The following is a 51,492-nucleotide window of genomic DNA, read 5'->3' as shown; positions in this document are numbered from 1 at the left end:
GAATGAATTATAATTGGGAAAAATGTGACCAAGACAATTGCAAATTCTAGACTTAGTTGAAATCTTTTAAAACTTATAACATTTCAAATGTTTAAAATTGAATAAGGCTTTTCTATTCTGAGGGAGCAGATATGGGAAAAAAAATGAAAAAAACCCTAATACCTCAGCTCATTTGATTCAAGACAGTATATTCCTGTATTGATATCATACCAATTACTTGAAGATTATTCACTTGATCACCTTTTTGTGTTACATAACAAAATGCTCTGTTTTACATTTTTAGGATTTCTTAAATATATATATCCATTTACTATTATCTTATCCAAATTTAAAAAGGAGACCTTTTCTGAAATTTAAGAAACTGTGGCAATTTTTCTTGCACTGTATGTAAAACATGTATGTAAAACCTTCAATAGTCTATGATACAGAAAGATAACTCTTGCTGATTGAAGCAATTTTTGTTGCAAACCTATACAACAAAGTGCTATTCTGAACTAAAATGCAGCGCTTCAATATGTTTTGTAATATGAATTGAAAATGTATATAACTATATATTATTTTCATATACATTTTGGATTTTTAATTTTATGCTGCGATGGTAAAATTTTGCTTTTTCTAATCACTATGTCTAGTTTTCTTCATATCATGATTAGACATTTTATCAATTTTTGAAAAATCTAGCAGCGCTTCATCACTTAAAATTTGTTTCATATGAATCGATTGATATTGACTTTGATGAAAATCAATATGATATTTTTTTAAAAATTTATGGCAAAATTAATAGCAGAGGGATATTACACCTTAACTTTGTTTCAATGAGGCAGGTTTTTACAACAGTGAGGATTTTCCTTTTTAAACAAGCAAGACATCGGTCACATTTTTTGGTGTTATCGATGCTGTTATATCAATGTAAAATGGACAGAGAATTTCTCTCTCTCTCTCTCTCTGTCTCTCTCTCTCTGTCTCTCTCTCACTCTCTCTCTTCTCTCTCTCTCTCTCTCTCTCTCGTAAAACAATGCTTAGACTAAAGATACGACAAGTTGACCAGGCAAGTCTAAATGTGCAGAAGTCTTGCGTATACAAGTATACATTTATTAATGGTGTTGTTTACTCGGGATTTGAGTTCTCCAATTCGGATTGTGATAAAGTTGAATTTAATGGGTAAAATTTGTTCTAAACACAAAAGGTAATTAATCAAACAGAGGAAATTCGAACTAAATTTTGCAGATTTTGTTTTCCACTTAAACAAATTTATGCAGTACTATAATATCAAAGGTTAGGATTTTAAAATAATCGTATGGCATGAATTGCAAAAATAATGAAAAATTCTTAAAAATGATAAAAAACATCAAATCTCAAAACTATGATCATTGACCTCATATAAATTTTATGCCCACAGAATAAGGTCAATAAAAGATATAAGAAGTTTAATGATATAAATATTTTGGTATTATTATCATTCATTTTTTTTTTTATTAAAATTGGATCAAAAATAGGTAGAGATTTAAAAACTGATAGAGGAAATTCGAACTGAATTTTTTTTAAAATTGTGCTGAATTTTAATGCCTTATATCTTTTTAGTGCCATTTCCATTCATAAAATGTACTTCATTTTTAAAATATTTTATTTTTTGTAATATTTTTACAATCAAGAAAATCTCAATTGTAGTACTGGTGTAAAATTCTATGTGATTTTTCAAAGAAAAATTCAATGGCCATTGACTCAAAATGTAGGTCATTGACCCACTGTTTTGAAAGTAAGAAATAACACTACAATCAAAGGTCTATAACATGCTATAGGTGGTTTTGCATTATATCATCTGTGGACTTTTTTTTCATTCTGAGTATACGTCATCCTTCGCTTAATTTTAGAAATAGTATTAAGATATTCTAATCATGGTAAAATTAAATATGTATCTACATCAATTACAAAGATCGAAAAGGCAATAATGTGGTTGTAGGATGAATTTGTAGTTTATTTGTTTTGAAAGTTTAGTTTTTGATAATGTTGTCAATTTTGAATGTTTGTTACAGAAAATGTAAAATTTTCAGTCCCAACTTTCATATTGTCTTATTAACATAGGCCAAATGCACACTTGAAAAAAGAAATATAGTATCTAGAGTTCTTGTGCGCAGGTCACGCATTCTTCTTTGGCTTTCACAATTATCAGTTACTACTTATAAAATAACAAATCCATTTTCAAAGAGAAAATATTGGTAGCTTATAGTTGACATTGAGTTCTACATATAGCTTGTAAGCTTTACTGCCATACGCATGCACGTGTGTAATCCTGATTCAAAAATAGATATCATAAGGGGATCCTCGGAACAAGATGGTACTTATTTTGTGCTATGGTAGAATGTACATTGTTAATAATTGGTGTTGCATTATTTTTAATAAAATATATCACAAGTTAAAATTGACATATGTCCTGGAATGTTAACAGGAAGAACTGCCATTGTATTTTGTTTCATAAGCCAAGTTTTCTCAATCTGCTGGACGATTTCATTAAATAAGGTTGACCTTGCGTATCTTATTAAATGTACACACTTACACTTCAGTCGATTAAAAAATAAAAGTGTCTGTTTGATTTAAAATCCTTTCTAAAGCAATCGATCTTATATATTCAAAACTTAGAACGATTGAATTGATTTGACTTCCCCCACCACCAATGAAAGAATCCATTCTTACCAATGGAGATTTTATTAAATAAATACGAAAGGTAAAACTGGACTTCGCGCCAGGATATCTCATTCATAATTTTTTACGCAACATTTTAGTGTACGAGTCTAAAATAGGAACGTGTGAGAGATCTTTCATACAAATTGAATATTAGTACTTTGGAGCATACCATGCATGCAGTTTTCATTGAGTTTATATTCTTGTTTTCAGAGTCCTTTACTTGGAAATATTGGAAAGGCCTAAAATCTTGCTATCTTTATGCATGCCATATAACATGTAAATCTGTTTTCATTTCACTTACAAGCTATACATTCTTGAAATAATTTGAAATAATTTTATTGAAAATAATATATTTGAACGTTATATTTCTTAAGTTAAACGACTTCTTACTACTTTATTTCCTTTGATTATTAAGGCTCAACGTAATTGATAAACATTGGACAGCGTTTTTACCAAGGAAATTTCCTTTACGGGGGATAGCGAGTACATAAATTAAATTATTTCATTACCTCCTTAAAATTTTGAATGAAAAAATCTTATAAATTACTGATGATGATTGTTGGATAGTTTCATTTATTGGTAGTTTGTACAACGCATTCAGCAAAACGCTGGGTGAGTCAAAATTTTAAAATATCCAAAATGACAGTTATTCAAAATTAACGGCATTTGATTCGTAAATTAATACTAAGGAATATTGAATTAACTTTTGAAAATAATTTTCTTGATATAAAAATTATTTTTATCATAAATCAATATTCTGTAATGCTATAAAAGAAAACGCTCCATCGGAATCAATCCCGTATTGGTTTAAATTTAATCACTATGTTTTAGAACCATTTTATTAACACTGAGAAAAGAAAACATCCAAATGTAACAGTGACATATGGTTAAAAAAATTAATTTGAACAAACATTAGATTAGAATTTTGTAAATAATATTTAAACTTTTCCTAGGAGTGTATACTGTGGAATCATTAAAATTCGTGAGGGCTAATTTTCGTGGATTGCTTAGATTTAGCAGGTTAGATGGTACGTAATTTCGTGTATTTTCGTATACATACAAAAGGATTAAGACTTTATAGCCCTAGTTCATTAGTTCGTTGGGGTGTATATTCGTGGATGAGAGGTAGCCACGAATCCCACGAATATTGAGCCACCACGAATTCTAATGATTTCACAGTATCTACAGTCATGTAATACCAACACAGAAAACAAACAAGATATCTGTGAGCCAATGCTCACTAGTGATACCCCCGCTCTGATGTGAATATGCAAAATAACCAAAGTCGACATTTAACAGAAAGCTGGCATCCCATTGGTACAGAAATATATCCCACAATATAGCATGCCTAAACAAACACTGTGTAAAAATTTCAAGCATCTCCGATAAATAGCTGCTGAGAAATCTTTGACGAAAATTTGTTTGAAAATTTTGGCAAAAAATTAACAAAGTCATTATTTAACAGGAAGTTGACGTCCGATTGATACAAAAATATATCCCACAATATGGCATGCCAAAACAAATAGTGTGTTAAAATTTCAAGCATCTGCGATAAATAGCTGCTGAGAAATCTTTGACGAAAATTTGTTTTAAAATGTTGGCTAAAAATAAACAAAGTCGTCATTTAACAGGAAGTTGACGTCCGATTGGTACAAAAATATATTCCACAATATGGCATGCCTAAACAAATAGTGTGTTAAAATTTCAAGCATCTGCAATAAATAGTTGCTGAGAATTCTTTGACGGAAATTTGTTTGAAAATTTTGGCAAAAAATAAACAAAGTCGTCATTTAAAGGAAGTTGACGTCTGATTGGTACAAAAATACATCCCACGATATGGCATGCCTTAAAAAACACTGTGTAAAAATTTCAAGCATCTGCGATAAACAGTTGCTGAGAATTCTTTGACGGAAATTTGTTTGAAAAGTTTTGCTAAAAATAAACAAAGTCGTCATTTAACAGGAAGTTGACGTCTGATTGGTACAAAAATATATCCCACAATATGGCATGCCTATACAAATACTGTGTAAAAATTTCAAGCATCTGCAATAAACAGTTGCTGAGAAATCTTTGACGGAAATTTGTTTGAAAATTTTGGCTAAAAAATAAGCAAAGTCGTCATTTAACAGGAAGTTGACGTCTGATTGGTACAAAAATATATCCCACGATATGGCATGCCTTAACAAACACTGTGTTAAAATTTCAAGCATCTGCAATAAATAGCTGCTGAGAAATCTTTGACGAAAATTTGTTTGAAAATGTTGGTTAAAAAATAAGCAAAGTCGTCATTTAACAGGAAGTTGACGTCCGATTGGTACATAAATATATCCCACGATATGGCATGCCTTAACAAACACTGTGTTAAAATTTCAAGCATCTGCGATAAATAGTTGCTGAGATAAATGAGACAGAAATTTTTGTTACGGACGGACAGACAGACGGACAGACGGACGGACGGACAGACAGACACACAAGGGTAAAACAGTATACCCCCTCTCCTTCGGAGCAGGGGTATAAAAACAATACTATATATTATATGCAACTTTGAACTAAAAAAAAATTTGATTGGCATTTACAAACTATAATACATCTATAATGAATGTACGTTTTTACATGAATATGTGGTATTTGACAAAACGTAAAGCAAAAAAAGTAAAATAAAAATTAAACACTACATGTAAGTATCATGAAATCATTTAATTAAGTTATAAAATTGAAAAAAATAAAATAAAAACTCCATGCACGTAGCAGCACTGTTTCTTAAAACGTGACTTTAAAAAGTACAAAAAAAACTAGTGACACAGCGACGTAAGAGGAATGTTCATACATTTGAATATCATATAAAATATAAAAGTAAAATTCGAATTTTATGTGATAGCAGCTTTTTAATTTTTACGTCGAAAATATGTCTTTGCAATTCTTCCTGTTAACAACTCTCACTTTCCGACCACTTCCATTCGACATTGAAAAGAATTTATACCTGAAAAGGGTTTTTTCCTTTAATAATGGATGTTCTTTTAAGGGCTTAAATAAATTCTCTTCTATAATCCTAGAAGAAAGACAATCGTTCATTTCTTTTTCAAGAATGACACAAAATTCACCGGGGTTGGTAGTGGAAACCGGTCGAATGATTTCCTCAATCATTTCGAATCGACAGTGCATTAGAAGAAGAGACATATACTTCGTACTACTGGCACAACACTTAAATAACGCAAAACTTAATAATTCATGTTTTATCTCTATTCTGCTTCCATCAACTTCAACGAAAAGAAATGCATCAAGTTGGCTGACATTCTTCTTCACCGTCATGGAGTTGAGACCTCCAAGTTCAGACGCCCATTTTTCCACGTTTTTATCCAAGCTGTGAGTTTTGACGAACATAACATACAGCAATACGTTGAACAAATCAGGGGTGTTCTCCAACATGTTTTGAAATATAGTGCACAATTCCCTGACTATATTTTTTGTGGCCTCCCTTTTGGTAAAAATATCATGTCGATTTGAATATAAAAGAGTAAGAATTGGATCTCCTAATGTTCCTGGATTTTCTTGCAATGTTTTCTTTACCAATTCAAAATCAACGTTTCGAAACCAACATTTTGGGTCATTTGCGCAATGTCCATGCTCTCTTTGGTCATTCAAAATCAGTAACATATCTGCGTCTGAAAGCTCGTTAAAGTCTACGACAACACGTTTGTTTTGGAAAACTCTGATAGGATGGATTTTTTGCAGCTCTTCATATACATGGTCATGTATAGCAAAGACAACTTTCAGTTCATGATTTACTTTCTGTTCTATATTTTCCAGGACTTTAATAATTTCATCGGTTTTAGCAAAGTTACCTCTATTATACACCCCAAAGAGGTTATCGCAGCAAAAAAGCTTTTTTATTCCATCAACATTTAAGTCCAAATGGGTTATACTCTTTTCCTTCCTACATACTTCCCATTGATTTCTTCTGTAGTGGTTTTCAATGTACTTCAGACATGTTGATTTTCCAGTTCCTAATGCCCCTATAACCACAACAATATGTTCTCTTTCCAGAATTTCTAGAACTGATTTTATCGCTTTTGTCAAAACAAGCCCATCCTCTATTTGACATTCAGGATTCAGCTCAAAACCTGTTAATGGATACATAATTAGTTCGCGCATTATAAAAACAAAAAAAGTAACGTAAATTAAATTTTGTTATAAATATGAAAAATACCCATTTTTATTTCAGAAATTATGCACTTACTCAATATTTTTTTCTTATCAGTGTCTTGAAGTTTAACATCATCGGAAATATTTCCATATCGATTAACCATTCTGACAAATATCTCTCTAAGGTACAAAAATTCCGTTGCTTCATCGCAATATTTATTCCGCATTAAACGGATTCTTTCAATATCCGCACCCAGGCTTACATCATCAGCAGATGGTTCATAACCCCAGCCTCGTTTTGGGGGAGTTATATTTTTGAAAACGTTCCTGAGAAGGTTGTACACAAGAGATATGTCCAGGTTTTGATAGTCATCCAATGAATTTAGATTACAAAGGGATTTATGCAACGCCTCACCAAAGTGTTCAACAATAGATGTTTTGAAAAGAACTGTGACATCTTTCAGTTCCTCCATTTTGCTTTCCTGCTTTAAAATTATTACAAGGTAGTGCTTTAAAGCAGCCAACTTCCAAGACAGATCTTTTGTATCAAACGCTGAAAAGAAACAACGGGAAAGACATCTAAATAAAAAAATTGAAAGTACTGACGAGAGCTGAATTTTATTCAGAAGTAAAGACTGAAGTAAAAAAAACTTCTGGTTCAAGCAGTAAAATAATCGCATACTGTACAGATAATAAGGCTAATGCATATGGTATAGAATAAATAAATGCAAAATAAATAATATGGAAAAACATCAATGAGAATTCAGTTAACGCAATAAACTATATTATTTTTTTTTCATTTTGGTGAGAAAGGAATTATATGTCAGGATGAACCTTGAAATTTGCAAAGAGAGCTAGTAATGATTTCAACAAATGTTACATGTACGTTTAACATATACATAGTATGAAAATATTATTTCCAAAAACTATAGTCTTTTAAAATCAACGATAACATTTATATGTATTTTTGTTTGGAAATAGTTTTTTTTCAGTTTTGTTTTAATTCTTTCAAACATTTTAATCTAATATGAATTCTCGGGTTTTTTTGACAAACATTTTGAGCTATAGACGCATCTTATCGCGTGTCTAAAAATAGAGTAAACGTCATCAAACCACAACCACAGTTGTAACTGAATGAAACATATTCATAATGGTTCGCGAGCATGGCAAACAACATTTCTGTACCTAGTAATACACATGTACTTTCCTGTATCAAGATAGCAAACAGTTTTCCTCACTAAGCTTGCAAAGCTCTCTCGTACGATTTTGAATGGCTTGTTCTCATTTATTTATAATAAATTGTAAATAGTTTTTACTAATTACTCATTATGATGGTTTGTAGCTATCAAGGGTCTTTTTGTTTTTATTAACATTCTTCGCACTAGGAGCGTTTTAAGGCTATTATCCTCAATAAATCTAATTTGGCCACATATCGGTGTGCTATGCTAGTTTTGCCCACCTCTTCTATCCTCCTTACATTTATTTACTGTGAAATCATTTTCGTGGGTAGCCAACATTTTCCTGGTTCATAGGAAAGGAATGTTGTTGGTATTATAATCGGAAAAATTCTTAATTAATATTAAACAAATGATTGTATATAGGTTCGTGGGGATGTTAATTCGTGGACAAGGATTATCTACGAATGCTACGTTACTAAATATATATATGAAGTCCTACATTTTCACGCTAATGTTCATTATAACTAAATCTGTCATTTTCAATAAATGCCATTTCCACAAGCCATTGGTTTTTCTTAATCTAGGTATATAGCAGCAAAACAGAGCTGCAGATCTACAATCTATATTTAGATTGGATAGCATTCCCTTGAGTTCAAACGCTACTACTGAAGAAGTCAATGTCAGCAAAACAATACTTTTTTAAAAATTGTTTTTAGTGGCAGGGAACCAGCTTATCTAAGTATGTTGTAAAGATATATACTATCTTTATTGTCCGTACCAAATTATATTTGAATAATTTTAAAGTATTCGTGAAAAGGTGTCCTTGAAAATAATGCGTCTAAATACATTACATCTATTTTATCCATTTTATTTTAAATTTTACAAGGATATGATTAATCTCCAAACCACGCAAAACGGGGGGTTCTTATAATATATGATTATTTATAATCATCAGAGCGTGTAACAAAAAGGGGGTAGTTTGTTTATAGCACTTTATACCAGCAATGTGATAACAATTAAAATGGAAATTCGTTCTTGTTTGTTGTACTATTTTGTTTGTACTATATACGTATTTGTTTGTAACGTAAATCGAATTCTTATTAATTTTAGCTAGACTAGATAATATCCCGCGCTGGCGTGAAAATTTTCACTTAACACATTTATATGATACATTGTTAATACATGTATGTAGAATCATAACTTTTCTCTATCAATTAATGTATATTCTGTGTCCGAATATCTTTTTTTTTGCTTTAGGAACCTATTGTTAAAAAATAAACAAAAAACTAGCTGCATTGTAGGATTTTTAGGGAGCGGGCAAGGGTGGAAAATCTAAACTGAAACTAAAATGTTTTTTTATATGTACGTTGCCTTCATTCTTTTTGTTGCAGGATTGGAAAGAAATTTTTTTACATTTTATTTCAAACTAGTGAGTAGGTACTTAGTGCGTCGTGTCTCTAAAAAAATTTCTTTAGGTCAAATTACATTATCATTTTTTCCCCAGTATCAAATAAAAACTTCAGATAAAAGACGTATTTCTAAAAAATGGGGAAGAGGTATGTATAAAAATGTAATAAATTTAAAAAAAAAAGTTATTGTAAGCGTATTTTGAATCAAAGTTGTCAGATCCAAAGTAACTACCCGATGGTTAACTCGCCCTTCATTTTCGTTCACAACGTTAATTATTCAACCGGCTTTCCTGGGACACCCCGTTATTTTTTTCATCAAAACTAAACTCGCTTATAAAAATTATTTCATTTTCCTTCTTAACTTAGCTTTTTTTTGTATAACCAGAGATCTAGATGTCCGATCCAAGGTATCTGCTCGCAATGCATGATGAACTCGGTCTAAACTGTTCGCCATGACGTAAATTAGCCAGTCAACACGCGTACTTGGTTACCCCGTTTTGGAAAATGTTATCACATTCTCTAACCAGGAGTCGTGCTTCGCAAGCGTTTTATCCATCAAAACTAAAATCACGCTTTCAAGAAATGAATTGGCTCATTTCGTTTGTTCAACATTTATCAAATCTTAACTTCTTTGTAAACTTTCAATAAGTTGCCAGTAAATATATTCGTTCTTTACAGTATCATGTAATATCATTTCATTGCAAGTATATATTTTAATACAAGCTACCCCTGACTTGGATCCGTTAAAACGTGTCTACCACATTACTCTCATTTTTGCTATATTTCTTGTTTATCAAAAATGAAAGTAGGTTTTGATAAATTAAATAATAATTACTTATCATTTAAAATTCAATCATAGCTTACTGACATCACTTCGCACGAGTTGAAATACTAAAGGTGTAATCATTTTATGGTTTATTCGCAAAATGCCTTAATCTTTAAGTATGAATATTTTTTGACTAGGTTTCACTTCCAGTTTGCTATATCAAGAGTAACTGCATTAGAGAGTTGTTAAAAATAAACAGTAAAAAAAAAATCAAAACCCAAAACATTATACAAACGTATCATTGTTTTAAAATGATAACAATATAGAGTTATCAATCAACCTAGTGTATTTACTATTTATCACATTAATCCAAATGTAAAACCATTTAAAAATTGGTGCTCATTATTGCGTCAAACAAACACTTTGGGAGAGGGTCTTAATACGTTTTGTATCCTAAAACTAATAAGAAAAAAAATGACTTTATATCCTAGATCATGGATCATAAAAATGTTCAGAATCACTAAGTAAGCCTTATCAACACAAAATTCCCCTTCCTTATTAACAAATGTTAGTGAAAATTGGCATAAACATTAATAAAGCCTTAACAAATGATTGAGCAAAGTTATATTAAAAAAATAATAAATAGTTGGTTTACGACGGTACATAAACAAGTCGGTGGTCGGGGTACTCGGCGCAGTCCCAAACTCGGAATTTAAAAAACTTTAACATCTACATTTAAGATGTTGGTAGATCTACAATTAATGATAAAAAAATCAAATTATGTATGTTTACTTTGCTATTCATTGAGGCAAACCTTTATGCGTTTCACTACTGTTTGATTTGAAAAACGACGGAGAGTTTGAAAATATGTACCAAACAACAACTAGAAATCTGACTGCGACTGTTTATAATATTTTGATGTGAAGGCAGCGCATCGAAAATACATCAAAAATGGTGGGAATCTCGGAAAAGACCTTTCATGGTCAAGAAATTGCTTTAAAAAACTATACGATGGAAATGGGTCAAAAGCTTCCGTGAATCAGGGTTTATTTACTGATTATTTAACTAGAATTAATACAAAGGGTCTAAATATCAAGTACTTTTTACATACAAACTTATTTCAACATTTCTAAGATATATACATATAATAATGAATGTAAGAGACGTTTCACTGTAAGTTGCCTTTTGGGAAGAAATAACAAAAAAAAAATCATGCGGTTGAAATTATTGAAATAAAAAGAAAAGATGAAAAAGAAGAACAGTTCATGTTTTCTGTTCGTATATAAGGTTTTTAAAATACAAAAGCGAGAAGAAATGTTAAAATGTCGTTGCAATATCATCGTTTTAATATGCTAAATGATGGGCAAAAAATCTAAACATAAAATACCCAAATAAAATATACTTCATCTTTGTATCTTGAACTTTTTAAATGGTATTTGAATGCTTTATGTCATAGTTTTTCCCCCAATTACATTTTATTTACCTAGCTTCGTGAACTACCTATGAAGATAGAAATGAGTTTTTAATCCAAAGATTCTTTTGCTTAAATAATTAAAAATACATTATACATTGTTTATGTACTGAACTAGTACATTGAATGTAGTTATATTTGAAAACAAGATGTTACCGGCCTTGGCGGTCTCCCGAGTACCATAACACCTAGACTGACATGTCAGAAGGTGTCATATTTGCATTTAGGGATTTCTGTGGGAATATAAACCCTTATCCAAAACTTCTCTGACTGTTACCCCTGCCATTTATAATTTTATATTTTAAAAGCATTTATACATCGCGGTTGGGGAAAAAACATCTGATTACCAAAATCTTTGCGTCGAGGGCCAAATATTGTAAACATATGGTAATATGCATTAAATGGTCCTTCTTAATGATATTCACAGTTTCATGTAAAAGAGATACAAGCATACAATGCATAGCAAATTACAGCAAACCTAAAATAACTAGAGAAAACGCCAAATTCAAATGTCTCAATTGACCTAAAATAATATATTTTTAAAATATAGCCTCATCGTTCAACCTCTCCAAATAAAACAAATAAAAATCCTCAAATCCTGCCCCATGGGTAGTAAATCCGATTTTTGAAAAAAAAAAGAAATTATGAACATAATAACAAGGCATTAAAATGATCTCAAACGACAGTAAAAGTACAGAAAAAATACAATGCGATTAAGATTTTAATAAGTTTTACTATGTTGCCGTATTGGTCCAACCTATTGGGCCTGAACCCCTGACCAAGGGGCCAAATTTAGCAAATAAGGTGTTTTAATACATGTTCACTATATCGCCATATTGGCCCGCCCTAGGACCTTTTCCCCTGACGCAGGGACTATGAATTTCACAATTTTGGTAGAGGGCTTCATATCCACGCATTTAGATTTCCTCAAGTATATTGGAGTAGAGAAGATGTACAGTTCTAAGATCTCTTATAACGCATTCACTAAAAATCAAATTGGCACCGCTTTAGGGCTTGTCCTCCTGATAGAGAGGCCATAAATTTTAGATTTTTGGTAGAGGTGTTCATGGACAGCGTAACCAAGCATTTAGATGTTTTTTCTCCCAATCATACAAATAATTGATGTATATGGGGATAGAGCGGATTTCTTATGATTTGAAACATGTTCATTATATGACCATACTGCGATAACCCTTGGGCCTGAACCACAGAACAAGAGGCTATGAACGTAAAACTTTTGTTGGAAGCCTTCATGGACATCACAACCATACATGTAGTTTTTTCACATGTTTAGTAAGAGAAAAGATTTGAAAATTTGAGGTTTTTCATATTTGGCACCGCCCATAAAGCCCCAGGGTTGGTAAAGTCATTATTTTCACTATTTGGATTCCTTTAATCATAGAGATGTTTCGGGCCAATAAGTGGTAACAATTGGTCCTGCAGTTTTCAGGAAGAAGTTTAAAATACAATTGGTCAACTAAGTGATACTACTGAATAGAGGATTGTATATAAGTAGTGCTTTCTTATGGTGAACAAACTGTCGGAAACATTCCACCAGTTTAACCAAATCTAATATTCGTTGTGTTTCAAATATTTTTGTCAGTTTATTTTGGAAAACATTTCGATGTTTCATTCTAAGATACTGTCTTATTTTCATCTTACCATCAACAATCTGAAGAGTGCTATCTGAAAGAAAAAAAAAACATTGTATAGGAACTTTATCGGGTCTTTAATTAATACTTGAAAAACAATATAATAGACTTATTTAGTATAAAACCATACTGAGGAATTTGGTCTTTGCATTTTAAGGCATTTTTAGGCCCTTTCAAAATTAGCGCACGAATAGAAACGACTTAATATTAGGGTGATCAAAAATTTAGATTTGGATCGGAAAATAATGCTAAAATAGTCGCAAGAAAAATAAAAAAAAGTACCCATACGATCTTAACCGACCGTTGTATAATTTAAAGAAATTCGATTCTGTGATATATTTTGCAGGTATATGCGACTGTTGCACAATGAAAGCATGTGTTGTAAGGTAATGCGATAGGGTCGGGCGAGTGATTAGGTAATCGGACAATGAACATGAGACAATGCGATTGGACGTGCTGCGCTAGTGCAATTAGACGTTTAATGGTAAGAATGCTCGTGCGAGTCCATCTTCAGTAGATGAAGTTGAATACGAGAGAAGATGCCGCACAAAAAGATGACAGAAAACCAGCCAAAGACAAGGTGATAAACCGTAGAAGGAATATCTAGAAGCAAGAGGAGGTCCAAGACCTGCCTAGATAATCGAGCAATGATAGTAAAACGTTGTACGATAATTACATGAGAATTACATAGAATTACATGTAAAACTTCTTTCACAATCGTCACACAAGCACTTAAAACACTTTGCGATCGGAATTATTTTGGCTTCGCACGAGATACATAACTCGAGCTTTCGCATTCTTAGCATGCATTATTGTTAGTGTATCAAGTATCTTCTAAATAGTGGCCATGCACGATTCTTAAAGGTCATAAGATACATCACAGCTGTTTAAGTGTGTGTTGTACGATCATGAGACTGTTAGTTAACCTGTTTCATGTAATATTGCAACTTTTCACTATCATTGCAAAATTTAGCTGTTTCAGTTTCCATGATTTGTCACCAGTATATACATGTACTGGATACAGGGTAATTTTCGCCCCATGATATTTTCGCTTCTACTTACGGTTTTACCTCGTTTTAAATTCGCCCCAGCAATTTTGTCATAGACGAGAGAAAATGTTAGACACTGGAAATTGCTTAATCGTCTTAATTCGCTAACTGCTACAAGGAGTGAAATGATTGAAAATAAGCAGAACGAATGGTTTACTTTTACATTATACACTGTGTAAGTATATTCAAATCTTTGATAGTTTGCACCTCTTCTGTTTCGTCCTGAGATGGTTCGCACTTCGATGTTTTTCACTGCCCCGGAGCAAAACATCTCACTGTATTTAAATGTTTTATTCGTGTTATTAATCCTGTGAAATTATATATATATATATATATATATATATATATATATATATATATATATATATATATATATAAACATATATATATATATAAACATGTGTATATATATATATATATATATATATATATATATATATATATATATATATAAACAAGGACAAGAACTATATAAACAAGAACTGGACAGATGCGGAGAGAAAAAATAAAGAAAAATTTTGGATGCATAGACTGAAGTCATTCCGCCCTGACGGCATTAACAAATTAAGTGACTTCACCAAAATGAACATCAACTAAGTACTGATTTGTTTTCGTAGCAATATCACCATCTTCATCTTTTTCGGTCCATGTACAAACTATTAATCATGTTATTTATTCAAATTATTAGCTATTTCCTTAATCGGTTTTGTTCTTTTGCTTTTTTCACTTCCATTAGTTTTTACATTCATGATTATTTATGTGGTCTTTTACAGGGCCAATCTTCCCTACAAACTTTCACTACGAACTATCTTACTTGTACAACTTAATTAACAGCAACCCCCAATTAGCAAGTTAATTCGTTCGCGTTATCTTTCAGCACTTCTTCACAGACCGTCCGCTGCGTCGGACGGGATTTTTCTTTCTCGGGCTCGAATTCTTAAATATAAAGATGTAGCTGCCACGTGTTGATCCGGTGTTTAAACATTATCTAGTTTTTATATATTATTTAGTTTAGTTTAGTGCTAGTTTTGTAGATGTTTTTCTTCTTTCTTATGTAGTTTTTATTTTGTTGTCCTGAAGAAGGGACGGGTTGTCCCGAAAATTTGACAATATTTTACTTTATTGTTCGTGTCGTTGGTTATTTTTAGTGCTTTTTTATATATATATAAACATGTATATATATATATATATATATATATATATATATATATATATATATATATATATATATATATATATATATATATATATATATATATATATATATATATATATAAACAGTGTTTGCTTTAAACATGAACCGCCAGGATAGTATTCGTCGGAATTACCCACGGGTTTCCCGTTAGTTCCGACAATGCAGGTTAGCGTGCTTGGTTCTTTGGGATGTTTATTTATCCATTTTATGAAGCCATTGCAGCCATGTCTTTTTATTAGGTTTATTATAAGAGGATGTAAATTGTGTTGTGATAACAAAATTTTATAGCCTGTTATTCACTTGAGATTAACCTGTATTTTTATTATGAAAAATTAGGGAGTGTTAATGTTATTATAAAAATTTGGCATGGTGTAGCTTATTTAATTACATAAAGTATCTACTTAAACTTTACTTTACCCCTGTGCATCCACAATTTAACCACGATTTTATTCTAATGGTAAAGTGGATTTGATATTATTTCTCTTCTTATATATTTATTAATTATGACTCATCATCAATTATAAATAATATGTTTATACGCGTACATTTGTTCTAAATATGGTAAAGTTTGCATTTACTTCCGCCCAGTAAAAAAGGAAAGTAATAAATGTACAAAATGCGCCAACGTTAATATTTGGTTTGCCATATCTAGCTGTGCCTTAGCCTGTCGGAAACGGAAAGTTACAATTGAAAGTATTATTTTGAACAGGTAAATGGTTATCATCAAAATATGCATTAATACATACAGTGTATTCTCTAACAATCATTTTAGTAAAAAGTGTAAACTTTGTCCAAATTACTTTCTTACTCATATGTAATAGCTATCACCGTGCAACCAACATTCCGGATCCAAATGTCCAGTCTTTTTATGTGTATGCCAAACCATAATTGTGCGGTAGTAGATCAGATGTTCTTTTAAAGTCAAGTGTTGTTTAATTGCACGTAACATAATTAACATTTGCAGTTGACGACAAGCAAAATGCCGACATGCCGATTTTAAAATCAAAATAAAAACACAAACGGGTTTGGGATCCTTTACTTCACATTTACATGTATATGTTTCATACACCAATCATATTTACGCATGTAATCGATGCGAAACATCGCGGTGCGAACCATCTCAGGACGAATCAGAACAGGAGCAAAACATCTCAGGGCGAAACACGTTTAGGTGCGAAACATCCCGTAACCACTTGTTTCAGGCCACATATAATCCTAATTTTGGTTGTTACTTTTCTTATCTTCCTGGGCGGTATCTTCTCTTGCATCCAACTATGTCTACTGAAGACTGTCCGTACGGGCGGAATATACATGTGTATCCCCTCTGACTTGTACGTGCAGTCCTACAGTAAAACACGAGCGTCGCTCATCCGGTCGCATTGGCGCGCGTTCAATCGTCCGATCATCTGGTTTTTCGTGCTATCCTATCGCAATATCTTACAACACACGCTTTAATTGTACAACAGTCGCATCTATACTACTATATTAAAATAATAGACTCAAATTTTTTAGCTTTAATACCGATAAATCGGAAGAGTTCTGTCTTTTGTTTTATATATTTTAAACTTGATTGGTATTTGAAGATTACCAATTTGTTTTTATTTTTTCTCAATCAAGCTTCGCTAATTAATAATTAACGAAAATTCCTCAAAAATTCCGGAAATCATCTGAATTTTTTGGATATTACAATCTTGCGAATGCGCAGTACATTCATGTGAAATCACGGGAGGCTCTTTATTTGATGTTTCCACAATACCACATTTGCATATTGCATGGATAACTCAGAAACGATAAAACAAATGCGTGTAAATTTTCATTGGAATTTTTTTTTCTGTTCTCAAGAAAAGACGGGAGACAACTCTAACACAATGCATTTACTATATAAATCCCGAGAGTTCATGGTGTGTAAAAACGTTGTTGAAAAAATGTTGAATTCTGCAATTAAAGAATTAGACTTTTTGAAGAAAAGTATTTACAGCTTCAAAATGGTTTGTTATGAACAATTTGAATGTGATTTTCAATGCAACATTATTAATTTTCTCCAAAATCGTTTTGGAGCAATTCTGCAATTTTCTGCTACATTACGGGTATATGGTAGGCATTTTAACTGTGGTGAAAGCCTTTCCCAAGACACAGTTAGATTATTCCAACTCAGCAGAGTGTAGTGAAAATAATTGCATTATTGTAGGCTTAAAGCTTGGTTATGAAAATGTCAACAATGCACGGTGTGTCGATGTATCTATTTCTTAAATGTCCGATATCATATGCAATGTCAACCCGTGCACGCACGGGTCAAAGTCTAGTATAGACTCAAAATAAATCGCAAGATATAATGGGTTTCCATCGCACGAAGATCGCTTTGAATCGTTCGAGTTTCGTACTTTTACTTTTTCATATGCATTTATTTTGACAACAGTTTACGATCTACATCTAATGTTCATGAATGTTTTGTCGCTTCTGTTCGTGCACAAATTGTGAAAGAGGATTTAAGCAACAGTTTCATGGTTGCAAAACAAAGGCAGAGACAGCAGTGATTCATCAAACTGCCTTTTAAAAATCGCGTATTACTTTTTGAAGAACACAAAACAATGTAGGACTTTTGTACATTGTACTAATGTTCGAATATTGTGTTTAAAAACCGTGGTTTGCATTTGGTCGCGTCTGATCTGATGATAAATAGTGTGTATGTCCATAATTTTAAAGAGACTTGATGTGACCACGAAAACGTGTGAAACGAATGCGAGGCATCAAGAAAAGTTAGCGAAAGCTAGTGCAAAACTAAAACATTGATCGCAAAATATTTTAAAGTGTCCGTGCACAAGTTGTAAAATGGCTTTCAATAACACGCTGCAGAACATTCTTGCATAATGCACTGCAAGAATATATTAAGGTGGCTTATCATTGATCGTTTCTATTGTCTCGAAATTATCGCTATTGATTGAAAAAATGACTCTGGTACTCTAGGAACAAATGGAAGTTACTTTGCCAATTTCAAAATTTTGAACATATTTTGTCAGTATGCTTATGCTTTTAAAAGAAATATTATAGAAATGCAGTGAAATGTTTTCATCGGTCCTACCAGTTCTAGTGATCTCAAATTTTCTACACAACGTGTAATATCTAAGAAATACTAAAACATTTCATTGCAAAATAATGCAATGACCGCAAAACACAGCGTCATGTCATTCATAATTGAAAAGCGTTGTCATGGCAATCTATTTAAGTAAGATAAAAACGGTTATTCTTTTTTATGTCACGTAATAATCCGTAATTGATAATAATTTTAACAAGAAAGGTTACACATGAAAAGATCAGCAGATTTATGCGTTTTAAACGCTTATCTTATAGTAAGAAAAACAACATTCTTTTTGCGATATAAACATGTTAGAGCAATTTTACTAAGCGTTAACAGTTTAATTTAAGAACTAACCTTTCGTGCCCAGCAAAGAATTCTTCGTATCATCTTCTTGACTCTCTGTGATAAAAGCAAAATTAAATTTGATTATTAATGTTCGTCGTCAATATATTTTAACCTCTGGATTGCTTCTAGTATAATAGACGGTGTATTTTGTTTAATGATTATTGTTTGCGTTTATTCTGGAGTATTTAACTTATCGTGTGTTATATTGATAATAATACAACAATTTAGATGAAATTTAACGAAAACTAGAACTTATCTTTTATTAATTTTGACCCTTGTATCAGGTATAAAGTTATATCGAAAATTAACATTCTTAAGGTACAAAAACCATGTATGATATTTAAAACTTCATGCTTTCTATCGGGATTGCTTTAGTTGCAAAAATCCCGACAGCGTTTTAAAAAGAAATATTCCATCGCACAACACGTCATCATGCTATTTGTATAGCAGGTCTAAAAAAACTCCTATTTTCTCTCACTTTTGCACAATCCTTTGAGTGAAACAATTGTAAAAACAACTTTGCAACATTATTAAAAACAAAACTTACTCCGATTAACAAAATATGTCACCACGTCGTCCAACTGTCTTTTTTTTCTCAATAACGTGCGACGACATGAAGATTTTTATAAAGCTGTCTTATAGCGACGATGTATGAAGTTGTGGGAACGCAATCGAACATTAAATGAAGTTTTGTTAGTACGCCGAAGTGCAACAGTGATATTACTAGAGGTACTGTGCAAAGGCTCTTAAATGACCCCCCCCCCCCCCCACTAAAAAATATAGTAACTCAGGTACAGGTTTTTCTCTTCTGGAAAATAATGGATGCTCTACATTCTTGTCGTGACCTTGAGCTTGCAAAAATGACAAAAGCCAGGGACATATTTATAGATCATTAAATGTGAGCCTCTAATCATTTTATTTTCCGTTACAAGATGTGACCTATACAGGAATTATGCATTTTTAAACAATGATCTTGATCCCAACTAAACCTGGTTAAATTAATGCGACACCCTCAAGTCATATGCAGTCTTAATTTGAAGTAAGAACGTCCAATGTTTATCCATCAGAAAGAGCTGTGGTCAAAATCGTGACAAAAACCTCGAATCATAGGCAATCTTTAGGTAAATTGAAGTAAGAACGTTCAATGATTCTTCATAAGAAACATTTATAATATAACGGGCACAAATTATGAACATTTCCTTTCAGTGACCTTCAATTTGTCCAAATAACCTTGGGTCAAAATCATGACACACCCCCGGTTCATAGGAAATCTTATGTACAGAAGGAACCTATAATGTTTCTCAATAAGGAGGGATTAGACCGAGTATGAATTATGAACTTTTTCTTTCCAATGATTTGCTCAAATGGCCTTTGGCCAAAAAGCATCATCAGGTCATAAGCAATCTTTGTTTGAAGTAAGAACTTCCAATGTTATTCCATGAGAAATATATGGACTGGATACGATTGCATAGACGGACGGACTTGGTGATTCCTATACACCTCCAAACTTTCGTTGCGAGTAGTATAAAAATGTTTAAACCTTTTGTAGCGTAGTGGCGTAGTTATATCGCAACAATGTTTTGTAGTGGCGGCATAAAGGCGTGTTCTATTATGGTAATTTTTTTGGGGGGGGAGGGGGGGGGGGTTGGCGAAGGGATTTTTCACAACGCTTTTTCGAAATTTTGCAAACAAACCACATTAAAGCAAAGAAAGTTAAAATAAAGTAAATGCATTACCAACATGATGGATATTTCTTCTCAAATCTTTTCCTCTATTCCTTGTTTGTTCGGTACTGGAATGATTTCTGCCTGTTAAAACGGACAGTTTTAAATATGTAAAATTCTAAAAGATACCGTTTTAACAAATGTACTATTATTTGCACACAAAAAATATAAGGTAAAAACTTCAGCAGTCATATTAGTATTTTCAATTTAATTAATAATCTGTTAATACATTTGAAAATAATTTTCATGCCAATTTGCTGAAAAGTTAAAAGAAAAGCTGAGATTCGGTGCATTCATTTTAGATTTTTCGTTTTTAAGCATAGAAAGATATCTTTTCAAAAAGTTGCGAAATAACTTTGGTTTATTTCACTATTATCTATTAATCTACATGTATTTAAAAATGATTAAAAAATGTTTAATATCCATACAAATTGAATGTGCGGAAACATTCATCTACCTGAAATTATTTCTGAAAAAATTGATGATCTACTCAAGTATGAATATACTTAAAACATATATAGCTTAAGGTACCTCACTTCACCTACACTTATACTTTTCAAGACACTACGTCACTAGATGGCGATTTAAATGTTTTGTTAAACATTTTATATCGTTCGAGTTGTATAGCGTCGTAGCTCAGTGGTTAAAGTATTGGGCTTCTGCACCGCAGATCATGAGTTCGAATCCGCCTGGAGCTTTTGTTCATGTTAACTGAATTAAATTTTTGAAAATGTAATTTTTCATCCAAAATCGCACATTTTTTGCCTGTTTGATTTAAACACTTCTTATCTATTTTGATATCCATCATAATGAAGTAATTTTCTGCTGATCTGAGAAAATATTTCAGGGTGTGGTGATCCACCTTAAGACAAAGCGATATGGAAAAGGGACGGGACCGTTGCGGTGAAGTTTATCCATAATGTTCAACTGTTTCCTCTCAAAATCAATAGTGGTCAATTCAAGGCCTGTAAAAGTTGTGATATTAAAATTCAATTGCGAAAGTTTGAAGGCTTTTTAAGATTGAAACAAAAGTGTAGCACACAGACAGAATAGGGATCTTCAATTATATATGGCGGAACATTATTTCTTGCTGTAGGAAGCTAAAAGTAAGTGCTAGTTCTATTAAACGATATTTTTAGTAATTGACCTTTTGTAAACAATCAATTCAATCATGACTATGAAGCATTTCTTTTTTTAAACGTGGGACTTATAACAAGGCGGAGCAGTCCGTTCACTTAGAGAAAATATTAATACATTTGGCAAGGTCCTCAACCTGGCCCCGATCGCGAGTTGAGATAAATGCAATACGTACTAACTCTGCCATCTACGAGAGTTGTTAGAAATATTTGCGGACAATTTCGATTGTGAGCGGACTATTCGCATGATACCAGCAAAACTTTTTAGGTGAAAGCTTGACGTATTTTCAAAGAAATATGTCAAGATTTGTATGTTTTAAATGCACTATAAAAATATACAGCTCTATTATTTGGATAAGATAATTATGCTTCCAGGAGCATGTCAGATTTTTATTTTTTATTATTTGTACGCATTTGTCCTTATCAAGAAAATATACCGTTAAAGCGCATAAAAATAAATGAGATTTCATATGACATTACAATGAATTCTGAAGGTCATTTTGTAAAAGTGTCAATTAAATTGAAAAATTCAGACAATTTTATTGCCAACTTTGAGCGATCAAAGCGTGAAAAATGAGTCAAAAACGTTAACGTCAATGGACATCTTTGAGCACCGGGCCTTCATTTAATTTTGTGTGCAAAAATCTCCGATGGAGACCAAAAGGTTCTTAGATGCTGTTATTTTTATTTTAGAACAAAGGTTTACACTTAGAATCACACACGTTTAAAGATGAAAGAACATATATTTAGCTCTTGCAGCAGACCAACCCCCTTTCAACCCAGATCTTGCACCTATGGATTTCGCTATTTTCTCCCTGAAATCTAAAGTCAAAACTGCGTGGACAAAGATTTTTTGACCTTAATGATCTACAATATACCACAAACGACATAATTGTACAAAAACTTGACAAATAGTGATATGAACGTGCATTTTATAAATGGTTTAAAATGGATTAAATGACTTGAAAAGTGTGTAGAACTGAAAGGTGTTTACTTTAAAAAAGAGTAACAGGTTTGTTTGTTGCACCTGACGTCGTGGAAATATGAAATGTTGCTCCGTAAAGCTAAATCATGCAAAGTAATAATCGCTGTATCAATTATTTTTAAAAAAAAATTCATATGATTTTTAAGGTCTTCCGTTTCCAACGGAAGACCTTGTACTGATTCTGTTGGAAATTCTTCATTATTATTTTTCTTCTTCTTTTTCTTCTAGACGTTTCTTAAAACTGTAATATTTCGCTTGTTTGTCATTAGATTTTATTCAAATTTTCAGGGTTTATTGGAAATGACAATAGCTTACTATATCACAAAATATTTTGCAATCGCTACTTCCGGTTTTGAGTTATTCCCCTTTGAATATTTTTTTAGTGGGTCTCGTGTACCTGCAAAGGCTCCGAGTTGATCCGTAGCAAGTAGTTTTAATTTACAAATCTTTAAAGTAGACATCTTGAACGTTGTCCTCCTAGTTTTATATGTTTGATTAACCCACGTTTACTTCTTAAAAAATTACATCGAAATTTATGTTTCAAAAAATGTTAAATTTTGCTTATATCTTTGCTCAATAACTTTTTAGTTGTAATTTTTTTCAAAACACATAAAGAACAAAAGTTGTGCAAAATATTAAGAGCTTTCATTTGATACCATAAAAAAGGGGCTAGCCCCTAAAATGAGGGGTCTAGATTCCTTAAAAGTCTTTGCTTCATAACTCTAAAACGGTAAAGTTTTCGATATCGGCATCGCTGCAAAAAATGTTGTTTGTGACTTAATTGATCTGATAAAACTGTTTTTGTGTTCGGGTATTGCATAATATGAGGGTAAAAAGTAATACGTGTTGACCAGTACTCGCGGCAATTTGGCCAAGTTAACGAAACTCTCCCTCGCCCGCGGCCGAGAAAATCAGTCACCATGGTCGCGGCTGGGCTACCTAGCGGTCAGCGGTTATCTAATACACGAGAGTGCGTCTCTCATATATGAGTTTATTTAGCCGCAAAGTCAAGAATTGTTTTAGTTTTGATTACACATAAAAGTTTATGGACTAAACGATTAGGTGTCAATTAAGAAATCGTTCAGTTAATTAATAAAAGCAATGTCATTCTCAATCTAAAGCAATATGTGACATATATCAATTGTGGGTTTCAAGTTTAAAATAAAGAAATTCTATTTGATAGAATATGGTCATTATACTGCAAACTTCTCAAATCTTCCTGGGTTCTGAGCTGTGCGTGTCTGTGCGTTGTACCTTTACGTAATCTATCCTTCGTCCACGGCCGAGGTGATCAGCCACGGCTGCACTAGCTAGCGATAAGCGGTTATCTAATACATAAGATTCGCACACCGCGACGCACACTTGATGAATATGAACGTGTTTGAGTTTATATAGCCGTAAATACAAGAACTGTTTTATTTATGTTATAAAAGTTTGTCCATCTTGTATTCATTTTTTTAAAAAATTGAGTGTAAGTGAATATCAATGAACGATATTATTCCAAATCGGAAACATCGTCAGACATAAATTAATGGTTGGTTTGTATATCTAAAAATTTTAAACCCCCCCCCCCCCCCCCACACACACACAAATATTAAATGATGATCATCCCTCGCACTTGGCCGAGGAGATCCAAAGCGAGTGGACAATGATCCGCGGTCGGCTCGTGTTATTCTACATGTACCTTATCACGCGTTCATGTTTCATATTTTGCACGGACAGAACTATATTTTATTATGATTTCAACTATTATAGGTTTAAGGGGAAAAGATAAATTTATTTTACTTGTACAGTTGATTAAGCATTGATTTAATTATACGACAGCGTACAAGGTAGTTTAAAAATCAAATCAAATCAAATTATAATCAAAGTCCCATGTTACATGTTTGCGGTAGGTGCTAGCACGATAAAAGAATGTCCTGAATTGTCCTGAATTGAGGCATTTGATGATTATTTTAAAGAATATTCACATGAGTTTTAAACAAATTAAGATTAGATTCTATCGGCCACATATTAATCACTCTGTAGTTTTTGCTACATGGTTGTTCGTTTGCTGCGCCCCCCCCCCCCCCCCCCCTCCTCCCGCCCCGCTGACAAGTGCTCGCGCTGGATTTTTTTTAAGTTGGCGAAAAGATATCCAGATCTGTCGAAAATCATTTTTGGTGACTTCTCCTTATGTGTAACATTTTCTCCTCAACGTGTATCGTTTTCCCACTCGTTTGTTTATTCGGTCAGTCTGTGTTAATTCAATCGCCACGTGCGACCGAAAATCTTGTGTCGCTTCTCAGAACATATGTAATTGAGTAACAGTTGGAAGGGTGCTTTTATAAACAATAAGACTATTATTCGAAGTCAATCATCTTCACATTGAAGATGTGAAATCGTAACCTGAGAATGTGGCTAATAAATTAACCTGTTAAACACGCTAAACTTCTATAGTTATGAACAGAATAATTCATAATGTATTATAATTAAAAGTTTGAAGTCAAAGGAAATTTTGTTCTTGGGAAATACGACTACATTATGCAATGCAGTCGATCGCCATAGAATTCATCAAAGTACTGCAAGTGTCGACAGATTTCCTATTTCTTTGAAAGACCATGATAATTCACTTGACTTGCAGACTATAATATAGCGACATATCTGCCTCCCAAAAATATATGCGCTTCTCAAAGTAAAGTAGATGTGCGTTATTGGGGATTTTATTTATTGCTAATTGTATGAAAATTGATAAAAAAAACCTTTAAATTGAAGTTGTGTATCATGAGGTTGTAATGCAACTTAATTTACTTACAAGATTAGCTACAGCCAGTGGAATACTAATTTTAGCTGAACAATGAATATCCGATGTACATACAATGTATGACTGCACATACGGATTACGGACCGTGGGCAGACGATACCCATGAAAGTCCTTTAATACATCAATGCGCAGTTTGATCTAAAAACTAACCACGCAGGTATGATAAGGCAACTAACAGCGATCAAATTCCTCTGATCGATATGACGTCACAATAAGCAGCATGATGTCATATTTTACTCAGAAACATGTCGATTTTAACTTTATCTCTGGTTTAAATTATAAAAACTACAGACATAAAATATCACTAAAAACTCTTCTAACTGAATATATCTTTGATTTTTCTCTATTACGTATAATTATCATTGATGACGTCACAAGCATGTTTAATAGAGAAGATCATGTCGGGAGACAAATCATCGGAATGCAGTGTAAACAATGCCGAAATAAGACTTATTTAATACAGATACCTAAGATTTAGATGAGTGTCAGTTAGGATATAATCAGGATAATACAGGCATGGATATTTTGTTTAATCAGCGAGTGTTATAAGGTAAGCAGATCGACATTTATATGGCTTGACCAGCCTTTCCTCTGTCAGTATGTACAGAAAAAGGCAAAAGTGTAACACTACCCCGGATATTATGAAAGATGACTTTGTTAAATATCAACGGTGTATGACCTAAACTACTTGAAAAGTGCTGCTAGAATCCTGTGAATTGTTGTTTTAAATGAAATATCCGTAATATTTTCAATGAAACTATAGAAGTTGAGAGGGTTTCCGATAAATATTTACAATATTTATTTTATGCGATTAACAATAGGATTCTAGCAGTAATACTAATAAACCTGAACTAATTGACGATCGAATTATTGTAACAAACAGACAAATGAACTTCGGGGTAGTGTTACACTTTTTGATTTTTTGTTAAGGTAAAAAATTGATCTATTTATAACTGTCACGTGATACCATGGCACGGCAGCTTCAAAGATCGAGTCGATTCCGAAGTAGAAAAATAATATCTTGGTGAACACGTTCACTTGGTATTAATATAACACACTGTTTTCATAAAAATAAACAGTTTTCAAATAGATCATAATTCTGACGGTCATTAAACTAAAAGTTGCCTTAACCTACCCGCGCAGTTTCATAACTTCTTCGAATTTCTCTAACACGGACTGTCTAATTCCTTCCCAGAATTCCAATTTACGCAAGCGCAATTGAAGTTTTTTTTCAATCCAATTAGTCAACCCACTGACATAAAAATAAGGATTTTTCATATGATTACATTGTCGAGAAAAGTAATATTCATTTCTGTAAATAAGGTTATTTAATTCACGTTACATAGCGGTGTCTCTATGAAACAGCACCATCTGGTGTAAAATTTAGATGCTCGCTTTCGCATAAATTCTCCCGCTTATCTTTTTTTTTAGCTGATTATATATTATTTTGAATGTCCAAGTCTACTCGTATCATTAAATAATATCAGATGACACACATTTCCCTGTAGAAAAGTTCAGAAAAGCCATCAATTTTGACTTAATACTAAATTTTGTCAGCACGTAATAATTCTAAACTTGCACATAGTCTTCAGAAATTTAGAAAGATTTAAATAAAGAAGTTATCCCATAGAAAAGGTTACGTGTTTTGTAGGCGGGTTCGGTTTTTTAAAAAAATACAATTCCTGACATGAATCATGAGTACATACTGTTTATAACAATGCTTGCTACCCTTTGAAAATTTAACTCGCCATCAGACATCTCTTTTTTTGAAGAATTTTTGAAACGATTACACAAACTGTGTTCGACAAATAGTTTTTCTTAAACATTTTCTTCCTTTCTTTTTCAAAACACGTTTTATATAGAGGCTTTCAATCACAACACGTTTTTATAACAAAAGCAGAACTGAAAGTTTAGTCATTATAATCGTTTGACACCATATCACATATATTTTCAACCCGCAGCAACAACGGAAGACCTACTCGTGGCTTTGCCACGAGCTCTGCTCTAGTTTGCATACTTATTTTCAATTGACAGTCACTTTTCTGACAACCCTCGTACTTATTAAAATGATCGAGAAATCTAAACATTTCTAACCAAAATACAGTCATATCCCGCGTTTTATTTGTTTTTGGTACTTAGAATAATTAACTCCGTAAAAACCAGAGACATTAATTGGTTGAGTGAGAAAAATTGTAAATCAAAGTTTAAGCTATTTATCATTAATCTTTTTCTGGACAGATAATAATCAAAATAAGTTAAAAATCCCAGTGTTACACGTCTTTAAGTCAGATTTTTACAGTTATGATGCATACCGATATTTGCGAAAACAAATGCATTGCACGTGTATCCTTAAAATTAGCAATGTGCTTACCTGGTACATAAGACCTTAGTCGTGTCATTAGTCCCCATTTGAATCGTTTATCCAAGATGAACACAACAACCAGCGAGCAAATGATGATAAGAGAAATCGCAAAAACAACACCAATTATCAATCCGGAATCCCCTCGTTCCGCGTCTGGTTCACTGGACACGATAATATGTGTTTAAAATATACCAAAAATAAAACAAAATGCTAACAAAATTGATGAACAAAAGAAACCATTAACGTTTTTAAAATCAGATTACACATATTTGACATCTCTTACTCCATCAATCTTTGCTTAATTAGTCAACATCAATTGTGGACGTTACCAACAGAATTTCACAAACGCATTTCATTTATACTATAATTTGTTAAAAAATGTTCATGTTCATAAAGTAGAAGCAATAAACACACTATGGTTTGAATTCTGCGAACAAACACTTCTCTTAGCATGTTCAGCTTCCTATTTGATTTTCTTTCTATTCAATACATTAAGAAACGCTGTTAGTCAAACAGATATAGCTCATTATACTTGTTATATCTATTTGTAAACCTTTTTTACCTTGTTCGCCATCTTTTGAAAGAGACAATATGTTTCTAACGTAAAGAGAAAGATCGCAGAAAATTCATCTCAGCAAAACGGCAAGAACCTTTTAGCTGGATAACACTTTGCAAAGTCTAGATTGAACTATTTAATGATACTTACAAAAAATCAATGTTGTAGTATGATACTTACAAAATAATCAGTGTTGTATTTATGATAATTACAAAATAATCAGTGTTGTATTTATGATACTTACAAAATAATCAATGTTGTATTTCCTTGCACTTTTGCCTCTGTCTGAGATGACTTGGTTCTTAAACAAAAATAAATACTGATAATGCCCACACAAGCGTTAAGGAAATTTGAGTCAATAAGACGTTTAAATCAAATCTTTATCAACCAATGTCATATCCGAAAAGAGTGAGCGAAGACCGCCTCTCGAAATGGGGATTTATGCTAATGTAACACGTATATATAAGAAATTCAGTGGAACTCTGGGCTTAAAAAATTTCTTCTGGCCTGGCGCCGCAACATTAGCCGCCATTTTGTTTTTAAAAAATTTGATCGAGCATTGATTGACTGGCACTTTCCGATGTTTAGTGCTGTTAACTCGATTAAAAGTTTTCCAATGTTTTTGTTAAAGACAATTTAAATTTAAAAACAATAAAAGTGAAAACCGGACTTTTAAGTTGTGTTTCAATCAAGAAACACAGCTTGTTCTACGTATGTCTTATGAAATTGTCAGATGAAAAATATAAAACATTTCCATTAAGGAACAGATTTTTTGATACTGAATAAAGTATTAAATTTTCTTTTTACCAGCAGCTAACATATAAATTAAATTAATAAAAAATGAAAGAAGAGATGAATATTTTTAGGAATCACGTTACTCTTTTCGGTTATATCCGAAGACAAAACGTGTACGCTGTGCGTTCGATACATGGCGTCAAAATGTGGACTATGCACACGACGTATATTTTACTTTGGCTTATGATATGAGTAGGCAACACGGTGAATCTGTGAACGTTTCAACAACAATTGTTGTACAAAAATCAGACTGTGCGCTGTGTTAAATATACTCATACGTTCATGAATACCGTTTGTTTATTAGAAATGCTATAGTTTAAGTCTATGAGTAGAACAACAGAATGACAAAGAGAACTTATTACGTTAACCCAATCGATTTTCGACCTCGAATGGTTAAATAACAAATTATATTGCTTTGAAGGATGGTTACAAAAGTTCATACACTTTCTAAAGAAATTATTGTTGATAATTGTACATAAAAATCATACAAATATAATATATTGTAACTCAATTCATGGTTATTATTATTCTGCTATTCACGGGAAATTAAAAAAGGTGTAATCGGGAACCTGGATTTTAAAAAAAGTGCTCTATCGGAACTTGGCTGCCTATACATGTAAATTCTACATTCTGACTGATTTAATGGTTTAAGTGTGCAAATATTTGTTTAGATACGCAAAAACCTTTGCTAAACACCTTGTGCTGCGATTGCTCTTTGCAGAATTAATTCACTGTATTTCTTAAAACATATCTATTTTTCAAACATCACGAAGTAGTGCTGTTCCCGACCGCTTATGGACTAAATGTACTAAATTTATATATATATATAATTATATAAATATATATATATATATATATATATATATATATATATATATATATATATATATATATATATATATATATATATATGAATGAAGTTATGTACCTTGCGTCGACAATGACGTTTGCTGGGGTAGTTTTATCTGCCAGAGTTTTTGTTCTTGAAAGAAAATGTCTATTACAGTAGTATAATTTAATATATTTAAATATATTTTCAAACAAAGGTTTAGTAATCAATTACTTTTGCAAAATCGAACACATTATTCTTTTAAAAAATGTTTAAAATCATTTCAATTTAAAGAGTATAAAAACAAGAGACCCATGGGTCACATCACTCACCTGAGGAACAATTTGTATGATAAATTTAGCTTAATGGAGTCATTATACATACTATCTGGACAATGTAGTATTTTACATGTGGATCCTGTGTAAATAAAAATCCATTTTTTCCTACTGGATATTCTTATGTTTATTATCAATAGTCCCTTTTCTAACAGGATGATTTTATAATGATATCACTTGCTGAGCATTGCAGCTCTCCAAAAGATCCTAAACAATTGTTTATGTAATGGATAAATAAGGAGATGGTGTTGAATAGTTTAGAGAAAACATCCCCTCCGACGGCCTTCGGCCCTCGGAGGGGATGTTTTCTCTAAACTATTCAACACTATCAAGTTATTTATCTTACTTTAAAAAAATTCCCCCATTGGACATCGAAGAAGCATTGACCCATTCATATATCAAACTGTTCTGTAATACAATAGCATCTAGCCTATTCATATATCCACCAGTACCATAACAAAATAGCCAACCAAACACCCCCTTTTATTCATGGTCTAGTGAACTTGAGAGACGCGTACAAATCTTATTTTGAAAACTACCGTTGTACTGTACAAACATGGATTCTAATGAAGTAAAATGTTAAACCCAAAATAAATTCAAAGAGGTCCAGAGTTCGGGGGATGACACACATACCGTTTTAAATGATATTCTTGATTTGGAGGGAGAAAGAAAAATGCAGAATTTTGACATAAAGTTTGACATTTTAGTGATATAACAGATGATGATTTACTGAAGAAATCTGATAGGTTCTTAAGGAGGCCTAGTCGTACAAAATTCCTGATATTGAGAAAAGTGATGAAAAGGAGAGTCAACGTTTCGCAGAACCTATTTCAGATGTTGAGCATGAAAATATCTCTAAATCAAGATTTGCAAGAAAAACAGAGTCAAAATCTAGATGGGTTGTAAATCTTTTCAACTCGTGGCTGGAAAATAGGCAGGATAATTACGGATACAGGAATGACATTCGAAAAATTCAAAGCGATTTGCTAACAATGGACTACGAAACTCTATATTACTTATTGGGCGCCTTTACCACGAAGTTCGCAAAGAAAATGATCAGGACTACCGTGGCAATACCCTAAATGAAATTATCATAGCAATTTAACATTACCTTCGTGAGAATGAAAGGTATGTGACACTGATGAATGATACAGAATTTGAAGGAATGAGAAAAATGTTGGATAAAAAAAAATTAAGCCTCGCCTGGTATTGGAATTGACAGAAGACAATCAAAGGTTATAACAGTGGCTTATGAAGATGATATGTTGGAAAGGGGTAAACTTGGCATCGATACACCAGACACACTGAGGGACCCTTTTTTTGACACTGAAGGACACTATGTTGTTTCTGTTTGGACTTAATTTGATCTGCGTGGAGGGGCCGAACATTATAATCTGCGATATGGAGAAAATTAGCTGAAACTGGACAAAGAGAAATATTCTGGACGGGAATTCCTGGAATATAAAGAAGATGTTTCAAAATGTAATTACGGTGGAATTCATCATAGAAGACTGAAAAGAAAGCAAACTAAGGCATATCAAAATCTGGAGAGACCAGAGAGATATGTTGTTTCAGTTTTCAAGAAATACATTTCTTTAAGGTAATTTAATAGTAAATTTGATTTATTTCTCAAGTTACATGTTATATTTTTGTAATTTTTTGTGAAAAATGTAATGTTACTTTCTTTTTGCTTTCACACAGACCAAGAACGGAAAAACCAACGCTTTGTATTTACGCGCAAAAGCCCAACCGTCAGATCATGAATGGTATTGTGATGTCCGTGTAGGTATCAACACCATGTCAAAAGTAGTGAAAAATTTGTGCGCGAAAGCTGGTTTTGATGTTCACTTCACAAATCATTCTTTAAAGGCAACGGCTGCTACCAGGATGTATTTCGCTGAACTTCCGGAAGAGCTTATTTGCGATTAGACCGGTCATCGCTCAGAGGCAGTCCGAGAAAATAAGCGCACAAGTAATATTCAGCAACAAGAAGCGAGTGATGGGTTCAGGGTTTAAAGAGAAAATCTGAAAGTGCTGAGGAAAGTGATCCGTGTGGATCAAAATCTATTGAAATTAAAAAAAGGAGATATTCCCGTTGAAATTCCTTTCTTGTGACAGTAGTCTTAATGAATATGTGTGGTGATCATATTGATGACAAGGTTCTAGTAATTTCATGAAAATTTTGTGATTTGAAATACATGTTTCCACATCTTGTCTATTTTATTTGTTTTATGCACTGTTGGATATTTGAATATCCTACTGTAAAACATTTATATATCCAACAACTACTGATTGAATAGTTAATATATACGTTGACTCAATACAATGTATTACGTCATAAAAGTTTTTTTAATTATGGGATATGAGCCTACATCAAACTCTGAACCCCTTGTGAGACCCAATCTTCAAGGAATCAGCCAGAAGCCAATGAACAATTTTAAATAATCACCTGGTTGATTAGTTTCTGAGGATAAGATTTTTAAAGATTTACTCTTTACATTCCTATGTAGAAATTCGATCCCCCAATGGGACCCCACTCTACCCCTCTACCATTCTACACTCTACTACTCTAACTTTGAATATACACTACCTGGATACTTCCATACAAGTTTCAGCCTTACTGGCCAAATGGATCCTCAGAAGAAGATTTTAAAACTTTTCTCAAATTTGTTTAATAACTAATATTATTTCCCCTTGGAGAAAGGATTCGGTTCTTAATTTTCACTATTTTAAATTTCCTCTGTCTAAGGGTGCTTTATGCTAAGTTTGGTTGAAATTGGCCCACTAGTTTATGAGAAGATGTTGAAAATGTGAAAAGTTTACGGACGGATGGACGGACAGACAAACGACAGACATAATGTGATCAGAAAAGCTCACTTGAGCTTTCAGCTCAGGTGAGCTAAAAAATAATGATAACACCTTTATAAGACCTCTAAATACAAAACAAATCTGGTAAGATGGTCTTTACCAACACATAAAAAATCAAGGCTATCAATCACTGATTTTACTTACATTCCATAAAAATTTGCAAAACAAATTTTATCTGAAAAGAAACAAAAACTTGCATTTAATAATAACGTTGAAAAGATGTAATTTCTGTAAATTCGTTCATATCAAATGAAATACAAAACAAAATAAACCGTCCAAAATAAAATTTCAAAGCACATGTGGTTGAAATCTATACTACCTGAGAATGCTTCCAAACATGTTTTAGCTTTTCTAACCAAATGGTTTTAAGGAAGAAAATTTTCAAAATTGTTTTTTAATATATTTCAATGTGAAAAAAACATTGCCCCTTTTGTAGCTCCATCCAACAAATATGAATCTATACTATCTAAGGATGCTTTCACACAAGTTTTATCTATTTTAGCGAAATAGATTTCAGAGAAAAAGATCTTTAAAAGAAGATTTTCTAATTATTTTCATATGAAAACTATACCCCTCAATGCGGCCTTACCCTACTCCCTGGGATCATGATTTGAGCAAAGTTGATTCTACACATCCTAATGTTTTCTTGCACAAAAGGTTTAGCTATTCTGGTCATACGAGTTTTGAGAAGAGTTTTAAAAGTATTTCTTTATTTATTCCTGAGTAATAATTCAACACCCATTGTGACCCAACCCTATACTACTCCCTGAATCATGATTTGAGCAAACATGAATCTACTATACATAAAGATGCTTCAAAATAAGATTTATCTTTTCTATCTGGCCCACTGGCTTTTGAAAACATTTTTAAAGATTTTTTTGTTTGAATTTATTTTTTAGGCTTACCCGAGCCTCCTACATGATTATATTTTCACGGAAATTTGAACCCTTGTTCGGTCCAATGTTATTTTTGTGATTTTTAAAGATTTTCTCTATTTATAGGTAAAAATCCACCACTCAATGTGGCTCAACCATACCCCTGGGGATCATCATTTATAACGATCCTCAATCTACGCCACCTAAGGATGCGTTTACAATCTGGTAAGTCTGTCTTGTCCAAATAATTTGTAAAAAGAATTTTTTTTTCATTTAAACTTGGTTCCTCAAAATCCACTTACATTTTCAAAAGTAGACAAATCATTTCTTGGAAAATGTTTTAGGATGTCCTATAGATAAGCAATAAGGTATCGGTTTCAATTTTATCCTGGGGTCATTAAGTGGCTAAAAAATGCCGGGGTTTTTTCCAAAATAGTCTGGATTCAAAACGTCAACATTTTTTTTTAAAAGTGGCTTAATAATCTATTAGAATATGATTAGAGATGTCATTTTGATGTTTCAGAATGTTTCAATACTGGGGTCGGTGGACAACAAAAATGACGTACGTTTTATTTCTTTTTTGCAAAAAGAGCATGGTTCCCAGAATTCCACTTACAACGAATGCAGTAACTATCTCCAGGGATATTACAGGGGTGTCTTATAGATGTGCAATAAGGACTCAAAAATTAAAATTTCATTCAGACAGTTAAAAGGTAGCAGACGGTTGATGTTTATCACTCCTAAAAACCGAGATTGCAGAACTTTTTATGACTTAATGAATAGAAATATTTTATCTTAGAATATGATAGGGTTGTCCTATAGATGTCCTATAGAAGGTTTTACAAATATTAATTTCATTCAGGGTGTCAAATGGTAGACGAAAATTGACGTTTATCACATCTTAAAACAATTGCCCACATCACTCACCTGAGCAACAATAGACTTAATAAAATCAGCTTTATGGAGTCATATTCAAAATATCTAAACACTGTTGTATAACAGATCCTATATAAAAAAAATGAATTCCATATGCATATTCTTATATTTATCATTGAGCCCCTTTGTAAGAAGATGATTTTACAGTCATATCACATATTGAGCATCAGTTATCGAGAAGAGGATTAGACTTAATCAACTGTTCATATATATGTATTATTACTCTACATCGAAATTTAAACCCCATGTGAGGTCCAAGAATCGTCCTGTAGCCAGAGTCTAAACAATTTTAAAGAATCAACAATATGTCAAAATACTTGCATATAAGTAAAATCAATTGTAATAAGATTTGATTTTTTGTAAATAATTTAAATGTTTTCCTTCGTAAAATTGGACCCCCCCCCCCCCACCTGACCCAACCCTACTTCTGAAGAATATGATTTTGACCCATTTCAATCAACTCTATATGAACCGACTTAAGTTAGAGCTTTTCTAATTTGAACAAATTTGAATCTACCCTACTTAAGGATGCTATCACACAAGTAATAGCTTTTCTGGCTGATCTGTTTTGAGAAGATTTTAAAAGTTTTTCTTTATATATTCCTATATCAAAATTCAATCCCTCGTTGTGCCCCCACCCTACCCACAGGGATCATGATTTGAACAAACCTGAATCTACACTGCCATTCCCTTCCATACAAGTTACTGCTTTTCTGGCTGATCAGTTTAAGACAAAAAGATTTTTAAAGATTTACTCTCTATATTCCTATGAAAAAATTGACCCCCATTGTGGCCCACCCTACCCCCGGGGATTGTGATTTGAACAAACTTGAATCTATACATGTACTACCTAAGGACGCTCCAAAACAAGTTTCAGCTTTTCTGGCCAAATGGTTTTTGAGAAAAAGATTTTTGAAAAATACCAACAAATTTTCAATGATTTTTAATTATCTCCTCTTTAAAGAGGGTGTGGCCCTTCACATGAACAAACTTAAATTCTTTTTACCTAAGGATTCTTTATACCAAGTTTGGTTGAAATCGGCTTTGTGGCCATGGTTCCGGAGAAATAGTTGAAATTGTAAAATATTTACGGACAGACAGATAGATCGCGCCTACATTATATTTCATGCATCATAATATATTAGAAAAAAAAAGACCACTACCTCTCTATTATAACCTAGTTAAATAAAATAAGTTTCTTCGTTCTTAACATATAATACACGGATTTAACAGATTCAATACAATCTCATCTCTTGATTTAGGTACATGAATAAGCTATATGGCTTTAATAAGCTATTCAGAGTAGCTTGACTTAGATATTTTGTCACTCATTTTTCGTAATAAAAGTGTATTTTTTTAGTATTAATAAAAATTGCAATTAAAAAAAGTTTTGGGGCAATTGATTCATGACCACACAGTTACAGTACCGATCAGACCCAACCTAACAGAAAGTAAACCCCAACTAAACCCCGGGTTTACTTTCTGTGTTATCTCTGGGTTTACTCCGGGTAAACTAAAGTGGACCCAGAGTAAACCCGGTCAGAAGTATACCCCTGAAGGCACACGCTAACTGTGTATTCGGAATACACAAGGGACAGGAATTACAGGCAGTAAGATTAAAAACGGGTCTGCTTTACACTTCAGTGCGTACAGTTGACCTGAAAAGCAATTTCCAAGTCAACCTAAAGTAAACCCCGAGTAAACCCAAAGTTAACCCCGAGTGGACCCAAATTTTTAAAAGGTAAACCCAGGGTAAACCCTAAAAGTAAACCCGGGATTTGTCGGGGTTGTTTACTCTGGTGTTAGGTTGGATCTTATCGGTACTGTACTTCTTGAAGAGATATAAAGGTCAGTTATGATAAACAAGAAAATTGATTTGCAATAATTCAAGACAATGAAAAGAAATCATTCTTATCAATGCCTCAATGCACAGAAAGTGGTGAACAGTTACCTAAACAATGGAAATATATTTTTAGCTCAAAAGGGTTTAAAAACCGCAATGTTTAAACGGTCACTAATTATTGTTCATAACTTTTTAATGGTTCAAATACATGTATAAGTTGTAAGTTTATTGTGCTTTTTTGTTTATTTCTTATAATAAACATTTTAGTGAGAAACTGCATTTAATAGCTTTATCAAGCTACTCTGATTAGCTTGATCAAGTTTTGTAGCTTATTCAAGCTACATGTTTGAAGCTTAATCAAGACATCGTACTGGACCTATTACATTGTAAATACAAAATGTCAAAGGGTCAATATGGGGTCAACTCAATAGTTTAAGTCTGACAAATGAAAACAAACTTTTACAATTAAGGTGATAGAAACTGTACAAATGCGATAGGAAGGTAAAGATGATAAGCTTATTTAAACATTGTAAACGTTGGTAAAGGGAGATCACTTATTAAGAAATTGAAAGCAATACGTATGTCTCATAATATTGCGCTAATTTAAATATCAAAATATGATGATACAGTATGTTGGCAAAGGGAGGTCACTTATTTAGAAAGTAAAAGTAATGCCTATGTATAATGGTGTCTCATAATATTGTGATTCTACATGTATTATGCTTTATAGTATTCAACATCATATTAATACTAGTGATCCAGTTAGAGTACACAATGAATTTCTTAAGCTGATCACCACAAAGAAAGGTTTATGCATGTTTATTGTATACAAATAAAGTAGATGCAGTAGATTAGACAACTGGATTTACATTGATTTGTATAGATAATTTTGTCTTACTAAGTATTGAATTAAGATATTTGACATTTCACTTTGTCTCTGATTTTTCCCCAATTGTAATATATTAGATGATAGTCTCATCTTAATTTTTATCTAAATTTACACAATGCACGGGAAAGCTTCTATTGTTTTTTAAGTTTTGAGTTATTTCATTTGGCTCCGTATGTCATTAAAAGCCAGTTTTTTGGCATGCATAGATGGTCAAGTGGTTAGCATGATAGTCGCTCACTGCTAGGAGAATAGGGTTCATAAGTCGTGAGTTCCAGCCCCAGCGGGGCGGAGGTGGAGCTACATTGCATATACGAAGTTGTAGAAATTGATAAATATCCACGAAATATCTTAAGTTGTAGAATTTAATAAAGAATGAGAAAAAAAATCCATCTGTATAGCTTACGTGTTCTCTTATCTGGTTCCCACCTTAAAAAGCTTAAATAAAGGGGGGGGGGGAGCATTATTATAGAACATTTTTTTGTTACGTAATGCATGTTTAAAATGTTGCTAGGTTCACAATGAATATTAACTGTTTAATTAAAAGTTCTATTTTTGTGTTAAAATCTTCAATATTCTTTTTATCTAAAAAAGAAAAGTGTGTTCATATCCAGGTGCATTTTCTTTGAAAAGTACAATGTACATGTAGAAATGAACTAAATATAAATGTATACTTTTAAATTTATATTAGATAAAATGTAAAAACAGTTATTAACTGTTCATTGGTTTATCTCAATAACACTATTACCATGTTATATATTATAATTACGAAACAAACTTACATCGCCACACTTCGGAGGAAAGATACATCTTTGAGGGACATCCGGTTTCAGCCTTACAATCTACTGAGTCAAGGTTATGAGTCTGTTCATTCAGAACTACACATTTATCTGTAAAAAGAAAACATCAGAAATTGGTTATTCCTCATTACTGCCTAAGAGGCTCACATCAAAACAATTTGGACAAAGCATTGTGTTATATAACCAAAGCGCATGTGGATGTAAGTTTTTTTCTAATCTATTTGTAAGGATTTGCAAAGAGAATAAAATTGATTAAGGTGCTATAAAGTTTGATTGTGGTTGAGTAAGGATTCTGCCCGGAACTCTGGATATTTGTGATTTTTGTTGGAGATAAAAGTATTATTAATCGTTTCGGTGCTACATGTATATCCCTCGGCGAAAAAATGGACCACCGGTTATTGTTTACCTTTCCACTCAATATATTACCCACTCTGTGCAAAATCATGAAAGGAATTTTCCCCTAAGTGAAGAAACTGCTCTGGTATAGATTTTTCCCTTTCTGGTGAATAGATTGCAATACATGTACCATAATCAGTCCTGTTAGTTTCTATAGAGCAATGAATTATCTTAAGTGTCCTTTAGAAATAGAGGAAATGAAACTCGGTTAATCTAAAATTAATATATCAATTACATATATAAAAGGAACTTATATAAATATATTAATGGAATTTCATGTTGTAACCTATATCAAGTATGATATGATATGGAAAAAGATCAACATTTACGTATTTTGAGAATATTATATTGCCCCAACACTCATTTTCACACAAACTGAACAAATTTCCTCGGGGTCTTGTGAACTTTCATTCTCAACTCTCGATTTATTAAATACATGTACTTAGTAACGATAAAAAATATTCCGAACACTTTCGCAGGGGAGACATTGAAGCAAAATGTTTATAAGTCGAATACAGGAAAAAAATCAATAAAACATAAAAAAAAATCTTCTTCTTAATATTCCCCAATGTATTCGCATTATTTTGAACATATGGTGTTGTGCTGCCTTGCTTCGCACCCCACCCGCACTACATTCAACACAGTAGATATTATAAGTGTAAATTATTTTTTAGCTATTCAGAGATTTATCAGAGATTGTGGTAGATTCTCGTAATTCCAGTCTCACTGCAAAGATCAAATTCAAACAGAACTGTTTATTAATACATCTATGTTTGTTCAATAACTTAACTACTTTAATTTTCCATTTTTATGTACTTTCCACTCTACGCTATAACTTAGTTGTAAATTGTTATACTTGGTAAGAACCTCGTAAATTGTTAGCATTTGTGTTCGGACCATTTTTATATCTTAATTCAATAAAATATGTTCAAAACCAGGGATTATTTAAATTAAAATAATGTAACAATGTATAATCCTTTTTAACATTTTCGACAAAAACTCTCCATTTTTAAAAGTGAATGCTGTCAATGTAAATGACCTGCCCGTTATTCTTTTAAAGAATTCGATTTGTGAATTCCTCCACATAATACTGTAACTACATGAACAATGCTATGTGCAACGCATGTATACGCTTGGATCGTTATGACCGTTTTGACAGTAGAGAATGAAACTTGCATGTATATCATCACCATATCTATGTCATATAAATAAAAACAAAAATCTAATCATCAGAGGGATCGCAGTTTCCACTGACATAGCGAGTATTGTTAACAGGTAACAAGCAAACAAGATGCCTGATCCACCTCTGAATTTATCGCGGGAAATAAAACGCCGTAAGTTTACCATGAAGTTGCCTTGTTTACGGTTACGGTTATTCAACAGAATATACGAAGGAATGTAGGATGTAATATCTCTCTTGGTTCTATCCAAACCGTGTGTGATACTCTTAACAAGTCGACAAACCCCACGAAACCGTAACCTCTGAGTGTAAGATCAGCTATGTTTGGCAAAGCACTATGGGAGCTCGAAAACATGATAGGATGCTGTCCAAAACTCTTTATGTTTTCTCATGCTGCACAACCTCACTGCAGCTCAGTTTTTGCTGTCTGATAAATGAACTCAACACTTGTGCATGATGAAATATGTCATTTATTAAAAATGACGAAAGTAAAGAAAAATATAAACAACGTAGTAGGGGATCAGACCCAAAGCTGTTCACACAAAATGTTAAATAACTTATCAATATGCTGATCCCCTTAAAATACAGAAAAACAATATTTTGTTCAAAATTATATACAATTTATACAAAATATACAATATATACAAAACCAGCAAAAAGATGGCACCTCAAAAATAAAATATGCCATATGCAAAATAACAATATTTTGTACATGTATGCAACTTTCGAATATTGGAGTGGTGAAACGGGGATGGTGGTGGGTGTATCAAAACATTACTCGTGCTAACACTCTCAGAGATGAAGACAGAATGACCCTAATCTCACCGGTCAGATACTGACCGCATCAAACCACGTGACCGTATCGCTTAATTTGATTGGCTATTAAATTAAATTTGGGGAGAATTTCACCATTGGATTTTTAACAGTTACATAATAGGTCACTGGAAGGTTTTTAGACTAAGAATTTGGGCTAAAAATAGACATGGACAGTGACCACTGCAGGGAAATTACATAATATGGCCAACGACCACTACAAGGCCTGGGAAAGAAATGCAACTTATCTAATCAAACATAAACATGAAAAATACAATAAATAAGCAAATAAAATTATAGCATTCAACACATAAATACAATTATTAACATAATTGTTGTTTTATGTTTTCTCATGCTGCACAACCTCACCGCAGCTCAGTTTTTGCTGTCTGATAAATGAACTCAACACTTGTGCATGATGAAATATGTCATTTATTAAAAATGACGAAAGTAAAGAAAAATATAAACAACGTAGTAGGGGATCAGACCTTAAAGTCATGTTGGGACTATTTAGTTACATAATGTTTGAATCTTCATGTACTAATAATGATGAAGGAACATTGGGTCTGTGTTACCCATATGGTCAGTGGGACATGTTCCTTACAATTATGAATTTCATGTTAATAACGTTATGTAATTAAAGTCATGTTGGGACTATTTAGTTACATGAATGTTTGAATCGACATGTACTAATAATGATGTAGGAACATTGGGTCTGTGTTACCCATATGGTCAGTGGGACATGTTCCTATTATTATGAATTTTATGTTAATATGTACATGTAGATCAAAATCTTGTTGGTATGCGCTTAACTGATCAGGTCAAAATACCAAGTACATGGTTGAAATCATCTGTTAATGCAAAAGTTGATTATGAAAAAAATTTTATGGGTTAGGCTAATCATATATGTGAAAGGATAGGATTCATACCTATTATTCTTATTATATAATTTAGCCATTATGCCACCCAAAAAGAGAGCCAGGAGAGATGATGTGGCAACTGGAGGATTACCACCACCAACACCACCAACTGAAGTAAATAAGGGGGGAAAAGGGCAAGAAAGAACCCGAAAACAGTCGGAGACTGACACTGTCAATGTGCTACCAAATATTGATTATGAACTTCTGGCAAAAGAAATTGTAAACCAACAAAAAGCTGATAGTGAGAAACAAAACATCAGTGAAAGTGTTGGGCAACCTCCAATGGTGAATTCTGTTGAGGATACTGCACCAGTAATTGGGGAAGCTATACCGGCCGCTGCCACAATTCCTGCCTCTGCGGCTGCCACAATTCCTGCCTCTGCACTGGGAACATTACTGGATAATGTGTTCACAGGTGAGCCCGCAGGCAATTTATCTCGGAGTACTGGTAGTAGTTTTGCATGCTCTAGTAGCCCTCAAATTCACTTATCATATTGTGTGCCTCTCGGGGCATAAGTTTCCTCAAAACTGAAACTTAAAATTTGGAACAATGAATTTGTTGACTTAAAAAATTTATTGCCGACCTCAGGAGATGAACCCCTTTCAATTGTGGTACAAGTGGGTAAAATTGAGCTACAACAAGCGGCTTCACATAAAACACCTATTACAATCCATCAATGGACATATGCTTTTCTGGTATTCAGTACAATTTACTTACAGAAATTTCCCCATGAGGCATGCAATCTGTTAAAATACATGTTTACAATTAGGGAGATTCATAAGCTTCATGGGGACCAACCCTGGAGATTGTATGATGAGTCATTTAGGAAAATAAAAGAGACATCCCTCCTGCCGTGGAAGAGAGTAGTAACAGAGTTGCGACTTAAGGTAGCCTCTATGGGTTTAAAGTCTCCTACCCAATTTCAAGCTTATAATGGTAAACGGCAGCCCTTTCGGGCAAAACAGTGCTACAATTATAACAATGGGCAAAAATGTCGCTCCCTACCTTGTCGATTCGCCCATACTTGCCAAGCCTGTAGTGGACCCCACCCCCGATTTCAGTGTAGAAACATGTCATCCAAATCTTTCACTTCAAACAGGAATGGCGCTAGTTCTTCCAACTCCAGTAAACCCGTTCAGACTTCACAATGAACTATTAGGTTATGAGGCAGATGAATTGAAATTGTTAGTGAATGGCTTTATATTTGGGTTTAGATTAGGCTGTGTTAAGTCCCCTTCCATTCATCATCAACACGAAAAAATCACGCATTTAAATTTCAGGGACTTAATACATAAACTGCCCCTACACTGTCTTAATTCAAACAAATAAAATGTAAATATATATAAATATGGATATATATATTCACATATTATTGAATATCATTATTCTAGAGTGGAAGCACATAAGATCTAAAATCATACTGGCCTCAAAACTTTTGAGTGCAGGATCACCGCATTCCTAATGCTGCGGCGAAACTTCCTCATGGGCTGGTCCTCGGCAGGGGTACACAGCAGATGGACACCATCCGGGCCTAAATAATGAAAGTCCTTCCAAAACCCCCGATGTCCCCAGAAATAAATTCCACCAAGTGGCTCAGCAAAACGTTTCAAATGTTCATTAGTTTGAACCACAAACACGTTAAAATTTTGGCATGATGCAAAGTGCATTCGGCGAATTAACTGGCCTATTATCACTACCTTTACTCCAACACCATCTCTTAAATACTGTCCCACAGATGTAATATCCCTAGCTAATTTCTCACTGTTTGTAATTTCACAGATATCATTTTCACCAATCTGTAAAAACACCACATCGGGAATTGAGTCAAAATGCAGAATCTCCGCCCTGAAGACACGCTTGCTTAATCTCAAACCGCCTTTTCCTCTAAATGATACTTTAAACACTTCAGGGTCCAAATTTAGATTGTCTGTTTCTGTCTGCATACAATAATCTCTTAATCCTCTGATGTAAGAATGTCCAATCACGCACACATTTAAAATACTCATTGTTTACATATTGTACCCCAACCGGTGTTGTATAGCAGTTTTTCCCCCATAGTAGCTTTTCCCCCCGGAAAAGCTACTATATAGTAGCCTTTCCCCCGGGGGGGAAAGGCTACTATATAGTAGCTTTTCCCCCATAGTAGGGTTTCTCCCGCACGTTTTTGGTTCAGATTTTATAAAAAAATATTTATGGAAATCCAGTAAGGATTAAAATCAATGTTTCTACACTCCCATGTTGCATACATGTATATCTGCATTCATCTGTACAGGTTAAGTTTCGTTTTGCCGATTTATTATCTTTATAGACGGTGCTGAAAGTTGAATTATACATAGAACTTAATTAAGGTAATTTATTGAAAAAAGTTTTACAAGTTAAACACTTATATTCATAATTCTGTGTTCTGAAATTGTATTAAACGAGAATGTTTTAAGAATTTCTTGATAAATCTATCAGACTGTTTGTCTGTTTGTGAAAATTCCATCCAGGCTAAACCTCTGTTTTAGAGAAATTTTGTTTCCGATGTTTCAGAGCCCGATTTTTAAAATCCTATTATAATATTTATAGTGCATATTCTATAGGGTCCAATGTCTCATAAACTAGAGATGACCATATCGCCATATTTTTATAGTGGCAAAGGTTTACCACTTGAAGATGACTCTGAAAATTTCAGCCCTCAGGGTAGGGGCCCCTAATGTTTCAGGGCCCGATGTCTAAAACCCCATTATAATGATTGAATAGTGTTCTATGAGTGGTGACCCGAATCTCAAATTCTAGAGATGACCAATTAACCATATTTTCACAGTGATAGTGGTATACCACTAGTAGATAACACCGAAAATTTAAGCCCCCATGCAGGGTAGAAGCCTTTGTTGTTTTAGAGCCCGATGTTTGAAATCCAATTATAAAGAATATGTATTTTTAGGGCCCCATATCTCAAAAACTATGGATGACCACATGAACATATTTTTACGGTCATTTAAAAGTAAAACCATCATTTAAAAATACACAACCACTCATATATTTCTTTATCAGAATGATTGAAAATTACTTTAATTCTGGTGGGTTTTTTTTAAATTTACAAACAATTTTTTTTAAAAAGGTACGCGGGTAAAATTCATTATTCTTCAAAACATTTAATCAATTCATAAGATGACTAATGATATAATAGATAATTAGATAAATAAATCAATGAAAGTTTATTCATAAAAGGAGAAACCGAAAATCAAAAATAAATAACCAACCTAAGCGCATATACGACGTTTTTACTTGTTAGTTGATTAGAAAAACAAGCTTATATTTAAAAAAAGTCAGCTCATCACAATAAATGTGTTGGTTGTTTTTTGAGGGTTTTTTGTTTTGTATTTTTAATTACCCTTGTTTAATTGTTCGAAGAAATAATATGGTACACAAGTAAATCTTTATTGCAAAAATATGAAACGAATAGTATAATTTTTTAGGTAATGGAATCGTACATCTTGATTTATATGGCATCGTTTTCAAAATTGTATATTTATAAATCACGTTGCAAACTTAAAAGTGGAAAAATTAGCAAATAGTGAGTGACAATATAAACATAAAGTTAGTTCAGGATCCATTTCCCATTTTCCAAAGTAACCAGCAAAGATACCGACATTGTTCTGGTTGTGAAGACATTTCATTGTTTTTTTAAAATGTTTAAATCATAATATCTCGCGTTTCATAGAAATGTGCTTAAAAATATGAATATGCGTAACTTTAAAATGAAATGGTAAACACTAACTTCACATATGCTTTTAATACATAATTAAAATACCCCTTACCCATGATTAAGGACCCCATCAATCAAAGTAAAACTAAATCATTTCAGTTTCTCATCATATCATTGCATCCTGTCTCCCGTTTGATATTTAGCAGAAGAAATATATATTTGTTTTTAAGATCGTCAATTCTAACGGTATTAATTTAAAATTGATAACCTTTTGGACGAAGGGAGTAATACATTTCCACTTTTTATTCCCTTCCTCTACAAAATTAAGTCAAGATTGGTCAGTTAGTTCCCTGGGAGAAGCTAATACATTGATGGCAATACATTAGAAAATTAAATTTTCAAACCAGCGTATTTTCACTCAAATGTGTTCTCGCGTGTTCATAACGTCGAAGTCAAAACTGTGGATAAGCATCGATTAGATGAAAAAGATTCGAGGTATTCCGAAATCCGTGTAAAAGGTGTTCAAAAAGGGGTAGAGAACAGGTGAAATAAACGATGATGACACATGCATGTTATGAAGGCGCATGCCTTAGTTCATATTTGGGGTTGAAAAACCATGTATTTTATTCTATGTATTAATAAATGCCATAATTATCCTTTTTTGTGAGAAATTAATTTCATATCTGTTATTGCAAATTATTGTCACGGGTGGTCCGCAATAAACATGGCCGGAAAGTAAAAATGGGGGAAAATCCACTATATAGTAGGTTTTCCGTGGGGGTAATCTGGCTATAAAAAGGGGGAAAACCCACTATATAGTCAGCTTTCCGTAGGGGGAAATCTGCTATATAGCCATTTTTCCGGGGGGGGGGGGGGAAGAACTGCTATATAGCCATTTTTCCGGGGGGAAAGATGGCTAGGGGGAAAAGGCACTATATAACACCGGAACCAGCACAAATAATCATGCGATATCGCATACAACAAAAAACTAGAAACTTTACTGCGTTTCAAAACTTACTGTATCAAAACATTACTCGTGCTAACACTCTCAGAGATGAAGACAGAATGACCCTAATCTCACCGGTCAGATACTGACCGCATCAAACCACGTGACCGAATTGAGAATTTATTGTTTAATTATATATGGAATAACAAAACAGCAAGGGTAGCTAAAAACATAATATGCCAAAGTTATGAATACAGTGGCATGAGAATGACATGTCTTGACTCTTTTTGTAAAAGTTTAAAAATCACATGGATTCGCAGATATTTTGATAATTCCTGTAGTTCACAATGGAAGGATTTAATAAAGGATTTAATTCCAGATATAAGTTATCTAGCTATATATGGTGTAGATTTTTATAGAAAGTTGAAGAAAGATGTCAAGAATGCTTTTTGGATTGATGTTTTCTCAGCTTTATCAGACTTGAGACTATGCATTGATAATCTGACATCTGTTTTAAGTCCAGTATGGTATAATCAAGATATATGTATAAACAACAAAAGTGTTTGTTATAGATCATGGTTAAAAAAGGGTATTCAGTTTGTTTTTGATTTTTACAATACGGACGGAACCTTGCTAGGATATCATGAATTTTGTACAAAATTTGACTTAAAAACACCTTTTACATTATTTTTTGGAGTAATTGATTGTATTAGAAAATTACATTTGAATTATGACTATGATAATATTCAAAGAAGTCAACCTTTTTCCCCAAAATTCTTACAATTGATTACAAAAAGCAAACAAGGTGGTAGAGATTTCTATGATGTTTTTATTAATCAGAAGTACAGAAAGCCAAAAAGTGAAATCAAATGGGAAAATATTTTAAACTTAAATGTTGACAACTCCTGGTGGAAAAAACAAAATATTTTGTTTTTTAAAATAACCAATGATATACAATTAAGGTGGTTCAATTATAGAATTATACATAGAATCTTAGCAACGAATACATTCTTATGTAAAATTGGCATTACCAATACAAATTTATGTAGTTTTTGTAAGTTATATCCAGAAACACTGTGTCATCTTTTCTGGGAATGTGAATTTGTTGAAAATATTTGGGAAAATGCATTGATTTGGTTCAAAGAACAGTTTGGAATAGATATATCTCTAAACATAGTTGATGTTTTGTTAGGAAAATACTATAAGTATTACAATATATTTAATTTAATAATATGCATAATTAAAAAACATATTTATAGAAGTAGGAGCAAGAATTGTAAACCCTCATTTGAAAGGGTTAAAGAGGAAATTGTTTATTACTTTCACTGTGAGAAACATATTTATAAAAAAATGGTGACGTGGAAAGTTTTAATAAGCGATGGAACCTGATAATGTTTTAAGAAAAAGGATAATTATTTTTTATGCAGTTACAGATGATGTAATACAATTATCTATTGCAAAATCAATAAAATTATGGTTGTCTACATATTTTCATATGCATGTGTTTGGATGAATGATGTATAAATGTTAAAGAGAAAAACCTCTCACAAAAGTGTACAAGTTTATATATTTATATATAACTGTATGTAACTTAGTACTTGGTGATCCCAGGGCCCCAACCCTGGCACCAATTGTATTGCTTTATATTAAGTGATGGGACAATAAAAGGTTGAAAAAAAAAACAAAAAAACAAAAAAAAAACACGTGACCGTATCGCTTAATTTGATTGGCTATTATATTAAATTTGGGGAGAATTTCACCATTGGATTTTTAACAATTACATAATAGGTCACTGGGAGGTTTTTAGACTAAGAATTTGGGCTAAAAATAGACATGGACAGTGATCACTGCAGGGAAATTACATAATATGGCCAACGACCACTACAAGGCCTGGGAAAGAAATGCAACTTATCTAATCAAACATAAACATGAAAAATACAATAAATAAGCAAATAAAATTATAGCATTCAACACATAAATACAATTATTAACATAATTGTTTTTTTTCTTGACGAAGCTGTAGATTCAAGTCGCTTTTTTCCCAAGCACAGGTATTCAAAGTTCGCTTGCTCTCATAAATGACGTACTAAATTGTATATTTTGCGCAAGTTCACAATGAACGCATAACACAACGATTCAACATCGAATAGGCAAAAATAAAACATGCCATTTTAGAGTCAATATAATTAATAGAACATTTATTTATCTCATGTATATCTCAATATACGGTGGATATTACTTATGGGATATTTTTTTTAAATTCTACTGTGTATTCTTACGCCACGTGACGTCATACTTAAGCATTACGTAGTTTCAGGCGGAGAATTGACGTAGAATAAAAAAAAACTCAATTCAGTTAAAAAGTGTACAAATGTCAATGTAAAGCATTTAATGCTGTATTTTCCATGTATTGATAAAAATAAGCTTAAAAATAAAATGTTTTTTAATCTTTAAGGAACTTTTTTTCTGTGTGTAAAATTGTTGACGTCTTGCAGTAAATGTGTTATGCGGCTCACAATTATAATTTTAATAGAAAAGATTGAGGTTTATAACAAAATACGTGATAACACATGTGATAGAAAGAAAATGTCGTAATTTACGGTGGTATATGATTTTTATTAAACTCGTGTGTTTAACCCCTCGCCAAGGCTTGGGGATAAACATCATATACCATAGTTAATCATGAGAGATCCTATATTTATCTCATACGATTTGATTTATATTTAAAGGCTTTTGTGAAAGGTCCTTAAATCGCACGATTTTGTTTTTGCCTAATCGAACATCGATTAAGATGTGTGATTTTATATTTGCTTTATCCAACTATTATATATACAACATTTTAACTCATAAGATAAAGAAAGTATAAAATCACACTGTATAAGTATTCTTTTTTTAGATAACCGGAGCCGAAACCAGAGCTGCGTCCACCCATTTATAAAATTATATACTTACTCTCTGGAATCCGCCTTTTCCAAATTGCAAATCTCTCCGTATTGGCCTAGCATGTTTTCTATTGCGGCACATAAGTTATCTGGCTTATCACCATAACAATTTTTCATCTTTTATCTTAATTCCCACCCATTAGCATCCTTTGGTCAATCCGTAACATTAACGAAATTCTGAGCAGCCTAGGTAAAGGTACAGGTAAGCATCAATATGTACACCATAAATAGGAGAAATGACGACATATTTGATACGGTCTCGCCTAAACAATAACGTATATACTTGTCGACGTAACTAAAGAAACGAGCAACGAAACAACTTAAGTATATTTGTGGGGTAAAAAGCAAATTAAAGACAACGCCTTAACTTGTAACCTGAGATGAACTTTCGGTTTGATGTGGAATTTTCCTTGGGGTTTTGACGGAAACCTGATACTATATAGTGTCATAATACATCACTGTAACAGTTATACTATTCACCATGACTTTTTATGAATCTTAACTTTACCTGTAAATTATGTAGCCGGACTTTCTGCGATGATATTGTCGTATTTCTAATTTTAATTGCGGAGTAAAGAAAGTGATATAAATTACAAAACATGTATCTATAAAGGTTTGTTTCATCGATTTTAAATCACTGTACCCATAGTTATGGTTTTCAAGGGAAGCATGATAAAGGAATCATTTTGCATCCAATTCAACTTTAAATCTTAAGAACTTACCCAACTGAATAATAAATAAACTAAAGTTTACCATTGTTGAAAGAAGAGGCCAAGAAAGGATGAATTGCTATTTTCGGAAAAACTGTGAGCGATCAGGATAAGAACAAGTTCATCTTTTCAAACTTGGGTATTGTGCTTCAATACTCTAAAACTTATAAACACCATTCAAAGAATGCTCAATTGTATCTCTTATATCAATTAAAATGGTGCATAAGTTGACTTCATACAAACGGGATATAAATTGAAAAAAAAGTATAATAATTAAGGATGAAATAATGGTAATCGTCAAAAACAACATTTGTAGGATATCTGGGGAATATGCACTCGTAATCTAGCTAATTTGTATGTTTTGTCACCAAGCATTATACGCTTGTTCTAGTTTCATCCCGACCCGTGTCATGCATACAGAAATATGTACTTACTCTCTGGAATCATCCTTCTATTAGTGCAAATCTCCCCGTATTGGCCCAGCATGTTTTTTATGGCAGCACATAAATAATTTTGCGCATCACCATAACAGTTCTTCATCTTTGATCTTAATTCCCATTCTTTAGCATCCTTTGGACAATCCGTAACATTAACGAAATTCTGAGCACCCCAGGTGAAAGTACATGTAAGCATCACTATGAACACCGAACAGAGGAGTAATGACGACATGTTTGATACAGTCCCACCTAACAATAAAGTATATACTTGTCAACGTAACTACAGAAACGAGAAACGAAAGAACTTCAGTATATCTGTGAGGTGAATAGCTAACTAACGCCAACGCCCTTAACCTGTAACCTGAGATTAACTTTCGGTTTGATGTGGAATTTCCCTGGGGATCGTGAGACTGATACCTATCATAATACATTGCAGTTATACCATTCGTCACGTCCCTTAGGCCATTCCAAGTTTTTTTTATGTTTAGCGCCCGCGGACGGATTGGGTTTGAGATGTGATAATTAAAAAAAAAACAATTGTTGTTCATAAAATTACATGTAGATCGCTTTTTCATATGTCGGGCTCAGGATTGCATTTTTAAATCCGGATCAGAAATCAAATATAACAACATTAAAAAGGGAAATCATTTAGTAAGTATTTGTAATTTTTGTATTTTGGTTACAAAATGAAGAAAATACTTCAAAATATGTAACAAATTTTATTTTGTTAAACCTTTAAAGTTGTGTTTTTTTTCTA

At 32.7% G+C, this 51,492-nt stretch overlaps 2 long non-coding RNA genes across 2 annotated transcripts; both read right to left on the bottom strand.

The window, feature by feature from the left end:
• Positions 1 to 20,611: 20,611 nt before the first annotated feature.
• Positions 20,612 to 28,836, bottom strand: LOC117692809 (uncharacterized). The gene is made up of 3 exons (XR_010711792.1): positions 28,777 to 28,836; positions 27,986 to 28,137; positions 20,612 to 20,774 (listed from the first exon to the last, which is right to left on the bottom strand). It is a non-coding gene; the product is annotated as an uncharacterized lncRNA (long non-coding RNA).
• Positions 28,837 to 30,255: 1,419 nt separating this feature from the next.
• LOC136273624 (uncharacterized) lies at positions 30,256 to 51,064 on the bottom strand. The gene is made up of 4 exons (XR_010711791.1): positions 50,733 to 51,064; positions 38,682 to 38,789; positions 33,504 to 33,534; positions 30,256 to 30,309 (listed from the first exon to the last, which is right to left on the bottom strand). It is a non-coding gene; the product is annotated as an uncharacterized lncRNA (long non-coding RNA).
• Between the last annotated feature and the right edge of the window lie 428 nt (positions 51,065 to 51,492).

Source organism: Magallana gigas, chromosome 3, assembly GCF_963853765.1.
Source record: "Magallana gigas chromosome 3, xbMagGiga1.1, whole genome shotgun sequence".
In the NCBI taxonomy this organism is placed as follows: Eukaryota; Metazoa; Mollusca; class Bivalvia; order Ostreida; family Ostreidae; genus Magallana; species Magallana gigas.
This window is presented reverse-complemented; position numbering and strand designations above follow the sequence as displayed.